This window comes from Colletotrichum jinshuiense, chromosome 5 (genome assembly GCF_051148585.1).
Source record: "Colletotrichum jinshuiense chromosome 5, complete sequence".
Lineage (NCBI taxonomy): Eukaryota > Fungi > Ascomycota > Sordariomycetes > Glomerellales > Glomerellaceae > Colletotrichum > Colletotrichum jinshuiense.
In genome coordinates this window covers 4,543,434-4,597,363 of record NC_139312.1, presented here as the reverse complement: position 1 = coordinate 4,597,363, position 53,930 = coordinate 4,543,434, and the positions used below count along the sequence as shown (strand labels likewise).

The window sequence follows — 53,930 nt, the reverse complement described above, 5'->3', positions numbered from 1 at the left end:
CATGGGCCGGGTTTTCTTTTTATCTTGGACAGCTAGTTTGTCAATTAAAATGGCTTTTTTTGATCCCGCACTTATAAAATAAGAACTATGCTAGGCTGAGGTAGATTGACCAAGCCACGTTTGATCCTTCGTGCTGCAAAACATCGTTTTCATGGCTGCCTATGTTTTACCAGAGACATAGTTCGGCCCTAGTGCCCGCTAACAGCGGGAAATGAATGCCAATGACCCAGAATTGCTTCTTTACAATCCTATGAGCCAAAACGTGAGAACTAGCTCGATAAGCGCGAAAATGATTGGACTTCTATGCTAAAGCATAGGGGATTAGCGCAGTATGTAAGGCAGCAGTAAGTCACGTGCTGGAGTACGGAGGAGCGATCTCGTTCCCCCGGCGCGCACGGGCATTGTCCGAGCCCGGACCCCGGCCGCTGCTGTGGCTCGCTCGGGGCCGCGCCTGACAACATGAAGTAATTACCAGGAGCGTGATTCTTCGTCAGTAGCACTAGAACCAACAGACCTCAAGGCCGGCAAGATTTCACTCTCTCCGCCAATTTTATATTTCTGATCGTCTACCCGGACTTGCAAGTGTCATTGAGGTTATCAACGACGACTGTCTTATGTCCCATTGAATATGGTTGACGCTCCGTTGATTGATCAAATCAAGACCGTTAACCGCAATGAACACTGCACATACAAGATATTATGAGCAAAGCTTTCGCTGCTAAGGCTTGGACCAAGGGGACCAAGGGAAGCGAGGACCTGCAGGCTCAAACTTGTAATTCTCTGTGAGGTGATCACGAAACAACACGGCATGGCAGTTATTGAAAATAACCTAAATTCCGCCAAGGGCATACTCTATGGAACTAGATCCTCTGTCCCCCTTTGATACTCCATGAACTTATCCATTTCAAGCTCTTTCATCGCCCGTTCCCGTTTGATAGCCTCAGCTTTGTCATCAGACGTCCACCCGACAGGATGACCATATTCAGCTAGTACATAGGCACCCGTTCTCGCCATTAGATAGACTGGCCAATTCTTCCCATAAAAGCCACTTATGTGTAACTTCTCAAGTCCCTGGATACGAGCTAGCGCACGCACAAAGGACACATCATCACCCAAACCTCTCTGCTTCTTCGACGTCTCATGTAGCCAATAAAGATCGCATAATGCGTCCCAATTAAGCTTAAGTTCTTTAAGACCAGCGGCTTCTCTGGACAAGGCGTAGAGCAGTTTCAACCACGGCCAAACGTCGGCCGCCCATGGTACGTGCATGTCCAACGACCTTAGCAACTTCGTATTCGTGGGGCCAATCTGTGCCATAAATCGAGTCATGTCTTCCGGTGCATTGAACCTGAACACGTTCCTCGAATAAAGGACTGAAATTGCTTCGCGGTAGACCTGCCCACACGTGCGCAGTATTGCTGGTTCCATTGTTCGATATCGTGGATCCTTCACCATGTGTAGTGTAACCAGTCTTTGCCATGTGTTTTCAACCACATACGTTGGGTGCTGACGATCGGATCGGCTGACGAGGAGAATGTCGTATATTTGAAGTCGAATTTCGGCTGGCAAGGCTAGAAGCGCGGAAATTGGTTGGAGCCCATCGGTTGAAGGTGCTGGAAGTGTTGGTAGGGCATCTTGGCGGGACGGTGTAGATCTGTTCCTCTCCGAAGATGATTGTTGTGTATCGGAGAGATCAATACCGGAGTATGCTTTCGCAATGTTTTGTCTTCTGAAAGGCGTGGTCGCCTTGATGATTGCTAGTTGCATTGTTTTAGCCGCTGGAGCAGTTTCGAAGCAGAAGAATATTCGGCCGGAAATCTGGAGCATTGGGTGGTCGAAAGAGGTTGGCGGGGTCGTACCACTTATATCAGAAGAGCGGGGTCGTGCGGCTGACCTGAGGAGGTTGGGGGAGTATCGATGCAGGTCAGCTGCATCTTGGCAACCAGCAGGGGACAGTCGGGAGTATTATAAATTTGTTACTATTCGCTTATGATGGGGAGGAAAGCGGCGGATTCCGTGATAACAAATACCCTTTTAGCGAGAGCTGAGCTGTTGGCGCAGGCTTGCATGCATCAATGGTCGTCACCACTGCTCAGCCTGGTCAAGTCATCCACCGATAGGCGTCGTGAAATACACATCACTAATATCGTTGATGAATGGGCAATGCAATGGTATTCAATTGGTCGTGATGTCTAAGCTAGGTTCGCAGTGCTGGGATTCCAACCGCGTCGTCGTACGTGGTCAGAGTCCACCAGCCGAGTATTAACCGAGTATCAGCTTAATCCCTAAACGCCTATCTCCGATCACCCCTGATTGCCTTGCTGCGTACGGTCATACCAAAGTGCTGTTGCAACATTCGTAGTTATTGCTTTTGTAATCAGAAAATTACACAGAATTTACGCTGGCTTATTACTCTAATATAAGATGGCACGGCATGTGCTTGGGGTGTCTTGGAATTACACTACACCTGGGTGACAATGTAGCATCTACAACAGATTTTGTCGTGGCAACAGGGAAAACAGAATCAAAAGAAAGCTAACTTGTAATGACGGCATACATTATAAGCCGTACGGAATACCTGAATAGCTAGCAAAACCATGTTATCAGTGATGGGCCCAGCTGTCTTCAGCCTACGGACTCCCATCAAAATCAGAGTATTTTACCCGGGTGCCTTTCCTCATTCCACAATTCAGAATTGTTGAACCCGGTGTCCTAAAACTGCAGCAACTTTCCAAGCATGTAGAATAGTTCATTGGCCGTTTATCACCGCCCTCCTGCCCTATTTCGGACCAGTCAGGCTGAGACACATCTTCTGTCTTTCAATGGGCGGATTCAACGTCGGGCATTCCGTTTTCCTCGCCACCGCCTCGGCATAGCTGGGGCGCCTATGCTGTTCCTCCATACCTGTATCCGTCGCTGCAAGGTTGTCTCCCTTTTTGATATGAGTCTCTGTCGGCAGTGGCATATTTTCACTCTTGACACGGCCGCCAACTTGAGCCTGCAAGTCCATCCACTCCTTGTCGTTTCTCTGTACCTTAGAAACTAGGAAACGACGCCCGTCGTGCTCAAATTCGCCTGCAAAGTTTGAGGAACAGCATATACGTTTCATGCGCCGTCGCCGTGCCTTGCAGAGTCCGTCCCTCTCTCGCGGCATCTCCGCGGCGGGCGCAAACGCCTGCGCTTCAAAGCGTGCGCCAGCCGTGTCGGTAACAACATAGACGTCGAGGTAGTCGTCACTGACTTTATGGCTTTGTATCTGGTAGTCTCCGCCGACAAAGGTTTCCGAACGGGCCGCGAGAGCTGCGCTGTTTTGTCGCAATCCCATTTTGGTTTATATATAGACTGTTGCTGAAATTCTTGGTTAGTGACTTAAGGTTTTTCGTGTCCGCAGTATATTTAGACAGAATACACGCTACATAACGGCAGATTAGAGTTCCACGAACCTAGAGATGGCCTGAGAATTTATTCGTTTGAAATTCCGTATACGCACATATGTTGGAGAAGTGGTGCTCACTGACGTGGAGGAGGTGCTGGGTATAAAAACATGGTAACAAGCCAAACGCAACTTTGGTGAGTCTTCATGAGATGTCATACGTTGCAATGGAAGCCTTGTTGTGTGAGTCTTACGACTAGAAAGGGTATTTAGATTCAACAAGGGCCTCAGAGGTGGGGGCAAAGTACGCACTTTTATTATAATTTCTAGTGAGAAATGATTCGCCAATTCGGTGGTGAACGTCTGATTCTCACTCCAAGCGTGGCGTGAGGTGCATTTCGATATTTCCCTTGGTATCCAGCCAACACACAGATCGTTAAAAGACGTAGACAAACGACGCCAGGTGATACAACAGGCGATTAAACTGTACTACTCCTAATCGGATACCGAGCGCTCGGTGAAGCCACATTTTTCTTATGTTCCCGGTAAACATACTGGTAGTACAGGACGCATTATGTCTGTCTCACAAATCAACCTCAAAGGGGGCGAGCGAGGCCAATTGCAGGCCCTTGAATCACTAGTTTCAGGCAGAAATGCACCTCAATATTGTCTAGCTTGGCGAATGGGAGACGGAACGGCTAAAGAATTATTGTCAGGCTAAACTAGCGCAGGCAAACTGGGCGCCTTACCGGAGAGGTCGCCCTTGCATGTACCCCGCCGCCAGCCTCATCGTCATTAAGTACTGCTGGTATATTGCATCGTGTGGTAATTCCAACAAATCTAGAGTATAAATAATAAGGTCAAGATATCTTGTTCATTCATTGAAGTATGTGTTTTCTTTAAAATGACGGGGCACAATACTCAGATCCGGCCATAGCATGCAATATTTGGCCTTATCCAATGGCGCTCTATTTCGTCACTCATATATCTTCCAGTACAGATGTCACCTCGGAATTTTCCCCAGTCATAAATGCGCATGAGCAGTATGGCTCCGCAATCACCATTAGCAAGCCTTACGCGCTGGTATGAACCGGAAACCTTGTACCGATTTTGCAACCAACATCAATTAAGATGAGTTTTTTGGGGCAAATAATTTGAAGTCAATTGAGCACTATTTGTCCGCTATAATTCGACCTGATAACACGGACACGGTTCACACAGCTTTCGGTTACCTCCAGATCACTCAAGAGTCGAGGTGCAGTAAAGACTGATTCCCACTCCACCAAAAAAAAAAAAAAAAAAAAACCCCCCAAAGTCCACGACTTGGTTACCATGTAAGCCTTGGTATCGTGACCGAAAATGCCGAGAAGTCGGCTTACGACGCCTCAAGCCTGTTTGGGTGCCGTCCGGGTCGCCGATTCCCACATTGTTGGACATGAGCAGAGTGATCGTCAAGGTCGCGAGTCTGTTTCCCGCAACGGCAAGCGAAAAACTCGGTTTTTGCTATACACTGCACTTTCTTCAAGTGCCGCTCGTAGTTGTCTTTGCGAGCGGTCTGGTTCCCGCACTTGCACTGGTACTGCGAGCCGCCCCGAAAGTGCTTTTTGCTATTCCGATGGCGATCATACAGTGTAAGGCTTTTCCACTGCTGACCGCAGCAGACCCGAGAGCTAGCAGTGTGGTCACTGTAGGTGCTCACTCCATCCCCAGTGGAGGGCGCGGGGGGTCCATTAGAGAATAGGTCACCCTGGCTAGGTGTGCAGTTGCTGAGAGATGGGTAGTTTGACAGCCGTAACGGGATGGCGAATGTAGTGGAGGCCGCGGCCTCATTGGTTGCCATTATTTGGCTATACTGAGTTGCGTTAACATCCCAGTGATTCCAGGGAGGTTGATTCGGGTCACTCTGCTCCATAGGCCACGGAGTACAGGCAAGAAAACCCGCCGGCAGCTGGGGCTGCGGTGGCTGCAGCGCCCATTGTTGTTGATATCTCTGCCTCTGAATGACGTTCTGAAAACCATAGCCTTGCGGATCATCAAACTGCTGCCCGAGTGCTTGATTGGCGTCCTGAAAGAAATCGTATGGGACATCATCGGCCTGCAGCTCGGTTGTGCTGGCGCTGCCTGTCATGAACAAGAAGTCGACAGAGCCACTCCCAGCCGTCTCGTCCGAAGACGATCGCGACCGGTGGGCCATGCTCGACGTGGGGCTCCCCCAGACAATAAGAGGCTGGGTATTGAATGATTCAAGTGTGGCGTGGAAAAATGGCTACAACACTAGTCAGGAATCAAACTTGCCAGCTGAACAGCAGCAGATTTGTGAATAGATGGAAGGCATACCGGTGAGGCCGAATTTCTCGCCGGGGCGGAGGGTTATCGTAGTCAGAGCTGCTAGTGAATCCGTACCAGCGACGAGGAGAACACACGGTGAGCATGTTTTGACTGATGAAGGTTGTGAAAGAATCGAGAGGCGAGCAGGCTCTATATGAGTATTTGGTGGGACCTGGGCTTAGATTGAGGTCGAATTGAGGTTGAAATGAGGTTCGTTTCACGATAAAAAGTGATTCTGGTTGGCTTGCTCAATACATTCGGAGGAACTACAACCCCCTTGTTCATTTTAGTGCCGGGCGCAACGCGACACTTTGATGATCAACATGCTAGGCCTGAATTGTGACTGTCACTGATGGGCTGCTGAAAAGAACTGGGGTGACGGCAAGCCCTTGAGCTCCTTCGAGGACGCAGCACAGCTGCACAGGCCTACGTCAGTTTGGGGCGGGAGGTTCATTTTTTGGTGTGGGCTGATTTTGACTCGGTCTGGGCCGCTCTATCGCCCCGGCCAAAAGTGGCACTGGAGACTTTGCGGAGGAGGGCGGAATGGTGTAATTGGCTTTGGATCATTCGGGCCCGAGCAGAGTGGGACAAGAGTGGATATCCTACGATCGGTGACCGGCTGACGGCCTGTGGCCGGTAAATATTCGACCTTGGATTCTCACTTTGTACGAGACTCCGGAGACCGACTGCACTGCCAGCCTTGGTCGTCCCACTCAACGACTTTTTCCCTGTCCTCAGATTTGTCTACCACCTTTGCGGTCTGTTTCTCTTGCACAAAAGACACTAAGCGGGGAATAGTGACGCTCAAAACTAGATTCCTGCGCGGATTTCTCTCTCAGTTTCAGCTACCCCTTTTCAAGATTGCTAGCATGGTGTGAAGAGGTCGATTTTCACCAGTTGGGTCTGGTAATGGCCGCCATTCGAATTTGCCTTGTCCAAGTCCGTTGCGAATCAGCGCAGTCCATTGTGTCCCCGAGCCGGATTAACCATCTGCGGACCGTGTGAAACTGTTGTAATCAAGGAATTGATTTTACTGGGGTGGAGATACATTTGAAAATAGAGGTATTTTTTCCCAGCCTTGGAAAACTTTTAAAAGGAACTTCTCAAATCTGCCTCCTATAATTTATGAAGTTCTGAACCCATGGAGCGCTTCTCGTCGAACTGATAGGAATAGTGGAGTCCAACTCTCTTGCTGTTTCATATATATGACAAACTCTGCGATGATTGACACGTCAACTTCCATCTCAACATAAAACCTGAGGCCAGCAAGTTCCCATCACATCTTTTGGAAGCCGGCGATAAACTAGAACGTTCTTGCTTTCACTAGCTTGTAAATTCTTTTCCCCCGGGAACGTATGATTCTTTTCACAATTTATTGACCACGTGTATCTTTCATGCCCTGTCTATCTTGTGGACGGTTAAGGTAATCTGGTCATACTCCCCGAATTTATTTGCTCGCAGTGCAGTCGCTAGACGGTAGTCCCATTGGCCTTGTAAGCTGCGTCCAGCACAAAGAGTGCCTCATCCCAGACAACCACGCAAAGTTCAGCAAAAGACTTTGCTGCCTCAAAATCAGGTATATGATCCCATGTTTGCCTCAAGTATTGACAATTTGGAACCTAAGCAGGTATAGTATTCTCAGAGAATCGACTTCACTTTGCTTGCCCCATACATGTAATGTCTTATACCAAGGAATACGTACACCTTGAAAAGAACTCAGCACTACAAGGTGTTGTTCTGATTTCCAATATTGATATTTCCATTGGCGACATTTACGGCCTTTCCCAGCACATTGATGGTCATAGTTCCCTACTCGAAATACAGTTGTAAGCAATGCCATATGGTCAAATGTCGAAGTTATTCAGGTGAGGATATCTCTTACTTGGGACTCAACGACACATGGTGGTAACATCATCTTCCGAATAGCCGTGACGACAATATTGTAGCCTTCCTCTTCCGTCCCGTTGAACTTGCATATTCTGATGTGATCAGCACGAATTGGGGCTGCGTCACCGCAGCCTGGAAGCAGAGCTGACTCTGGTTCGACTATCTGAATTCCTGTCTTTAACATTCTTTCTCTAGGAATCGGGGAGTGAGAGCACAGTGCCATACCTGAGTTGATACTATACCCCAACTTGTCTTGAGGGTTTCATAGAAGAAAAAGGCATCAAGCCTATCTTCAGGGTCCTTAGAGGCCCTACGCTTGCCTAAGATGTCCGCGAATGCCCTTGTGAGCTCTTTGAGACGGTCGGAGTTGACACCAAGGAGCTTCAAAGTTTGCTCCTGGGTGTCGATGTTGAATAATTTGAGGATCTTGCGAGCAGCCTCGGCTGGTTTCGCGGCTGAAGAGCCTTGGAAAGGTGTTCCCAGGAAGAGCATTCCCCTGAGACGCTTCGTGATCAATTTTGCGCCGGAATTCTCAGTTCTCCGGTCGCCATGGATCAGAACTTGGGCGGCGACTAGTCCTCCGAGACTGTGAGCAATAAAGATTATGGGGCGGTCTTCCTGCTCGCATAATTAATGGTTAGGAAAGCGATGTATAAACATAATGTAGCAATAGGATTGGATTTAGGCATTCAGAGTTACTAACAGTCATGTTTCTCGATCGTTCCGCTGCAAGTTTCGCGCAGAGGTCCTCGGCGTCACTATGTATCTCCGTTTTCGTAACACTGGATTGGTCGCGATGAGTAATACCAGTGTCGTAGCCAAAGAGGTAGATACGGCTTGCTGGGACATCTTTTGGTAGCAAATCTCTGGGCCAAATGACACCTTCCTTTGTCCAAGTCTGTTCTCTGTCGCCTCTTAGACCATGTAAAAATACTATGCTGTTTTCTTGGTGTGAGTATAAATTCACAGAAAATTAGATGAGGTTTACTTACTCAACCTGAGCATGCTCTCCGTTGTGCACTTCTAGAAGACCGTACTGGGACATTTTCGACTATGCCTTAAACGTTACAATGGTCAGAATTTTGGGTGTCATTGACGCGATAGTAGCGGTGGGAATTTTCATGCGGCCGAGAACGAAAGAACAGTTTTATAATCGGGAGGGTCAGGCAGAAAACGCATTAGGGCGGACTAGCCTGGGTGGTCATGCCTCCGAAAGTCGGGACCCAACGCTCACGTTTGGCGTCTACACTGTGTCGCACAGTGATAAATTGCGTTTAAGACAACAGCGCCAAAAGCTGAGACATGGCGAATAAGATTCAAGTATCGAGATGTGGCACACTCCAGCTGAAGCAGCTGAAAGATCTCATGCTCGTTCAGTAGGCTACTGGCCAGCTATTCCTTAACCTTGGCACCCCCGCATGCCGCTCCTCCCTTCCACTTCTCCCTTTCTGTTATCCCTTCTGTTGTTTCTGTTCAAGCGCTCTTTCTCAAACTGAAGTCGAGTAATTCTAGGATTAAACCAAGCAACAAAACATGGGATTCTGACCTTGACCATTTTATCTCAGCTCAATTTCGAAACTCCTGTTACACTGATCTTGCTCTTCATGATGTCAAGTCCTTCAACCCACGTCGGTAAGGCTGCTAACGCCGCTGCTGTTGTGCATGTTCAGAACCAGACGAACAATTTTATCGAAAATAAACAGGCAAGATTTTAATCCATTAATATGCAACATTGCTTCTACTATTTCTAATGAACAAGCATCAGGCAGGGGAAACGATCAACCAATGCCTGGGAGACTCAGACGCCACTAACCCTCGACTCGACAAAATGCGCATTGAACATGAAAAAGGTGGCCTGCGGTGGGAAGCTTATTGCTGGATCTTTGATCATCCCGACTACCAAAAATGGCGTGATAGCAACCAGAGCCGGCTGCTCTGGATCAAGGGCGACCCTGGCAAAGGCAAGACGATGCTGCTAAGCGGCATCATCAATGAGCTGGAAAAGGATCATAATACTTGCCTATCCTACTTCTTCTGCCAGGCCACGATACCACAATTGCGAAATGCAACAGCCGTGATTCGCGGTTTGGTCTACCTTCTCGTTAATGAAAGACCGTCACTTATTCAACATGTTCTGCACCATGCAGGCAAGCCGCTTTTTAAGGCACGAAATGCATGGGTAGCCTTGTCCGACATGCTGAGGACTATGCTGGACGACTCGGAACTGAAAAATGCAATTCTGGTGGTTGACGCTCTTGACGAGTGCACAGAGGATAGATCGGAGCTACTAGAATTTATTACTATGCCCTCTCAGGTCAAATGGGTCGTATCTAGCCGGAACAACCTGGACATCAAGGAAGTATTCCGCGGAGCGAACCAGATGGTCACGCTGAATCTTGAGCTGAATAGAGATCTAATCTCCAAAGCTGTTGAAGCGTATATTATAGGCAGGGTACGCGAGTTGGCACAGTCCAAGAGCTATAAAAAGGCGACAAGGGACGACGTCGAAAATTATCTGATTTCGAAAGCCGACGGCACTTTTCTCTGGGTTTCCTTGGTTTGCCGGATGTTAAAGAATATCCCAAATCGACACGTTCGTAAGAATTTGAAAGGGTTTCCGCCAGGACTTGATGAATTATATAGGCGGATGATAGATGGCATCCGTGACCCAGATGACGCTAATGTTTTCAGGAGGATACTTGGTCTTGTGTCTATCGCCTATCGACCTCTTGCCTTGACGGAACTTGCTTCCCTGGTAGAATATCCTGACGATCTTGAGTTTCTTGAGGAGCTCATTGCGGACTGTGGCTCTCTGATAGTCCTTAGAGAGGGTATCGTCTACTTCGTTCACCAGTCGGCAAAGGACTTTTTGCTAGAGAAAGCATCTCGTGATGTCCATCCTCATGGCAAAGCAATCGAACACAGCAACATCCTGACAAGGTCGATCGAAATAATGTCTGAAACACTCGGGCGCGACATATACGACCTGAGGACACCAGGAATTCCCATCGACGATGTTGCGCCGCTCGACCCCGATCCGCTAGCGCCAGCCCGGTATTCTTGTGTTTACTGGATTGACCATCTGGTGGACGGGGAAGGGGCTGACGTGGTTGAATTCGAAAAGCATAAAAATATCTTTACGTTTTTACAAGAACACTTTCTCCATTGGATAGAAGCCCTTTCGCTTCTGAGAAAGGTTTCGGGCGGGGCCCTGGCCGTTAAGAAGCTTCGCGTTTTATTTCAGGTTGGTGCAGCTGCCCCACCTTGTTCACATAGGTACTTACTACTACAGAGCTCTTCTGATGTACCACTGAATTTTAGTCATTTCATGAAAGATGCTAGTAGGGTCTTTTCGAGTTTTGGATTCTTGATTGAACGAGTGCCTTTACAGATTTATGGCACTTTGCTATTGTTCTCTCCGATTACAAGCATAATCAGGCAAACCTTTTGGAACGAACGACTCGCAATGATTGAAAGTATCAAAGGTGTGAGCTTCGACTGGGAATCACATCAGCAGACGCTTGAAGGCCACGAAAGCTCCGTCAAAGCGGTGGCATTCTCACCTGACGGCCAGACCATAGCATCAGCATCGCACGAGACCATATGGATCTGGGATGCAGCCACAGGCACACCCCAAAAGACACTTATATGCCAAAGGGGACACATTAACCAAATAAGATTCTCGTCTGACGGCCAAATACTAGCCTCAGCGTTGTTCGGGGGTACACTCCGTCTATTAAACGCAACTACAGGCAAAGATCGACAGAAACTCGAAGGTCATGAAGACTGGGTTACAGCAAATGTATTCCCCTATCAAGGCTTCGATTGTTGCAATATCGAAGCAGTATTCTCGCCTGACTGTAAGATCGTAGCGACAATATGGCTCAACAATACAGTATGTCTATGGGAGACAACTCCAGGCAAACTTCAGCATACACTTGAAGGTCACGAAAGCAGAGTTCTGGCAGTAGTATTCTCGCCCAACAGCAAAGTTCTAGCCTCAGTTTCATCAGACAATACAGCACGGCTCTGGGATACATCTACAGGCAAGCACCAACATACGCTTGAAGTGTATGGGGACAGTGTTGATATACTAGCATTCTCTCCTAACAGTCAAATACTAGCCTCGGCGTCAAACGATAACAAAATACGGCTATGGGACGCAGCTAAAGGAACGCATCGACAGACCCTTGAAGGCCATAAAGACAGAGTTGTGGCAGTATTATTCTCGCCTAACGGCAACATACTAGCATCAGCATCAACCGACAAGACAGTACGGCTGTGGGATGCAACTACAGGCAAACATGACAAAACACTTGAAGGACATGAAGAGAGGGTAAATGCAGTAATGTTCTCTCCTAACGGCCAAATACTAGCCTCAGTGTCAAACGATAATACAATACGGCTATGGGATGCAGCTACAGGAAGACATCAACAGACACTTGAAGGTCACAAAGGCTGGGATACAGTAGTAATGTTCTCGCCTGACGGCCGGATTATAGCATCAAAGGCAAATGATAAGACAATACAGTTATGGGATATAGATACAGGCACACTCCGGCAGATACTTGAAGGTCATGAAGGATTGGTTAACGCATTAGCCTTCTCGCCTGACGGCCAGATTATGGCGTCAACATCAACCGACAGGACAGTACGGCTGTGGGATACAACTACAGGAACACGTCAAAAAACACTCAAGGGCCATAGAGACTGGGTTAGAGCTGTAACCTTCTCGCCTAATGGTCAAATAGTGGCATCAGCGTCAAACGACAAGACAGTACAACTTTGGGACATAACCACAGGTAAATACGAAAAAAGTCTTAAAGGTCATGAACGTTCAGTTACTGCAGTAGCTTTCTCGCCTGACGGTCTTGTGGTAGCGACAGCGTCAATTGATAAGACTATTCTACTCTGGGATTCAGTTACAGGCCAACACAGAAAGGCACTTAGGGGCCACAAACGATCAGTAAGGTCAATAGCCTTCTCGCCTGATAGCCAAACTGTAGCATCAGGATCATACGATACAACTGTGCGGCTTTGGGATGTAACTACAGGCGAACAACAACAGGTGCTTGAAGGTCATGAGAACTCAGTCAGCGCAGTATCATTCTCGTCTGATGGTCAGATCTTAGCATCAGCATCGCATGACAAGACAGTGGTGCTTTGGGATTTGGCTACCGCAACATGTCGACGGAAACTTAGAGGCCACAATGACTCAGTCAGTGCGGTAATGTTCTCGCCTGATGACCGGGTTGTAGCATCTGCATCATACGATAAGACAGTGCAGCTTTGGGATACAGCTACAGGTGCACTCCAGCAGATACTCAAAGGTCATAAAAACTGGGTAATGGCAGTAGCCTTCTCGCCTGACGGCCAAACAGTAGCAGCAGCGTCAGGCGACAAGACGGTTAGGCTCTGGGATGCCGCCACAGGAAGACACCGACAGACTCTTAGCGGCCATGGAGATATTGTTAGTGCGGTAGCATTCTCACCTGACGGCCACATAGTAGCAACATCATCTTATGATAACACGGTACGCCTCTGGGATTTAACGGTGGAGAGTCACAATGGATCAGTCAAAGCAGTAGCTTTCTCGCCTGATGGCCAAGTGGTAGCATCAGCATCAGTCGACAATACAGTACGGCTATGGGATGTACCTACCGGAATACACCAGCAGACACTTGAAGGTCATAAGGAATCCGTCAATGCAATAGCATTCTCGCCTGACGGTCAAATTGTAGCATCTGCCTCAAACGATAAGACAGTACTGCTCTGGAATGCTGTCACAGGCAGGCACCAAACGATTCTTGAAGGTCACGAGAGCTTGGTCAACACAGTTACATTTTCACCTGACGGTCAAACTATAGCATCAGCATCTAAAGGGACGATACTGCTATGGGATGCAGCCACAGGTTCACGCAAGCAGACAATTAAAGCCCATGCATATTCCATCACGACTATGGCATTTTCACCTAGCAGCCAATCAGTAGCATCAGCATCAATCGACAGAACGGTACAGCTCTGGGATGTGCCTACTGGAGTACACCTGCGGACACTTAGAGGTCATGAGGGCTTAATTACAGCAGTGGCATTCTCCCCTGATGGACAAACGGTAGCATCAGCTTCAGACGACAACATGGTTCGACTTTGGTCCGCAGAGACAGGCACACATCTGCAGATGCTACATTTGAGTTGTATAAGTAGCCTGGCCTTTCCTTCTACCTTGTGTGCGCAACTGATTACGGACCGTGGAGCTATCATCTTGCCTCCAGTCATTTCAGCAGATGCATTGCCAGTCATTGAAGAAGGCATATCAATACCGAATATTTGTGGACTTGGTCTCAGCGACGATAAGAAGTGGATCACAAAGGATAACGAGAGAATCGTGTGGCTTCCTTCAAAGTACACACCCGTATCATCTGCTATAAGAGACTCGACAATCTTTATTGGTTGCACATCAGGATGTGTGCTTCGACTTAAAGTTGCTGCGAAATGAACCAAATAGAAGTACCAAATTTACACTAGTCATGAACGGCATAATGCTGAGCACTCAACTCATTCTATTTTACCTCGTCCAGAAAGAAATGATAGAAAGGGGAGATTTCCTCCAGTTTTTAGGCGTGGTAGGTGGCGAAGAGTTTCTTGTGGGGTATGCTCTTCTCCAGGAGATCTGAAAGGGTGTGGCGTGGGTGCGATAAAGTGCGAGTTGTGCACAAAAACCGGAACAAGTTACATAAAAGATTGTAATTTTGTGAATTCAACTTTAATGTCACTAGCTCCGGTTAATTCCCGTAATCTTCAGTCGGATGCGAATGAAGGCGCAGCATCGCCCGTAATGAGGTTTTTTAAATCTCGATGAAGCGGGTTTCAGAGACAGTCTCTTTCCATTGCGGCAAGGATCTCAGAGACAAGGCAATTTTAAAGACTATCTTGAAGCAATACACGCGTGATTCAGTTCCAAGTTTACGAATTTTCATTCCTACCAGGCAACTCGTTCAAAGATAAAGCAATGAAATCAGACCACGACCATACGGAAACTTCCTTCTGTCATGCTTAATTGGATATTTTGCAGATTTACAAGATTGATGATCATGGGACTTTCTGGCGTTCAAAACTAAAACTCGCTACAGGCATGTAGAACTTTCACTTAGACAAGAAGGATATCATTGGAAGTTCCCGAGGTATCTTTGAACCCACCGTGACAACCGCATTGGCAAGTCATTCACGCAGTTACCGCTAACCTCAATCTCAACCGCGACAACAGCACCGCAAGCATGCGGCTGTTATTCATATTTCTCGCTTTCTGTCTCCCCATTCCCCCCGTAGTGACAAGACAGGCAAAACCGGCAGCTGCCAGCTGACCAGGTCGATCTCATATTCCCACGCGCAAACGAAACATACGCGTCTACAAAATTGTGACGAGAGAGCTCACAGCGGGCATAAGAGATTTGCAGGGAAAAGTGTCTTGTATTCTCTGTAAGTGAAAGAACGACAAAGAGCTCGTATAAGTAGGGATCTTGTGAGCTAGTCACGTGCAGGCGCACGGGACATGTGCGTTGCCAAGTGCCGCAGCCAAAGAAAAGGCTTGGCAGAATGAGGCTATCATGACAAAAATGGTAACCCGTCATCTTTGGCTTGAAAAGTCTTGACGCCGTCTGTCTGCTAGATTTCTATATGGACATTGAAATCTATAGCATGGCCTAAAGAATCAACAGCACCGGGTCCTCATCTTGGCAGGATGTGACCCGCGCCCCTCTGCACGAAGTATTCAATTCAACGACACGTGATCAACACATCTTACATACTCCTCTCGTCAACATGACAAAAGGCACAGCCTATCAATATGCCATCAGACGGTCGCTTACTCTAGAGCCCCGGTATTTCCCCAGTGGAACTGTCGATAAGAGTTGGTTAAACAAGCCTGAAAACGACGGCAGCCAAGTCATCATGTTCAGCACGGCGCCTGTCGCACAACTGCCCGAGATCCAGGCTGCCACAGACGCCTGATTAAAGCTTGACCAACAAATCTCGGTTGACGTACGTATTACCGACATTAAGTATCCAAACCGGCTGCTGGAAGAGGACTCTCAGCCACAAAAGTGAAGCGCTGGTTCGCTTCAAACCCCGGATTCTGGTGAGGGGTGGTCACTACTATCCCTCGTTTTAGCCACATTAAGGATTGTGATATAAATACAGACTTGAAGAGATGGCATGTGGGCTTGATACACGATGATACGACTATGTTGTTGTGGTCTGTGTTGGTAAATGAATGGTGGACGGTAGAGAGTCCGGGCGCCATCGAAGAAAAAGCAGTTGACCTACATTAATTATGAAGAGAACTCACACGGGGTGTTCTTCCTTTGCGCGCTGACTAACCTATTCACACAGGTGGGTGTCCGCAAGCCACGTGCTTAACGTAGCTTACTCCACTATATAGTGCGGCCCAGGGTAGAGAAAAAGTATACCTAAGTAAGTATACTTACTTTTACTTGAGCGCACTTTACTTGCACTCAATACTGAAAGCATTTTCCCCAATCCTGATCGCACCTGAGCGTCGTCCTAGCGGTGCCCCGCTGCACCCGTTGTAGAATCAGCGGCACATCATCCCCAACAATTCCTCACAGCAAACACCACAATCTTAGGCCTCCACGGCATCAGCCACTACACAAGAACACAGTGCCCATCATCACATATCAAGATGCTCTTCATATTCGCTGTTGTCGTTGGCGCGCACGACCACGCTGCATGTGATTGCATCAGTCCCAGCGATACCTGACTAGCCGTCAAGGCACAAGTACAGTGCCCACCAGAAAGTTTGAAAACACCGCTTGAGTGGCGCGGCAATTGAGTGGTGTTTCCAGACTTTCTGGTGGTCACTGTATGTACCTATCAACCCCGGTTCGCTCGGCGATGCATCTGCCATGGACTAAATGATAGGCTCAGTCGCTTGGGTTCCAAGGCGACTAGTAGTCAATGGTTGTTCAGCTGGCTGGAAAGCGTACTGCTGATAAGTGAGTGTTTTGGCAACCGCTTGTTTCATCCAAATTAGCGGTAATACTGATGCAAGCGGTCGCCTCAGAGTATTTTCGTTCTTCAAAACCACGTTTAGATTCGTCCCAAAGCAGCAATAGGTACCCCACGAGCTAGCCATATTGCTAAGTGTGGCCCGCATCGTGGCGGGCTGAATACCCCACGGACCCATAGGTTTCGGTTCAGCTCTCTCTTTCAATAAGCCACGCAGGGTTTCTATTGGTCCAATTCCGTGGGTTCATCTAGTCTCGCCGGTGGAATCCAGCAAACGCGCTGCGGGCCGCACTTGGCCGAACGCCTCTTGCCCCTTTCGGAGCCACTTTTGCTATCGACATGGTTTATTCAGCTGCTTGCCGATTTATGGGTCGATATCTTAAAAAATAAAAAAAAGAATTCGATATACGAAAGCGTCACAGGAGGCAGAGCTGAACCTCCCCAGGCGAGCGAGAGGCCGGCTGCAATCCAGTGCGCTTCGGGCGATGGAGCTTGCTGGGGATAAATACTGCCTTGTGTCTGTTGTTTTTGCAACTACTTCTCGCCAGGTTTTTCATCCATCATATGCATCGTCATCCATCATCTCATCATGGCCATCGACACTAGAACTTCCGAGCCTAAAACTAGCTCGGAGCATACCACACAGGAAACATGGTCGACCATCTCAGCGCCGCTGTTGAAGTATTTATTGAAGCAAAATAAAAAGTATGATGACGAGGACGCGTTCTCGATCTTGTCGGACGACAAGAGCAGCGACCTGCCGGATGAAAGCGACCAGGTGAAAAACATTCTTCTTGACCTGATTCAAAAAGGCCCAGAAAACCCTGTTCCCGAGGGGAAATCGGTAAGTTGCAACATATTTCATGCTCAGAACACCCTTACATCCACATACTGATTTTCTGTCAAAGGTTACAATCATCGGAGCTGGAGTGTCTGGCCTTTCTGCTGGCTACGAGCTGAAGCGGGCTGGTGTGAATGTCACCATTCTCGAGGCGTCCTCCAGGGTCGGCGGGCGTGTCGTCACCTTCAGAGATCCCGTCTTTGCTCCGGGCCTGCACGCTGAGGGCGGAGCCATGCGCATCCCAGGCAACCATTACCTACTACACGAATACATAAACAGATTCAACATTGGCGAGACCTTTAAATTCGATATGGAGAACAAGTTTATCTGTCTCAGCGGGTATGAAGGCGGCCAAACGATGACTTACAAGGAATTCGACCAGAAGCTCAAAGAACAGGATAAGGTGCTCCTAGAGCTGTTCCCGGGTTTGAAAGAATGTGAGCGTGGGCAGACATGCGACCAACTGTTCAAAACTGCCATTGATCCCGTGGTCGAAACGTTCCACAAAGCGTTTGAGGACCAGCAGGGGGATGAACCAGCCAAGATTAAGGCAGCATATGAAAAAATCACGGCCGAGTACGACAAGTACACGCTTCGGTCGTACTTGAAGGATGTGGCAAACTGGAGTGACGACGCAATCAAGCTCTACGACCTTGGGAACGCCCACGTCGTCTTCGAAAACGGCTTCATCGAATCTTTGAAGGACTCGTTCCTGTCGAGCAACCAGGCCGGTGTGGCGGCCAAGATGACGCAGCTGCAGGGCGGCATGGATCTCGTGCCCAAGGCCTTCATCTCCCCCGAGAGGGGCGAGGAGTCGCTGGTTGAGAACATCATTTTCGGAGCCCGCGCACTCCACCTCAAAGACCTGACGCCCGAGGTCGGAGTGAAACATGGCAAGATCGAGGTCACCTACGAGACCTCGGCCGCCGAGAAGCAGTACGTCAAAAGCGACTACGTCATTCTCGCGATCCCCTACACTGCGCAGCGGTCCATCACCAAGTCCCGGGCCTTCAAGCCGAAGCAGGAGGACGCCATTCGCGAAGTCCGCTACGTCGAGGTGACCAAGGTGCTGCTGCAGTACAAGAAGCGGTGGTGGAACGAGATATTCGAGAGAAACGACCAGGGCTTGGACGGGGGCATGGTCACCGACCTGCCCATCCGCTACACCATGTTCCCCGTGACGGAGAAGAACGCCCAGTTTGAGCACAGCAGCCGGGGCGCGGTGATGGCCGCGTACACATTCCAGCAGGACGCAACGATTCTGGGAGCCATGTCCCCCGCCCGCCGGATTAGGACGGCGGCGGAGAACCTCAACGACATCTTCCGTGAAGCCGACTCGCTCAAGTACCTCGAGGCCGGCGCCTCGCAAGTGTTTCCCACCGACGAGCTGGCCGGCGGCAGCGCGTTCTGCTACTTTGGACCCCTGCAGAAGACCATGTATCTGGAGACAATGTGTAGCACCGACTGGGAGGATCGAGTGTTTTTCGCCGGGGAGCAGGCTAGTTACTCGCACGGCTGGATCCAGGGCGCGCTGGAGGCTGGTCTGAGATGTGTCCAGCAACTTTGTGAGGCTGCAGCCAAGGAGAGCTTTTTCTGAAAGACTTTCCTTTTTGGCAGGGAAACTGGGAATTATAGCACAGCTGGGATATTGGTTAATAGGAGAGCGAGGCGTGGGAACACTCCCTGATAGCTGGCTATTTACGCCCCGTTTACCATGGTTAAGTACCAACTACGTATCTTTATCTTAAACATATGCAGACAATAACATTTAATGTTTAACTCTTGTCTGGACCTAGAGAGCTAGCTTTAGGAAGTGAATTTGTCGCTACGGGCGTACTTGGAAACCATGACCATGCCTGGAAAAGGCGATTTACTGCGATAGTCTTTTGATCTTATTTTGGAAATTTGATAAGAGGCTTCGCATACAGTCTTAGTTGTAGTGCTTGCATAAGCTTAATGAAGCACTAATCGCCGTATGAGGTGGCAGCCAGAGATTATTCTCCAGGAAAACAGTTTACATAAACTCGCCAGCAAACAATATTGTTCACGTTTCACTGTCAAAAGGGCCAGGCCAAATACAATGCCTCGGCGTGTTTCTTCGTCATCACCGAAAGACTCATGTTGCCAGTCTAATGTTTCCTTCAGTGACCTACCCATTCTTCCTCGCCTCTAACTGCTCTCCAGTGTCTTGTGGAGTTCATTAACTCGTGACAGTCTTTCACTACCCATGGCCACTTGGAGGCAAAAGCTTTAGTGACTTCCCATCCTTGGGAATCCCATGGGTTCCCCCACACAATCATCCCTCCGCGTCCCTCAGGAACCGATTGAAACCCTCTCAAGTCGCGGCATAGCTCCTTTTTATCATACGAATTCTCATCACGACGCAAAATATTGTCTCGGACCTCGGGGAACGGTAAGATGTCGATCCATGGGTGATGGCTGACGGCGAGCTGAAGCTGAGTTGGTTCCAGGCTTATAGGCACCGGCTCGTGCGCCGCCATGTTGGTGCTCCGGAAGGTAAGCTGAGACCGAGCATCAGGCATCATAAGCTCACTCGTGATACCCATCACTCTCGCGTTCGTTATCAATGCCCGCGTGGTGTTGAACTGGACGAGACTGAGCAGCATGTCTACAGACGGCGAGCCGAGGTTGAAACTCAGATCAGTTTCAGTGCTGAACTGAAGAATGAAATACTCAGTGCGCTCACTGTCGGGCTCGCAGGCTGTGAATGAAGCTAGAGTCAGCGGTGTCGTGTCTTGCGTCCCCAGTAGGGAGCAGAGTCGATTGCCATGACGCATTTCACCGAAAGAGCTATGGGAAGGTTCGTCTATCGCTACCGAAGGATGTGGTATAATCGCCGACCCGTCCATTTTCTCTTTTATTCGTTGCCCTTTTTCTCAACATGCATCGGTTAGTGCAATGACGAGAGACGGATTCGGGTCGGATTGGATGGCTAGACTAACGCCTGATTCTTTGGTGGATGCGATCCTGCATCTTCTTCCTTTCTTTCGGGTCAGTGGTACCAGTCCAATCATTTCCTGGTCCCGCATCGGCCTGTTGAGGCATGAGCTGGAGCGGGATGAAGTGGGGAGGCATTATTGCCGTGACAGCCAAAGTCAGAATGGAAGATTTAATGACCAAAGACGTTGTGTTGGCCCCGCGTCTCTCTCCAGTCTCAATGGCTACAGTCTTTTTCCCGTTCGGTGAAACAAATTGCCAGTCAAGAGATGGAGAGAAATGTAGTAAAAATGTATTTGTTTTTGAGCAGGAGAAAAACCACCCACCCTAGAATCACACTCTAGACAATATTCAAGACGTCGTTGATGTTGAGAGCGAACGGGAGTGCTCTATTTACCGCAGAAACGATCGATCATGAGAAGGGTACTGCGTAGAGCTGCCACAAACGTGCGAATCCTTTGTTCCGAGAGTGCTTTCTCGCGCCACTGCGCAGTACCTGACTCAGTGTTACAGGGAGTGTCCTTTCGGCCAACTCGGACAAGACCGGACTTACAGCTCTTTGTTGCTGACTTGACGTAGGTGAGTGGGTCGAGCGCCGGATAGCGGCAAATCTCATCCGGTTAGCAGGGCACCCAGCTGTCAATAATTTACACTATTACACATGGCATCCCCTGTTTAAAGATTGCTTGCCCTCTAACAATTTTGACGGGAAGTGGATTGCTTGGGGTTCATATGCTAACATTCATATGTTCAAAACAGGCACAAGTTCGAGGAAAAAAAGTCCCATTGAGTAGAGGAAACACAATTCTAGGGAGGTTGAAAAAATCGGATGAGTCGAACGCTTGAGGATTTCTAGTTGACTGACATACAACTATTTCAAAGCGTGACCACAATCTTCTTGGCAGAAACACCTTTGCGTTGTATATCAAGAGCCCCCTGAATGTCTTTCAATCCGTGGCCAGTCACTAAAGGATCTGGTTTGGCCTGAAACGAGCCATTTGCCAGCGCCTCAGGGATAAATTTGCCCCAGACCCATTCACCAATGTGCTGGTTGGGCTCATTGACGATGCTAAAGGCGACAACTACATATAATTGTCAGTAACTCTTGCACGTGAATTTGCCGGGACTACATTCATTCTTACCATATTCAGGGGCGAATCTCTCCGTCTTCTTGTCAATGGGGAGGACGCTGGCCACAGGAACTCTCTTGTCAAGTCGATCGAGAATAGCAGAAATATCATCGGAGCTGGAATCTCCGCTAATCGCATCGTACACTCCGACAAAATCGACGTCAGTGAGAACGCTAGCAAGTGTCTCAACAATAGTGGGAGAGCTATAGTCGAAGACTTGGTCGGCGCCCAGATTCTTGACGAACTCATGGTTGGCAGGGGAAGCCGTGGTGATCACATTTACACCCGAGGCGGCCGCTAGCTGAATTGCGGTGGCGCCAACAGAAGATGCGCCGCCCCAGATCAATATGGTCTTGCCAATCTTCTCCGACTTTGTTGCAGAGGGTAGCGGCAGGTTGAGCAGCCCCTTGGGATAGAGGCCAGCGCAGGCCGTCGAGATAGCAAGAGGAAGGACAACAGCTTGTTCGAATGTCATGAAGTCGGGAACGGGTGAAACCAGAGAGGCGGTGGCGACTGGGTAAGACTGAAAAGCAGAATTGGCGGGGTTTCTCGTCATGAGGCCATGGCAATGCCTAGATCCGCGAAAGTCAGCTTTGAGTTGCACTAGAGAGGAAGTTCCGGGAAAGATGGACTGACGCAACGACTCTGTCGCCCTTTTTGAACCTAGTTACGCCGGCGCCAACCTCCTCTACAAAACCAGCCGCATCTTCGCCCAAAATGAAGGGAAACTGAGATAGGTATCTCCCATATGCCCTGTATGATGTTAGATAGTGGAAATAAACCCCCAGATTCGATAAAAACAGACTGAATTTTCCAGTCGACAGGGTTCTAGTAAGCAAGTTAGTCGTAGAGCAAAACCTTGAGGGAAATCCGAGAAATATTTACTCACAGCAGAGACTGCAACATTTTTGATGACGATTTCTCCGGCTCCTGCAGTAGGCATAGGAGCCTCCTTCACGGCGAAAGGATGCTGCGAGGGGCAAGTGATCCAGGCAGCTTCGTTCACAGCCATTGTCCTGATATTGAATTGATAGCGTAGTATATGCCAAAAAAAAATCTAAAATCAGGAGGAAAATATTTCCTTTTGGACATTATCAATGGACGTTGACAGTTTATTTATCCTTATCCTTCAGCGTACAAAAGGTATGACAAAGGAAATGGAACATTGCCATTGAATTAGTAAGATACTTACACTGCCTGTGCACCTAGAACACCGGCTCAGAGAGCAGCGGCTATGCGGCATGACTTACAAGGTTCTGACATTATTCAATCTCGATATGTCAGCCAAGGATTTCGCCCTTGTGCTTAACAGGAAATAATTCTTGAGGATTTAACCACTTCCAGGCTAGATTTACTCTCGCTTTACAATGATCTCCCCCTTCCCCATCGCTTCCTTCGCCTAAAAACATCAACATCTGATCTCTTCACAATCCTGTTTCATCCAAAGTTTAAGCGAACAATATTCAGTTGTGTTTTAGCTACGTGGGTAGTCATGCCCCCCGCAAATGTATGCACTCTACTGACGTTGTTTTTTATAGTTTCAGCCTAGGGTCTTTGGAGAACACACTAATGCAAGTTACTGACGTGACTAGGGTTGCGTGTGGCACATTGGGGCGAGATTTACCGAGGAAACTCCACTACCACGGACGATTGCAAATGCCCGGTGGAGACAAGTCAACTACTCTTCCATCAAACCTCTTTTGGGTGGCTTTTACATCCGAAAGGGCGGTCCGATGGGGAAGATATACCTACAATCTCTTCATCGACCAGAGGGCTATAAATGGCCACCAATCAGCCGGGAAACACGAGGCAATTGGTGAGATAGTTGGCTATTTTCCACCGCTACGTATACTGGCACATTCGGACCTCAAATTTCTCTCATCACCAACCAGCCGATACGCGAGGCTTAATCGATCATCATGAGCTCTATTGGAACCATTTGGAGCTACCCCTCCAATCCACGAGCCCTGAAGGTATGGACATGTTTTCCCATGTTCAAGGAGGCTTTTCTGCAGCTCCTGTCTCTACTTCGTTACTTACACTCAGAGTAGATTGAGGCTGTGGCGGCTGTGAATGGACGTACGGTTGATTATGCACCAAACTTTGTCATTGGAAAGACGAACAGAACCCCGGAGTTTCTCGCCGACTTCCCAATGGGAAGAGTTCCGACTTTCAAGTCCGCCAATGATGGAATGACCCTTTTCGAGTCGGATGCCATCGCGCAATATGCCGCTGAAAGCGGCCCCGCAAGCGCCCGGCTACTAGGCGTTACTGTAGAAGAGCGCGCTCTCATTCGCCAGTGGATCGGATTTGCCGACCATGAGCTGTTTCCGCCCCTGACGACTCTGATTATGTGGCGCTATGGTATGGCTGCTTTTGACGAAATCGAGGAGCGGGCAGCGTTTACTCGTCTCCACGTGTCTCTTGTTGCGTTGGAAAAACACCTTCAAGGTCGTCAATACATTGCTACGGAACAACTTAGTTTGGGGGACATTTCCGTTGCCGCAGGCCTGTACTGGGGCTTCGCTCATATCATTGACCGGGAGCTTAGGGCGAAGTACAGCGAGACTACGAAGTGGTACTTGCGAGTGATTAGAGATGAGCGTTTGAAATCTTCCATTCAGGAAGTGCTCATCGATATTAGAAAGACTAGTCCTACGCAGTAAATGAAAAATGAAGAAGCCAAGCAGGTTTTCTGCGGCTGTCTGCACTAAACGACATGCAAACGTCGACATCCGTAAAATCAATATCCCCGACGTCACCACGCGTGAATATTAGTACAGTATTCTGGTTGATGTGGTAATATGTATCCCCGGTAAGACAGAAAGTAGCATTAAATCTTGGATTGAGTCATGGGACTTGTGCTTGATGAATGTTCGCAACCATGTGGCAATTTGTAGACCTTTCTGCCATCCTCATTCCGCGGGGGCCCAGTAAAATCTCCCTTATTTAAAGTAAAACGTTCAGCCAGTGTCAAGCCATACCCCGCAACCCATACGCTAGCAGAAAAGTTACGCCGATTGTTGTAATGCTATATGATGTAAACTGAGTGATTTATCAGCAGCAGAAATATGCCGAAGCTCCCCAGAAGTGTGCATATGGACAGTGCCCTTCAAATATTTTGTCCTCGAAGCTCCAACACTGGGCTCCAACTTCTGACATTAACATCATTGTTATCCTCTGTTTATTTCTGCCCTCTGCCACTTACACTACTATCAGTTGACACTTAATTTCTCCCCAACAAATCAATATGTCAACCGTTGTTGGTATCGCCGGCATCTCTGCCAAGCTAGCTCAGTGCGTAGTGAAGGCGTTGCAAGCGTACCCCAATGTGAAGATCAAGGGATTTTGCCGTCGTCCAGAGAAGTTGCCCCAGTCAGCTCTCAAAAACTACAACGTCGAGGTGATCCAAGGCAACTTTGATGACAAGGCGGCCGTCCAAAAGTTTGTCAAAGGAACTGACATAGTCATCTGCTGCTACTTTGGAAGCCCCGATGTCATGATTCTAGGTCAGAAGATACTCATTGATGCCTGCGCCAAGGAGGGCGTCTCGCGATACCTTCCCAGTGACTTCGCAGTCGACTATACTAAGATCCCCGATGGCGAGCTGTTCCCCAAGCAGTCGACAAAAATCATCAAGAAGTATATGTTACACAAGGACGTGGCAGGGGTACATGTTCTAGTCGGTACTCTACTGGAAACCTTCTGGAGCGATTACTTCAAGGTTTACGATGCCAACACCCAGACAATTTCCTACTGGGGCACTGGCGAGGAGAAGTGGGACTTTACAACATATGAGGCCACGGCAGCGTACACAGCTGCTCTTGCTGTCGACAAGGAAGCTGTTGGAGTATTTCGATGTAAGTTGGTTATGGTATTTGTCGCTTGCCAGCACCGGATTAACTAACGGGACCAGTTCGGGGCGATTGCAAGAGCGTCTCCGAAATCAAGGCCGTATACAACAAAGTCTACCAGTCGCCCCTCCAGCTGAAACGTCTCGGATCACTTGCCGGCCTATACGATGCTGCCAAAGACACCTACAATAAGGATCCGAGCAATCTATCAGCTTGGGGATCTAGGTAAATTCTTCATTGCTTCCAAATACTGTGGACGTATACTTATAGCTAGCTCAGAGCCTTTATCTACTGGTGCACAAATGGCGTTGCAAACCTCGGTGAAGACCTCGACAACAAGAGATACGCTCACATTGTCCCAATCGATATGGAAGGCTTCCTAAAGTCCCACAAGAGGGCTGATATCGCCATTGCGGATCAAAAATTTGAATTCTAGGTTCATTCTTGTGACGACATGCGGACTGTCCCGACGTTGATAGATTTTACGAGAGGTTTCATTCCGATTTAGATGAAACATGATTCATAAAACTTTATTAGTGTGATTATGTTCCAAGTGCATTTTATCCTACTTTAGCAATGTTCCAAACTCGAATTTGTGATCAACTTTCTCCACCAAGTCAACATATACTGTGTAATTATGAGAATTTCAGCCGTTATTTATTCTATAGGTAATCGCCTTGTATCCTTTTGTATTATGACTTGTGTGGAGTACTATGCTGCTCCTGGGGCATTTCAGTTCAATAAAGATTGGCAAACACATATCTGGTATTCCATGCTAGGCCTATTTAAACGTGCTCTCAAACGGTACAGCCCAGCTTTCAGGATGTGTCTTGCATTCAAAAGATATTGAAATATCTCACCCGCTCAATGGAATCCACCCAGTACCAAGGTCAGATCCGTCCCCTTTTCGATCTCGGCTTTACGAGCCTTGAGCTCCTCCACATCCCAGTTCGCAAACACGAACTTGCCATTGAGGAAAGCCGCCTCGTCGCCGGTGACCCAGGTCAGAAAGTCCGCAGGCAGCGATACTAGAGCAAATTAGTAAATGATATCGAGTTAAAGCTATTAATGCGAGGGGGTCTTTGGAATGCGGGAAACGCTGAGGCACATACCATCATCATACGGGAACTTCAGTCCCGACTTCTCGAGTTCGGCCGCCATCGGCGTCTGGATGAGGCCAGGGTGGACCGTCACGACTCGCAATTTACCAGCATTCTCCACGGCGAGATATTCCATCAGCTTCAGCAAGGGCGCCTTGCTCACGACATAACCACCCATTCCCGGCAGGGGAGGCATGAGAATACCGGCAGTGTTGAGAGTAGCCAGTACGGGTTCCGATTTGGCCCCTTCCACAGAGATGGAAATGGCCAGCAGCGCCTGTGCGACGTTTAGAGTCCCTTTGATGTTCACTTCAAAGGCTTTCCAAACTTCATTGGCATCAATAGTCGAGATTGGACCAAGAGTCGGGAGGACGCCAGCCGCATGGATGACAATATCAATGGGTCCGAATGTAGACACAGTTTCCGCCATGGCAGACTTCAGGGCCTCAGCATCGCATACGTCGACGGCATGGCGGGCGATGTCCACTTCTGGCTTCTTCGTGCGAATAATGTCAGCAGACTTCGCGAGCAAGTCAAGGCGGCGACCGATAAGGATCAAAGCTTTGGCGCCCGCTACAGCGAAGGAAACGGCTGCAGCCTGTCCAATACCGGACCCAGCTCCAGTGATTAGAATGATTTTTCCGGCAGCGGAGTTGGCGGGATTCGATGGGGCGATGGCTGGGTAGCTGGCATTGTGGGTGGTTTGGGTGTAAGACATTTTGTATGATCGTAGAAGTGCGACTTTCTGAATGACAGGTTCAGGTGGAAAGCTATGTTGTTGTGTGATGGGGCAAATTAACAGCAATCTTCGTTGCATGTGTAACGTCTTATATACACAAGCTGCTGCATCATATTGATATTTTCGTACAGCCAGTTTTCGGGATCAATGGTAGTCCAGTGTTCGCGAGCCTAGTTCCTCCGTGGAACACAGAGGTTCCCGAAGCGCGCGGCACAAATGTCATCAATGCGGTATTGGGCAAGGGTGGTTTGTGTAATGAAACAACAATTTGTAAAGCTAGGTATTAATAATCTAGTACTATTCACTATGAGCACGCGGAAATAACGACTTCCCAAACAGGTAATTTTCACTTTTACGTCCAGAACCGCCACTGTCATGGGCATGTGGTGTGGGAACATGAGGATCGTGCCGAAAGCCGGGATCCACACCACCACCAGGAGTTAAACTTTACTGGATATGGGAATAATCGGAAATAGAAGCATAGAAGTTTTGACCATATTGCGGATGAGGAACACCAAATTACGTCGATACATTTAAGGAATAATATTACGAAACCGCCCACAAGGAATCTCTTTTGGACTCGAGGAGCAGATACATGTGTGGGTGCGTGATTCATGCCAGTTCTGAAGTGGCAATGGAGTCTCAACAATGATTTCTCAATCTTCTATTGGGGAATTGGATATATGAGTGCCCCGCCAACTGCCCAGGATATGTTCCAATTCTTCGTGACGCTTCAGAGCGTGCTGAAAGTCAGAGTAGGCCGTTCTATCACCACTGGCGTAGGCATCGTACAGCGCAGCCACACCACGTGCTGCAAAAGGGAGTTCCTCGAGCCATGATTCCCAACTCCAGTCTACTTCTTGAACCTGACCGGTACCAAAGTCGTGCAACTCAATCCTGGTCGGGCTCAAGGCCATGGTGCGTGGAGTCGTACCTCCATCGGCTGTGAACTTTATTTCGCCTCTGTCGCCGTGGATCGTCCATATGAAATGGGGTTCCCCAGGGAACGGTTGGCCGCGGCGAAAACTCATGAGAAGAGAGGCCTCATCGTGGACTAATTTCGTATCTGTCAAAGTGGCGGTTATGAAGGCTAGATCTGGCACATTGGATTCCACAGTGTCGATGATCGCGCCAGACTTTGGAAAGGCCAGACCAACTTTGGGCCGCGCCAATTGAAGCCGGCTGTAAACATCTTGCGCGTCACCGAGAGTAGATAAAATGAACTCCCACACTACCGAATGTTAATATAACGATAGAACAAATCTGATTATAGTCGGGGATGATTGCTTACAGTGCCCGAAAGCGACCGTTATCACGTTTCCTCCTACTTCTATCTGGGTGAAGTACTTGAGATTCACGGGAAAGACGTCTCGGGTGCTGGTGCCGCCAGTAGCGTGTACAGTAGAGCTGAGAACCTTTCCGATGTGCCCAGACTCGAGAAGCCGTTTAACGGCAGTGACAGGGGCGGTAACGAATCCTTGCAAACCGATCACAGACTGGACCCCTTGCTTCCTGGCCAGGCCGGCTAGCTCACGCACCTGTGAAATATTCGACGCCAACGGCCATTCCACAAAAACTGCCTTTCCAGCAGCGATACTGGGCTTTATCGTCTCGTAGTGTTTGTCGACGCGGGTAATGCACGCTACGAAGTCGACGCTGGCATCTTGGGCTAAGTCGGCGGGACTGTCGTACGTTCGAGTCCCTGGAGACAGTTGGAATGTTTCAATCGCTTGCCGCGCGGACTCTATGCTCGAGTTGCATAGTGCGACGATTTGGTATTGAGCCCTGCCACGGGAGGAAAGGAGGTAGGGCAAGTGAGCCACAGAAGCCCAGCTGCTGAGATTTGTGCCTGATAGGCCGATGATTCCTAGCCGGATTGGAGCCATGACTTCTATCATGAACAGACAGTGCTTGACCAAGGGCGTGGCATAATGAACCATACGGCCGGTCTATTTCCGTGGCAGAAAGGCTTCCATTTAAGTAGTTTATTTCTAATCAGGAACTCTATGCGAAATGGAGACCGCTTCTTCTTACACTAGACCAGTACTATCTCGTCTCCACCTTTCCCTCTCAGGGCGTCAGTAGATTGCAGTAGCGCCAAAGGCTAATGGGGCGTCGCTCGATGTCACAATACGGTCATACTGGCTGCTGAGACTGCAGGATTTGTTTCCTACAGTGCGAAATTTTGGCTAGCAATTGAGCTTCAATTGTTATGAAAATGGAAATGATGTCATCTAATACTAATCGGTTTCTCACACTGTCAATGCCAATTCTGCTGGTTCAACAGCTACTCCTTGGGGACTTGACAAAATCATAAAACGTATCTAGAATCCTTACTGGTGTTATTCCTCCGTGTATTGGAGTTCTGCCTGCGCGTCCGCAGCGCATCCTCTCGCCTCACTGTGATTCTCGGTGTGAAAGCACTTCAACCCACTCAAAGAAGCATACAAATAACAACACATGTATAAAAACAAGTGATTTGATGGCAATGACTATATCTCTTACCAAAACGCTGCCTTAGCAGGATATTCAGCACCCAAACTCTGTCCCGTCTCTGGGCTGACTCCAGCACAGAACATTCGAAGCACGGTACTGCGATGTTACCACCCAACCAGTTGGTGTGCAGTGTAGAACAAGGGATAATGGTAGAAGTACATCATTACCAAAGCTTTTACTTTGTGGCGCAGTTGGTTGCCTTGACCTGCTCGTGACATGCGAACGCCTGAAGCAGCACTTCATGATTCGAGGAAGACCAGCGCTCATAGGCGAGGGCGTGGCTGGAGAGGTTGCCTAATGCCCTACCCCCTAGCCATAGCCCATTAATCATACAGCCAAGATTCCGGCACCTTCGGCAATCAAACACGAAAATGAATTTATGGCTGGGTATTTGTCCGGTTCCCTCTCTCCGCGCGGGGAGGTTCTGGCTTGCATTGTGGGTCGTCGTGTAGACTAAGAGGCAACCTGGCCCACAGATCTGCTCCAGCTGCACCTCCTGGTTGGTTCGCAAACTGTACTCGCATTCGCTTGATCAGACATACTGACCAGGGCAGTAAAATGGCCGTTGAATATTCGGCTGACATAACCTGTTCAACGTTAACCTGCTCGACAAGAAAGTCGTATATAATGCCATTAAATGACAGATCCTCTTGTTAACTGATAATCCTATTCCAACCGTTTTCTTCGTCGCACGTTCATTACTTACAATCATTCATTTGTCGTCACTGCACACATCAGCTTCTGTTACAAGTCTCCTATTTCTTGCAAAATTACCAGTATGAAGATATCTATAGTTACACTTGCCGCAACGAGCCTCCATCTATGGGGCGTTATGGGACTTTTCAATGCCGGACAATCCGCCGAAAGCCTGAGTGTCCCACGCCAGGAAAGTATCAATGGTCAAAATATCCCAAAATCTGTTGATGGCATCATGGATAGTCTCACAGGCAACAACAATTGCCTTGGATGTCAGGTAAGTGGCAAACATATCTAACCCTCGTATATGAAGGCATGAGAACCTGCTGATTCTCATCTATTCACAGGGTATTCTTCTCATCCTGAAGACACTTGCAGGTTTTGGAGACGATATCTTTACTGGGGCTTTGCAGAAACTCTGCTCTGCTGCTTCTGTAAGTTCCATGCCCCGAAAGCCGTAACATGGTGCGGTCTGGTGAAGTCTGCTGAACAAGTTCAGTCCGAAGATGAAGACGTCTGCAATGGAACCCTCGCTCTTGAGGGCCCTGTGATTGCCTCAAGTCTCCGAGATCTCGTTATTGGCAGCAATACGGCCCAAATCTTCTGCACCACACTCTTAGGCCTCTGCGAGTATCCTGAAGTTGAACCCTACACTGTCCCGGTTCCCCCACAGCCCATAAACACAACCGCACACATGGATACCACCGTCAACGTAACTGGTCGTCCTGTTTTTAAGGTCGCACATTTCTCGGATATACATATCGATCCCCTTTATGTCGTCGGATCCAACGCCAACTGCTCAAAACCTATGTGCTGCAGGTACGTCAGTTATCCGCTTCGAGGCATTTCAACCCGATTTCGTGTTTCAATCGCTAACAAGTTTTACCGCAGGCCGTATACACCTGCCGACGAGCCTGGCAACAACGATTTTCCTGCCGGTCCATTTGGAGATCATAACTGCGGTGCCCCATTGAGTCTCGAGCAAAGCATGTACAAGGCCATCAAAGCGTTTGCGCCCGACTTTGCGCTTTTCACGGGAGATATTGTTGATCACGCTATCTGGAACACAACCATTGCGCAGAACTCAGCTGAGATCAGCATGGCGTACCAGCATATGGCTGATGCTGGCTTACAGATATATGGTACTGTCGGGAACCACGAGATGTCTCCAGTAAACGCTATACCACCTTCTCACCTCAGTGGGAGCGCTCAATGGCTTTACAATGTCGTTTCAGATGCGTGGAAGAGGTGGATTGGGTCTCCTGCGGAAGCGAAGGAGATTGGCGCATACTCGATCCTGTCACCTAGGGCTAACTTGCGCATCATCTCTGTCTCCACCAACATGTGGTACACTCTCAACTTTTGGCTGTACCAAGACGTCCAAAGGGACCCCAGTGGCCATATCCAGTGGCTTGTGAACGAATTGGACGGGGCCGAGAAGGCTGGCGAACGGGTTTATCTTGTCGGACACATGCCAATGGGTACGTCTGACGCGCTTCATGACGCATCGAATTACTTCGATCAAGTCGTGAATCGATACAGGTCGACAATTGCTGGCGTCTTTTTTGGTGAGTACTTTATCCTATTCGGCATCAGCCATCAAGTTTTCTAACGTAGCCCCCAGGACACACCCATTTGGACCATTTCCAGGTCAGCTATTCCGACTATGAGCATCGCACGGCATCTAACGCAGTCGCCGTGTCCTACATCGCCCCCTCAATGACGCCGCTTTCCGGCATGCCGGCATTCAGGATCTACACAGTTGATGCTGCTACGTTCGGAATCCTGGACGTCGACACCTACATTGCGGACATGGCTGATCCTGAGTTCCAAGTTCAGCCTGTTTGGAAGAAGTACTACTCTGCAAAGGAGGCCTATGGTACCCTCGTCGACCCATCCATTTCACCAAGCACAGAGCTATCTCCGGCATTCTGGCACAACGTAACTATGGCGCTGGAGAAGGATCCAGCTGCTTTTGATGCGTACTGGGCGCGTAAGACCAGGGGCTGGAACGTGCCTCCGTGCGATGACGACTGTCGCAGTGCGGAGATCTGCCAGCTTCGTGCTGCTCGAAGTCAAAACAACTGCGTCGTACCTACACCTGGAGCGTCTTTTGGAATACGGGCGGAAGCGGGCGGAAAGTCCAAGCCAGCTGCATGTGATCGATCTATGGCAAGGGAAACCATCGGATCCCTTGCGGTTCAGAAGAATCAGCTTCAGTTGTTGGTGAGGCTACTGGAAGAGCAACAGGAGCATGCATGAAGTCTGTCTTTTGCATCCACTATACGAGTTTCAACAACTCCTTAATAGAATCCATTCAAGACTTCATTGACCTCTGCCTCGTATGTTTAGGAAGGCATGATAGGAAAGAGACTGTGCTGTTTGTCAATATAAATAAAGTGGATCCTCACCAAATCCAGTCGTGAATCAGGATCTGTTGGAATCACAGGGTATCTGTTGTATACAACAGGACTGCCCGTAGGGGCTGGAGCTCGCCGAATGTCAATATGGTATATTCGGAAGCTTTAAATCGATATGTAGAAGAGAAACTAAAAGGTTGACAGCAGTAACAGTGGAAGCGTAGATATAGCTGTTGTCAGCCCGGAGACGGAATCTCCGAGCTCCTCTGTTGTGGCCGCTGCCGCGGCCGGCGACCGGCTGCTGCTGACCGCCCACCCGTATTCTGGTCACGTAATCTAACAACACCAAAAGCCCGTGGTAACCGGAAAAAGCATTGTATCTCATACGTCTCGATGGATTTCAAGCCGCAAAACGCAGCCGTGGATTCAGTCTACCTTATCCAGGCATGGATTAGAATCCGGTGGGTGAGATGAGAGGCGGCCGCTTATAGTCGATGCCGCTTAATGGGTAACCATGAGGCTCTTCATACGTGTCGACCAGCATATCCATGTCTTCATACCTCCAACCCACATACCTCTCTGTGCAGCCCTCAACATCAGGGTAGCCTTGGTCGTCGCCGGGAATCCTCTCCTTAAAAGCGCCGTCAATCACCACGACCACTACGTTGGATTGGGGCAGTTCCCCCAGGGCCTCGGTATAGTCGGCCGGTAACTCGGCCACCGTGTCGAGGCACTTGCGGTTCACGTAGATGCAGTGCTTAAGCCGCGGCAGCCGTCGCACCCTAAACCTAGTGGCGCCGGGGCTGTCGCGCTCTTCGCTGCGGGCCGCACACCAGGATTTAAAGTGCCTTCGTACATCGGCCTTGGACGCGCCGTCGAGCGTGGCCCGGTCCGAAATGACCGGCCCTGGAGCTGTCATTAAAATGCGTTTGACGTTGGAGGCGGGTCAGGATTGCCTACAGTCCATGTACTGCTCGAGAAGTACGTCGCCTCCCTCGTTAACTAGAACGTCTCGTGCAGAGAGCTTAAGCACCTCGAAGTAGCACTCCCACATCGCATCGTCATCGTATGTTACCCTGTAGATGACGAAACCCCAGCGGTGGAATCCTGATCTCTTCATTCCAAAAGGCGTTCCGGCGAGAGGGTGCTCGCCCCAGGTGGGCGACTTGATGTCCTTAATAGTGAAGCTGTAGGGCGCCGCATCAGAGCTGGCCGGTGGCTCGTTTTCGCAGATAAGAGTTGGTTCGTCGGATTCCCATGGGATGATGATTGTTCCACCCTAGACACATGACAAGCCGGGGCATAAAAGAAGTACGACAATGCCAAGGGCGGGTGTCATAGAACCTCTAATTGAGAATGTGTCACGAGAGATATAAGGCGTTAATTGCTGCCCGCAATTAACGGCGTCGTTTTTGTGACATAATGCAGACTTCTCCCTGCCAAGACATTAGAAAAAGTCAACCGAGGCAACTTATAGCGTATGTTGAGCTAAACGCCTGCCACCTGTCAATCCGACCAGCCAGCGCGACATAATGATGTACATAGCCTTGAAGAGCTTGTACCTTTGATCGCTCCCCTCTCGATGTTATCACGAAAAGCCAAGATGAACGGGTAACTAGTCTGCGCTGTTAAGCGACCCTGCCCTTCTGGCAGCCGTTGAGGATCTGACGGTGGGATTTATCTGCTGTGGAAGGCAGGAGAGGTGGCTAAGTACAACATGAAGCATAGCGTAAAGCAAGTAGAAAGCAGAGATTAGGAAAGTGTCGTTCCGATTGCTACAGTTTACTTCCGAGTCAAAATTGCCACTGTTCTCAGTCCCCGTCCCATACCCCATTCGTCCCGTTCATCTAACCATGTGCTCAGGACGTTTCCGCGTCTTCGTCATCGCTATCGATTGGGATAGGGAATCGACGCTTTGGGGCGCGCGTATCCTCGTGCTCAGAAACGACCGCCGCAGCGGCGCCAGGGCGCTTCAGCTGATTACCCCTCCTTAGCTCGTCGAGTTCTCCGTTAGCAGTGTTGAAGCGTGCGACAAGTTCGGCAAACGGACCCTTTTTGAACTCATCAAGGGCGTTTGTATTTCCGTCCTTCTTGTTAAGCACGGCAAGCTGACTTTCGACGGCTTTGAGGCGTTTCTCGATGTCATCGAGCTTTGAGGCGTTTCTCGATGTCATCGAGCTTTGAGGCGTGGGCCTTGATCTTCTCGCCCTTTTTACGGAGGTTTCCAACGACCTGGCTATTGGTCTTAACCACGTCACCGATGCTGCTCTGAGCTGCCTCCGCGGCCGATTTGGCTTCGGAAGCGTTATTCTGCGCTACCGTGACACTATCGTTTATACCTTGTATATCAGTCTGGAGATTGGCGACACGGTCGTCGATAGCAACATTAAGGTTTGCGGTATTCTGCGTGCGGCTGGTGTAAATAATCTCCGGGATAGAGATAAGATCGAGGCGTTGGATCGTGATCAGGGCACCGACAATGTTACCACTGCAGCTGCCAGGCTGATGAAGAAATGTTGTACCGATTATTGTGGCGCGAGAGGGGAGATACTCTTCCCAGGGGTGGCCTGAGGTGAATGCCTTGACGACTTTATCCAAAGCAGTAGTAACTTTGCGGAAGAATGGGTCTGAGCTGAGGCATGTGTGGGAACTCTTCTTCTCACGCTGGCGGTAGAAATCCTTGACCCATTCACGTGTATCATGATAGAGCTTCGTGTCAGAGGATTTCTCGAAGGCCTTGACAAGACGAGCGAGAGCCTCTTCGCGTTTAGGTATGGCCGTCTCTCTGGACTCCTTTGTCACAGGTGTGACTTTCGGGGCCGCAGTTGTAGCTTTCGGCTTCGAAGATGCAGCTCCGCGGCCAGCGGGGGTTTTAGGGACCATTGGCGCGGGTGTCTTCCTGCCCTGTCCCTGCGTCATCTTTAAGAAACCCGTGCACCTGTTTAGACCGGGTTAAGTACCAGCAACGGCGGTTGGTGTTACTTCCCAAATTAGTGGGGTCGTTGAGGTTTGCCGCGTTCTGGTATAGACCTCTTTTATTTAATTGAAGAGCGGCGTTAGCAACTCAGCGGCGAGAAGGTGCAAGATCGCATATGTAGGGAGAGAAAAGTAGTGGCAAGAGAGGCCAATATGGGCATCGAGGGGATCCGTAGACTGTGGTTGGGACCGGTGTTGTGTCTGTGGACGGGGAGGTGTTGCTACACGGTTTGCGTGACGGCTAAATCAATGTTGGGGGAAAGCGGAGGCCAGGGCCGGAAGCTATATTACTGACGAGAATTGGCACGTTCGGCGTCTTTGAAGCGATGGCTGCCGTCAGTGTATAGTAGCTGCAGGGCTCCGGAAAAGAGTTGGCGGCCCAAAGAACGGCCAATTAAGAGAACAGCGGTGGTATGGGGGACAAGAGGGGAAGTCCTACTCATGCAGAGACATGAACAGCCAGTATGGTGCTAAGCCCAGCTATCCGTTCTTATACGCAAGAGTGACGTTTGGGATGGGGGGCATGGAGATGATGTTAAATTTTGATGGCGTTGGAGAGAGTAGAGAGAAAAAGAGAGATAACTATGTTAGAGTGGCTGAGGAGAGACAGAAGAATGATTGAGAGTAGACAGGTATTGATCAATCCGGATCAGAAACCGATTGGAGAGGGAAGGGAGGAGACAATTATGTGGGTGGGTAGGCAGTTTGCTCGCAGGTTTGGCGCGCAAGAAAGATGGGATGTTGAATCGCGATGTGGGATATAAAATAATGCCATTGCCAACAGTTATGTATTCTTTTGGCGCAAAGCGGACGACTTCAAGATGGGAGCCGTACTCATCCAGGCCGGTAGGCAGTCAAGGAATACCGGCCTTCTTTGGAGACACCATGATTGCGATCACCAGCGTCACCGAAGACACCGAGACCAACCTAGCCTCACCGATTATTTGCCGACATTTATCCGTTCTGACGCTGCCACTGATACACAAGGAGCCCGGCCCAGTGTCTCCAACGACGTTATGCCCCTCGCTATTGGGGACAACAACCTCGGAGCTTCTTGAATATTTCCGCTACTTTGTGCCCTTTCCGAAACATGTCTTCCCTTGAAGCCATGTGGTCTGGCGTTGCACTATCCCGGCAATGAATGATGCCGACCCCCTCGCCAGCGCTCTTTCCCAACGTCCGTGGCGGTGACCCCCACTTCTGCGTTCATTAGCCAATCGAATAACACGCCATCAACGAACATGAAAACTAAGTGTCTTACCAAAGCAAGTGGGGCTACTACACTAATCCACTATTCGCATAGCGTCACGTCGACCGGCAACTCGACCGGCAACACCTTCCCACGACGTTCCTACCGGGCACTCGTACTTCTCGACTACAACACCATGTTTCGCGCAATTTTGCAAAGGTTATTCAAACAAACCATGGATCCTCAAAGCGGCGCGCCACAGAAAAGGATTGCATCCCTTGATGGTAGCTACGACTTCATTACCCAAGACGACCTCTGCGATGATGTCCATCCTCGCCCTCTCAGGTACGGAATACGCCCTCACTCACTTCAAGCGAAGCCTTGGAACCGCGTGGCGCACCAAAAAATAATTCGTCTTTTTGTGATCAAAGCTGATGATTCCTAGGCTCGGCCCTCATCTACCCCCTCTGAATTCAGATGACGAGGATGACGAGGATGACGAGGATGACGAGAATGACGAGAACCCGAAGTACACGACTGTATCCAAGAGTATTATAACCACCGTCTCCCTTTACAAACTCGCGATTCTTCAAACCCTCGTCAGAGCCGCCAGATCCACCATCAGAATCTCTACCCCCTCGCATTTCTGCTCAGCGATGTAGAAAGTAGCTCGAGTACATGTCGATACTAGCAGAGATACTGAGAAAGGCGATGATGACCTCGAAGCGCACGATTACTTTGCCAGCAGTCGCTTCCGACCCTCCGCGGATGGTTTCACCTGTCGTCGTCCTCTCGGCCCGGCTGAGGACGACGGCGAAAACGCGCCTTTTCTGCTCACAGCAGCTGCATCCGCCAAAGAGCCCTTGTGGAAGCGTGTGGCCAAGCTGCCCTGGAAACTTGCATTCGGCCGCCTGTGATTATCCTGGCCCGATTCGCCAAGAGTCCGCAGAAGTCAGTCTTATTGACAGTGAGCGGAATGCACGTCTGGCTAGTTCCCAAGCTTCACCAAGTTTAGCTCAAAGAGTCTTGGGATGCAACGGACAAAGATACTGGGTGGGTGGAATGCGGTCTATTTGTTGGACGGTCATGGCTGTGATAGTTAATGGTTGGATTCTTTCATTTTTGGCGGCATCAAAAAACGCGTAAATTTGTGTAACCCCGTGAATTGATGGGCCAAGCCATGCTACTCGACTCTTTTTTCTCAAATTCTCACATTCTCAATATGCATAGTGTTGCCTCAAGACGTGATGGCAGCAGCGATAGCCTCGACTCCAACAATGACTCCAATAACTTCAAACTCGATGCCGGAATTGAAATGGATGAGCCTCCGATGCCGAGTTGTGTACGCCCTTGACGATTTCTCCGATCAGTTTTTTTCCTTGGATCGAGCGATATTGGTTGCGGCCATGTGGGGGTCAGGTCAATGCCATTTATTAGCAGCATACAGAGGAGCAGCACCCCAGCAAGAACAAGTAAATCGGGTTTGCCAAAGCACTGGTCTTTTTTGTATACGTAGAAGTATAACAATTCAATGGTGTGCGGGCTCAGATGACAGGTAGAGCAGCAAAACTAATGATACCAAATGTGAGGATGCTTTAGCAATCTGATGCAGAAGCAAAAAAAGCAAAAAGAAAGAGATTGGTGTCAATCGCTGACGGGAATTGAGCCCGACGTGGGGGTCGAACCCACAACCTTGAGATTAAGAGTCTCACGCTCTACCGATTGAGCTAGCCGGGCAGATGATACATCTGCCTTGATTGTTGATGAGAACGAGCCAGGAAAGCATTATAATGGTGCGTGGATAGTGAAAAGTTTTCTCGTGCAATTGTGGGTCGTGGAGACTGAGTGGGGTCTTTTGTCGCGCTCATCACATCACCCGCCCCATATAATTGAGCAACGTCAGGCCATGCTCCAAGCGCGCTACACAAGCGCGTCAACATACCCTGCTCTCTCTGATTGACGATTGCCATTCATGATGAGATCTAACGTAGCAGCGGCGGGTTGTTCAGGTAGTTAAAAGTGTACACACGCACCCTTAGCTGCGTTGTTTATTTTTATTTTTATTTTTTAAATGAAAAAAATAAATTCTAATCCTTGTCTTTCTTTTTACTTGCTGGGGGTTCCATCTACGAATAACCACGGCTTGATAATGCTTCTGCCCAGTCTGACCGTATGTATCTGGCCCTTAAATCAGGCTCTGCTTCTGTATCTTAGTCAAAATCGGCTCATCTGGCTTGCAATTTGGATTTAGAAACAATCCTTACCCCTAGGCTCTCCTTGGAGGCTGGCGGTTTCGGTTTTAAATGGCTTAGAGCAAGCTGTCGTCCTACGTGCTGTTGAAGTTGAAGGGACCAGGCCGGATGCGGCGAGGAAGACGGGCCAAATTTCGATCACGCCTCGGATTTGACGTCGGCAAGCTGTGCCCAGTTGTGGGTGTTCCCGAGACCGATGTCAAAGCCCCACCGCGGTATGTCTTTTGGAATCACTGATTGGTTAATAAAGGAGTGTGGGTAAGAATATGTCTGCGCGGACTCAGTAAGAACAAGTCACTTTCGGGACTCGCACTTAGACTTAACCTTGAGATCGCGAGGCACCACGCCAGAACCATTGGTTTGTGTTTTGAAAACCAAGACTGGTATACTTCGTGGACCTATCATGCAAGGCACTGAAGTAATGACCCATACCCACGTGCTGATTGATGGGAAACTTGGAATATTGCTAGACCATGATCTGAGTGGTTTCTGCCTAGCCGCATGCCAGGATGCCAGTGCCAGCATACACACCTTGGTTTCGCTGTTTGCATATGATTGAGCCGTAGCTTACCGCCTCTTTGACTTTTTAATGGGGCTTGACTGTAGGCATTCTTTGCAGTTTCTAGGCTCCATAAGGCGAAAGTGAGAGAGATTTCCAGACATGCAGCACATGAAGCAGAGTGTCCCGGTCTCTACCCCGTTATTGGGCTGGTAGTCTTGATATCTTCGGGTATCTGGTACAGGCCGATGGGACAAACGCCATCCGAACGACCCAAACAGTGGGGTCCTGAAACTCACATGGCATCAGGCCAGTACCATTTCATACGGCATCTCTTTACTTGCAGTTATTCGGCCTTTTGCATCGAATGCACCCAGAAAAGTGTTGACGTGGAGTGGAACATTGCTTTGCTGCATCTCGGTATTCCCAGCTTTTTGTGCAGAGTCATTCGCTCCTTCTATTTCTAGGCTTTCCATCTCGAAGTTTGGTTCTTCCTTATTTGGTCGCGTTGGCTTGTGCAAACGGCAGCCCTTTCAGGCACCTTAACCACCCACTTCACCATTTCCACCAGCCGCCTGGAAATTCATGGAAGCACCTGCAACTACACAAAGTTTGCAAACTCTCGGGCAAATTCAGACTTTCCTCTTCCAACCACTCTAAACCTTCCCAAGTGGCAAGTCATAACGACGAGATGATGTCCCAGCCCCTCTGCGCCAACTGGGCGCTTAACAACGCCATTTGCAACAAGATCGGCAGATTCGCTTGCAAGGACTGCCGTCTCATCACGGTAGGTGCCAAATTCTCAGCATAGGCTGGCATTCTCATTGCTTCTTCCCCTGCTAAACGAGTTCTCCAGTACTGTGGTGCTGAATGCCAGAAATCTCACTGGGCTACCCACAGAAAAGATTGCAAAAGTCTGCTGGGAATGAGCATATGGCAGCCCGATTGGGTCCTGGAGAACCGACTGCCTGCGTTTGTTGGAGATGACCCGGCTGTGACGACCTACGAAGGCAGAAAGTATCTCTGGGGCAACGTTCCTGCCTTTGATGTTCTTAAGCTTGGAGCCAACGAAGGCGAGGCTTATGATGAGCAGTTGCGTCTCCTGTTCGCTGGTGAGTACCGCGTTTCTTCCCGAACGCTGAAGCCAAACTGACTCGTCACATGAAGCTTCTGGAGACCTTCGAAACGTCATAAAGACTATCGCCCAGCTCCCCGAAAGCTACAGCCAGACCCTCGAGGTGACGATGAATGACCGTGATCTCGACATCGTCGCCCGGAATGTCATCTTGCTACTTGTGGCCCTCGTGGTCGACGACACCGACGACGCCATAGACTGCATCATTCACGTCTGGTACTCGGCCCTCCTTCGCAAGTCCGATCTCGACATCCTCCAACAACGGATTCGTCCCATCATCGAGGAAGTATGCCACAAGCTCAAAGGAAAGGCCCCTAACAGGCTCATGGCGAAGACCTGGACATTTGGCCAGCGCTCAATGAGGCTTGTACTGGAAAAGTCCGCGTGGGATACTCTCCTTACCTTCACAGAAACCCCAAAGGGCCTAACGGTGGAGCGGGCAAACGAGATTCGCAAGAGTGTCACCCTCGCTGCTGACAGAAAGGATATCCGTGACCGTCATCTCTTGTTTCAGGCCCCATTCCATCGAGTTGCATTGACTCGTTTTCGGGAAGACGGAATTCTTCTCCCGTTTGGAGCTTCGCGCAACGACTTTCACCAGCCCAACCCGTAAGTATTACATTGCGTTTGTCGTTGAGGTGAAGTTTTGACTAACAAACCTCAGCACCCTGTTCCAGGACACAGAGAGCTGGCCTATGCACGACAATACCGATCCCCTCACTGGATGGTCTTCAAAGGAGGTCCACGAGACCTCAGTCGGCCCTGCAACAGCCGATATCTACGGCAAGCTATTCATCTATCTTCGAACGCTGCTTCGTGCGTTTCACCATCGTCTCTCGGACATGCGGGTCTCATTTCGACTGTTCCAGATGGACGCTTCTGCCCTCCCCGAGTATCTTGAGGGCAATTTTTACAGCCGAATCGAGGTAAGCAGGGACTGAGAAATATTGTGCTACAAGACGTCATTGTCTAATAAATTGTGCGTAGGTCTCCAACATATCGGACGCTGGATATCTTGGAATTCATTGCACGCTCGCCTACATGGTCCCTCTGCTCCAGAGTCCTCTCGAGAATCCTCACGCGACGCTGATCACCTTATTCATGAACGTCGTCGACGAGAATCTCACCGACTTGGATAGAATGGCAGACATGGCGGCAGGGGACCTCACAATCAGTCGGATTCTCCAATACGTGCCTCTCGTCCGAATACCATCCACCCATAATGACCCCACCCTCTTCAAGGTCATGATGGCACGTGATTGTGTCTTCTCACATGACTCCATCTTTGACCGGTAAGTAGGCTGTTTGCCGATCAATGATTCCAAGACCAACGCTAACTACGGTCTCAGGCACGCTGCGAAGTTGAAGTTCTCCGAGACCGCCCAGGCCATCGGAGCCGCGATGAAGAGTGAGCACACAGTGATCGAGAAGTGGCCGTTCAGACTGAAGCTGAGCCCTGGCCAGCCCGGTGCCCAGGAAGAGTTTGATCGGCTTCTTTGCGGAGGACTTTCGAGCAAGGAGTGCTACCTGGAGTGGAAGCGAGTGTGAGTGTCGCGGAGCGAGGAGCGGCTAAGGCATTGATCAACGTCGGGAGTGATTCTGCATGCAGGTGTAACTAGGGGTGCTTCTACCGAAATCAAGCAGGTATGAATGCCAGCATAGCGAGGCATCTTCCTTCCAGATTGAACTTTATTCGTGCTTGTAAAACCGCAGGAGTTCCTCTCGTATGATAATTAATTGATTCGGGGCCTCAGGAGCCCCGGAAGATGCGGAAAAGACGTCACGTTTGTTGGCTAGGAAGACGCACTAAGTCCCTAACAGAACTCCGCGCCACAAGAATCGCAGCTCCGCGGCCTCACTCATGCTTTCCCTTGAAAATGACCCAAGATAGTTACCCATGGTATAATACTCTTGGCGGAGTTCTTCTCTCTAAAAAATCTGCATCTTCGCCACACACGATATGCAGGACTTGGTTCCAGGGCATCAGCCATCCTCAAAGCATTAGTGACAACTACTAACTCCCCAGCTTGAGTATCCTCAACGAGACCCTGCGTTCGGAACCCATCCAATCACGCCACATGATTGACTGGCTCATATCGCCAGCTATTAGTTGCTAACTGGAAATTGACGGGAATTTGCCTAGAACATGGAACTTCATAACTCTGTACTTGGATAGGAGCAACACAGAACCATGTCATTAACCAATTAGAAAACTTGAGTGTAAAAATGCCCCGAAACTCTGAAATTGTTCATGCCATCACAGTTCTTCCTCCATCTCTAGTCAGCCGAGACCGAACCTTGACTCGCAGCGCCCGATGAGCCAGTCGCTGAAGCACAGCCGGCCTGTCCAATCCCTTCTCATTCAGACCAAGCACCGTACTTGGCGCAAAGACAAGAGCTTGTCCCGTCTGCAGCGAAACAATCAACTTGAACACTTCCATCATCGGGTCCTTGCCGCCGATAGAGATTGGGCTTATTGCTTGACCCTCGTCCTCTTCGTCCGTCATCTTCACCGACATTGACGAGATCCCCGCCAGGTGCTTGCCAAGAGTACGCAGCCAGTCGGGAGAGGTGAAGCGGTGCACCACCGTCATGGAGCAGAGGTCGAGAAGCTTCGTCGAGACTGTCGGTTCCTGCGTCGAGATGAGCACTCGGACGCCTAGATGGCGCTGCAGGCGGATCGTTTCGAGGAGGGAGTTTGTCAATGTCTGGCTTTCCTCGGACTCCTTCATGTACTTGTGCGCTTCATCGAGCGCGACGACGCGGCCGATGGCGGAATCTTGCTCAAGAAAAAGGGACAGACAGATGTTGAAGAGGGAGCAGGCCAGCTCCGCCATCACGCAAGGGCAAGAGAGGTCAACAACTGTCAGCTGACCAGACTGCGGCTCGGACTGTTAGCTTAATCGTAACCCCAGATATTATTGTGGAAAATAGGGAGATGTTACCTTGGGCTGCCAGTCAATCTTCTTGTCCGCAAAACCGCCCGTCTTCTTCTTCAGCATGAAACTCTCCAAGGTATCAAGACGCTGATTCAGAGGATTCAACTGGCCTGGAGTAAGACCCTCTAGGTCCAGGCACTTTCTAAACTTGTCGTAACTGAAGCCGAGGCCGGTGCTCTGCTGGTCCATGCGCATATCGCGCAAGATACGGTTGACCACGTGGAGGTAGAGAGGCTTGGAGCCGCCTTCCCCGACGGCCATGAGGTCATTCATGCGACGAGTGTTGAGGTCATCATCGGTCAGCATCAGGGGCTTGATCTTCACATTTGGGATGCCGCCGTAGATTTTCTGTGAAGCAATTAGGATCGCGTGAGCCCTGTTGCGGGGAATCTTGGATAAGGGTACCTCGATTGTGCGGACATTGGTCGGGGCACAGAGGACTCTGACTGACACTTTCTCGTGGGACGCGAGGAACGCGGCCTCGCATGGAAGCCCGCCAGAGTCGGAGACGAAACTGTCGTAATGGAAGACGATGCCCGTCAGGGGATGGGGCAACTTGCCGAGCTGGCTGGAAATCAAGCAATTCTCAAGGAGACACGCGAGTGTGTTGCTCTTTCCCGACCCTTGGCTTCCGCAAATGAAGACGCTGGATGGGCATGCGACGTTGTGAAAGAGACGGGATGCTGCCAACGAAGGCGTGCCTTCCGAGAGGCTGGCGCCGAAAAGGCCGAATTGCGATGGAGGCGATTTGTCGATGAGTGGGACCGTCAGCAGTGGACTGGAGAGTACCTCATCTTGATGCTGCTCGTCCGGTTCCAGGGCAAGATGTTCCATTTGCGCGGCGACGTCATCTTGGGGATTGGCCTGGGGAAGGGCATCACTACCGTCAGAGATTGCTGAGGACGGAGTATCGGAGTGTGCAGACATCTTGCTGGAAATTGGACCTGTCGAAGGCAGGGTTTACCAAGGGAAGAAAAAGTGAGTGGACTCAGGTGTTGAAGAAGACGGACAAATGCCCATGGCTTCAGGGAACGAGAAATTTCGGTCCTTAAATTTGAGGTGGTTGGCCACAGTAAAAATATACCTTTTGGTAGATATCCTCTACCAGAAGCTTTATCGATGCTACATGAACATTTTTGATCTAGATTTTGCTCTTTTGATAAAGAAGGTGAAGCTTGTCTCTTGTCACCAACGAAAAATAAAGTGAGCCTGTATGAGTCCTGCATATACATGGAATTTCGCAGAAAGCAGCTACATATTACAAAGGTCACAAAAGCTTTTCATATAATCTTTGTTCTAGAAAGCACTTAAACTTCTGGAATGCGTTTGATTCTCACAGCATAAATCGATCAAGAGATCGGGGATTGTCTTTTTAATAAAGGGTTCTGCTGCAAGTCTTGTGAGTGCAGGCATCCCCACGTTCAGCTTTGTTGACCGTAGACCAGAAAGAGTGGTTTGTTGTCTGAGCTTCCTCCCGGTCAAAGAACAACAGCGATGCCTTTCGACAGCTAGACTTCAAGTTTCAGAGAAGCTTCTGGACACTCACATACATCACGTCTTGGAACCTGGCGCTTGTAGAGTCTTTTTCCATCGGGAGCCCATGCTTCACTATCTCCACAAGGATCAGACCTACGGTCAGCTCTAACCATGAGATACGGTTCATGAGGATTGAGCCCTTCACGTCCAAGCCAGAGTGAGATAAGAGAGAGCTTTGTGGGCGCATGGGCCAACCTTTAAAACCCCCAAACACTTCCGCTCCGACACATCCCCTTTGCCGCCTCCGACGCTATCAGCGAGTTCCAGAAAATGTCTTGAATCTTGAACCCTGTTATCCAATCTTCAAGCGCCCCACGGGCGTGCCGACGAACATGAATCTCTTTTGTCTAGATACTGTCTTCTAGATATAGAATGAAGCCCGTCCTGGGAACCTTGGGCCCCAGGATGCTGGAGACTGCCAACAACGCCGCCTACATCCTCGGATGTACAGAACCTGGCTGAGATGCTCCGCTCATCCATAAGGTGTCCCACTGCCAGTTCTGTCACCAGATAGAGATGTGTCAGAAGTCCCCTCAGCGCGTCTTACAACTATCTGTTGCCGCTTTGACCCATACCCATCTACCCCGAACACTGTTACAACGGCGAGGTAGCAGCAAGGTCGTATTAATTACGGCAATAGGGTGTGTATGTTGAACGAAGGAACAGAGCATAAATAGCATTTTTGAGTTACCGCTTTGAATGTATTTGTCTTCTTAGGAGTGGTGGTGTGCTGCCAATGCCAAACCACGGCTCCCGCGGGCGCCGCTCGGACTGAAACCCCACACATTGAAAGCAAACTGCATCCTAGACTTAAACATCCCTTTCGTCTGAACTTGAACTTTTCAGCAGACGACCAATACCATTCTGTAATAATAAATATCGCTCTTCATCTCAAAAACGCCGTCGGTCCGTCGGCTTAATTTGTTTTATCGCCCGAAAAGATTTCCCTATTCTACCGCGGCCCCCTTTCCTCGCTTCTGACAACCATTTTGGAAGATGAGGGGATCCTCTTGCTCTATAAGACCTCGAGCCCGTCATGTAACTTTCCAGAATCTTGTTCATGTTTCCATCTTTTGCATACAGCTACAATTAAAATAATGCGATCATCCTTGGCGACACAAATGGCTACTTTTGGCATTGAACTGAGCTTGTCCTGCGCTCTTGCTGCAGCGGCTGGCCTCTTGTCACATTGGCTTTACTTTATTCATGGCAGCCGGAACATGGAAGCCTTTAAAATCGTACTCTTTCTCACGCTGGCGCAGGCGCTGCTGCTGTTGAGGACGATATCGTCAGAAGGCTTGTATTACGGCATTATCTCCTACGTAGCCATATCTGGGTCATACTGCCTAGCCCTCTTTACCAGCATCGGGTTCTATCGTCTGGTCCTCCACCCGATCCGCCGTTTCCCTGGTCCGTTCCCGGCAAGGGTCACAAAGCTTTACACGACATGGTTGAATAGGGATTGGAAGCTACATCTACGGTATTTGGAGATGCACGAAAAGTATGGAGATTTCGTGCGAGTCGGTAAGTATGGCTTCAAATTCTGAACAGGCGTAGTGAGTTCAACAAGACAGAATCTCTGATACCATAGGCAGGCCCGAACGACGTTTCAATCGTTGATATTGACGCCTTCACTCAGATCCACGGCCCGCAGACGAGATGCACCAAGCACAATACTGTCTTTTATGATGCGGCGATCGCCAAGGGGGAGCTTAACTTGGACTCTCTCTGGGACAATGAAGAGCACCGAGACAGGCGGAAAGTTTGGGACCAGTCCCTAGGAAGCAAAGGCAAGTTCCCTCTACTTTGGTCACTAATCCCCACGTGGAAAAGACAGAACGAACGCGATACTGACCACCATCCCAGCCCTCGAAAAATACGAAGAGGAAACCCGAGCCGTTCTCCGAACCTTTCTCTCCCGCCTTGACGAACTCCAAGGTACGCCGGTAAACTCCACACTCTACGCCAAGCTCATCCCTTTCGACAACATGGGCCGCGTGGGCTATAGCCGAGACTTTGGTACCGTCCACGATGGCAGGGAGGACCGCATGCTCGACGTAATCGAGTCGGGATTCAAGACGATGGCGCGATTCGGCCAGGCTCCGTGGCCGCCGGCGTTTTTCATGAACCTACCAAGGTTCGGGATGATGAGGGAGTTTGAGGAGTTGGGGGTGAGGCTTGTTGATGAGAGAATGGCTGTGAGTTTGATATCGCTGCCAGAGATTGTGTAGGAAATTGTTACCTGTGCTCGCGCTGACTTTTGATCGTGCAGGTCGACTCGGATGAGACGCATGACATACTAAAGTACTTCCTTGATGACCACAAGTCCGAGAAGCCGAAGTCGTTTCGCAACGTGAACGTCATTTACAGTGACTCGCAAGCAATTCTCATCGGAGCCACGTACGTATCTGTTCGCTCACTCTCTCTTTCCTCGCACCACAGCCCCCAGAACTGAGCTTACGCATGGCTTAATATCAGGGACACAATTTCATGCGCCCTTGCCCAGGCCTTTTTCTATATCGCCCGCGACGCCACCCTCCGCCGCCGCCTATACGACGAAATCGCACCTACACATGGAAAGACCCTTCCCGGGGAGTTTGCAATCGCAGACCTTAACAAGCTGGAATTATTGGAGGCAGTTATCAACGAGACACTTCGTATTCAGAGTCCGGCAGCGACCAATGGGCCCCGGATCACGCCTCCAGAGGGAATTGTGGTGAAAGGAATCCATATTCCGGGGGGCGTGACACTATGTACGCCGCTGAACTGTTATCTTAGGAGTGAGTGCCGCATAATCGACGAAAATCGATTGGGAATCAGGTGATTTGGAATGAGATACTGATCAGATGCAGGTCCTAAATATTGGAGGCGGCCAGACGAATTCATACCTGAGCGGTGGACAACAAGACCGGATTTGATTCTGGACCGCAGGGCTTTTGTGCCCTTCAATTACGGTTGGTTGCAAGATTTGCGTCCCTGCTTCCTCAGAATTCCTCAAGGTCTCTATTCGTGTCAGCAGCTAATATACTCTTCCAGGACGTTTCGATTGCGTGGGACGACGTCTGGCGCTAAACGTTCTGCGTCTCACCCTGGCTTACACACTCTGGAATTATGACTTCCAGTTTGCTCCTGGAGAAGATGGCAAGGTGTTTGAAGAGGAAACAAAGTTTCAGCTGATCATCAAGCCGGGCAAGCTGAACTGTGTGTTTACTAAACGGCCAGAAGCGGCTGCATGAATAACCAGGCCAAGGAGCAGTAATGAAAGGAGAATAATTTATGTGCTGGAAGTAATTGTCAAGTACCAATCTAATTGCTGTCTTCGTACTTATCTTTGGGAATGTGAAGAATTTCAAATGCAGCCTGAACAGTGTATTGTTGTTGGTAGCCCGGAGGTGCAATCTTCGGGTTCCGCTGCTGACTGTCTGCCCGTATTCTGGCTGGTTAATCCACATATTTCAAACTCGACCTAAACGAGATGGGACTTCTTTTAAATACCCGTATTCCATGTTGTTTAACATGCAGATGCCTAACTAATTTTCACGCCGTGCTAACAGCACCCCATGGCGGGAAGACCGCATTACCACGGAGGTGAGAAGGTAGGCTTACCGTCCACGGCTTTTACTTACCTTTGCCTTGCCTTTGCAATCATCTTATGTACTGCTGCAAGCTCAGGGATAGTAGGTATTTGTACGTCATGAATATGATATTCATAACCTTGACCGCCTTGTCAAGCGGCCGCCTCTGACTTATATATGACGAGACCGGGCATATCGCTCTATCCGGGCACCTAGTGACCCAAGGAAGCATGCTCCTTGAAAACGTCCATTGTTTCCACAATCGAAAAGAAATCATTGTTTTCTGATCCTTTGATGTGACGACACTCGCTGGTGAATTCTCAAGGCTTTGTCATTTTGCCTGAAGTTGTCTTGGAGTTGAACCAACCGACATTTTTCCATGGGTGAGCCAAAGTCAATGTTGGTGTCCGTCCAGTTGGTTGCCTTACAGGGCATGCTGGACCCAATCAGTGAGACAAGTATCCTATCGTGGCAATTTTGCCAAGGTGCGGGGTTTCCCAGCCAGAATCATTGCCCAGACATTCTCGTTCAATATAATAAAAGTTCAAACGCAGAAGTATTGAAGAAGTACTGGACATATTCAAATTGATGTGAGTTGGCACTCGATAGATTACTTTAATCTACTTAACCCATGTGAATGTTCACTACTCCCTGGTTCAATAGCCATGTTCGAGCTGCATGTTTCAGGCAACAGCAAGTAGACCAGCAAAAACCCCGACATTGGGTTGGTCAATGAGCTGTTCGGGAACAATTGCCGTGGAAGGTTAATTTTCGCGAGGCCGAGAGGGCCTCAACCATCCCTACATTTGCGTCGCTGCCTGGTGCCACGTTCCACCTGCCTAAAACTTGAGCCACCTGTGAATATGAAAGCATAGACCTATAACGCAAAGCCGCCAAGCGCATGCTAAGCAGTATGTATTAAATATCATCGAAGTTATGACTTCTTGTCGGTTCGCCTCCAACACAAATCAGGCCGACTTTCGCTGCCCAACATGTCATCCAACACATCGCCAGCCACTGCATCTGAGAACAACGAGCTACTCGATGGACTCAGGCGCATCCTAGAAGATCAAAGCCGTCTTTTCGCATGCGGAGGTGATGTTCCCATCCGTGAGTCCGGAAAGTCGCCCCAAGCTGGTGGTCCAATTGCGGTGCCATTACTTCCCAGCGAGAGAAGGGAGTCGAATCCTATCACGATCCGCTGGGACTTGGATGGAACTGCAGATGGAGTTATCGGGCCCTGTGCCAAACTCAACCTACCACTAGCACCAGAAGCGACGGCAGACCTAGAAAAGCTCGTCCGACACTCTCTGCCGGCTACCTTCGGCCGTGGTGGTCAAGACATCTACGACGAGAGCTACCGCAAGGCTGTCCAGATGGACCCAACCGCATTCTGTACCACGTTTGACCCCTACTCGGCGGGGATTATTGACGCCGTGTCTCAAGTGTTGCTGCCGAGTGTATCCGATTCAGCCACACATCGTAGCGTGCAAGCCGAGTTGTACAAGCTCAACGTGAGTTTGACCCCTTTCCTTTGCTTCAAATGCTATTTCTGACATGCTAAATACAAGGTATATTCTGCTCCTTCTGGGAAGTTCAAGTCGCATGTCGATACGCCACGGTCCCCGTTGCAGTTTGGGTCTCTTGTGGTTTGCCTCCCCGTGGAGCACGAGGGCGGCCAACTTCAAGTCCGGCACAAGGGCCAGAAGATGATATTTGATTGGGGTGCGAAATCAGACCACGCCAGAATCCGCTGGGCCGCTTTCTATAGCGACTGCGAGCACGAGGTCCTTGAGGTCACCAGCGGTCATCGACTTACCTTGACCTATAACCTATTTGCTGTCCGCGGCGCTGGGCGCCTGACTGGTGAATCTCCGACGCTGAATGCAGCCCATCTCCCACTGTTCAGGACACTCAAAGGAATACTATCCCAAAATCCCTTTGATGGCAAAGGTAAGATACCATTACCTACCCAGCCACAAGCACGCTCTATATTAACCCAAGACGCAGGTGGCACGCTAGGTTTCTGGTGCTCGCATGTCTACGCCTACAACCATACCACAGAGACACCCCTCCCAGCCACATTGAAAGGTGTTGATGCGGTACTTTGGGAAAGTTTTCAAGCCCTGAGCCTCAACCCCAAAGTCGCGCCAGTTATTACGATGAGCGAAGAAATCCGAGCTATTTTTTCACAATGGTATGACGATCCCGACCTCCCTACGTATCCTTGGGCCCTACGGCGCCAGGAGCAGCTGCCATCCACGATGCCATCGGAATGGATTATCGGGTACAAGTTCGGCATCCATGTCGATAGCGACGACGAAGTAGAGAGACTTGAAGACTACCATGAGACCTACCGTCGATGGGGCTCTTACAGTCGCGAGCAAATCCACTGGCTCACCAAGCCAAGAGAGTCCGAAGTTCAATTGGTATACACGGCAGTAAGTAGGACTATGATCGCCTCCCCGAGGAATTGTGTCTAACATATGTAACAGTATGGTAATCAAGCACACGCGGATGCCATGTACTCGAGCTGCGCTATTTTGGTGAGTATTCCGCCAAACGAATAAGTAGAATGCGAGTAGGGTCTATAGATGCTATCTCTCTAAGTTGTCTGTACTGGCTTATATCCTCTTCTAAGAAAAAGCAATACAAAACTAGAAATAGTCTCAAATCACTGCAAAAGAAATATGTTGTAAAATTTGACATCAAAATGGCCTATGTAAGCTAGTACGGACTCTATCGTCCTTGATACTGCATCAACGTGGACGGCAGGTATGGTATACTGATCTGAAACCTTGGAAGTTTAAGGAGATGGATGTCAGTCGACCTTTCTAGAATGTCTTCGAATTGGACTAGGAGTATACTATAGTGTACGACATTGCAGGTGGTAAGGCTTCCAGTAGATATGGAGTAAAGAGGATTCTTGAATGGCTGTGTGCTGTGAAAGTGAGCATATTGAGCCGTCTCCTGAGCTCAATCCGGTCTGACCATATTCGTTAGGACAGTTATTGACTTGGAACTAAATTGAGAAGAGCTTTTTCGTCCTTCCCAACCATCGGAATCCGAGTTCGGCTCGAAAAAAGGACCCAAAGGTAAATCATGACGTTTTAGTGCTGCATCGTTGGGCCCGGCTTATTGTGGGGCGATTGTTCGAAAGTGCCGAGATCAATATGCCGAGATCAAAATGCCGAGATCGTAGCATGCCCACCCAGCCTGCGGCGCATCCAGAGGAACTTGGATATATAAAACCAGACAGAAGACACGGATTGTAAAAATTGCTTTAATTTAACAACCAAACTTTCTGTCTTTCTAATTTATTCTTCCTCCCGAAAGAGCAACCCTCGCCACCGCCATGACCGTCATTGAACATCCAAGGACCCCCTCGCCTGAGACCTCGGAGCCAGGTATCACGACAGATTCCAAGACTGTTGTTGCTGACTTTCCTGAAGGTGGGTCTCGGGCTTGGTTGGTAGTACTGGGTGCCTTTTGTATATCCTTCTCGACGTTCGGGTATATGAACGCATATGGGTGAGTGAGGCAAATGATGCGCCGCTGATAGCAACCCCGAACGCCAAAGACTAATCGTTTTGACAGGGTCTTCCAAGATTATTACTCCTCGCACTTTCTTTCTCAACGATCATCCTTCGATATATCCTGGATTGGATCCATCCAGGTGTTCTTTCTTTACGCAGGCGGCGTAGTCGGGGGTCCGTTATTCGATCGATATGGTGCTAGAGTAAGTGTGTCATATTCGAATCGCTCAGACGCGAGGCTAACCAGACCGCCTTCTGATTTCTAGATTGTCCATATTCCAGCTCTGGTAGCCGTCTTTTCAATCATGATGACCTCGCTATGTACCGAATACTATCAGTTCATGCTGGCACAAGGCGTCTTGGGAGGGATGGCCTCCGGGATGCTGTTTGCCCCAATCATGACTTGTGTTAGTCATTATTTCCAAAGACGACGCGCTGTCGCCTTGGGTATCACAGTCACAGGCTCCTCTACCGGAGGGGTGGTGTTCCCCATCGCACTGGGCCGGATGCTGCAGGACGAGGTCTTGGGCTTTGGCTGGTCCGTCCGCATCGTGGGGTTTATCACATTGGTCATGATGATGATCGCCATGATCACTCTCAAGGAGCGCCTGCCTCCCCGAAGAGGCCCCATATTGCTACCATCTGCCTTTTCTCGGCCGGCATATAACTTGGTAACCTTGAGCATGTTTTTTATGACGTGGGGGCTTTTCACTCCTTTCTTTTACCTACCGCAGTATGCTCAGACCCATGGCATGGCGTCCAACCTTACGTTTTATCTCCCGGCCGTTCTCAACGCGGCGTCTGTGTTTGGCAGGGTGTTGCCTGGTTTGATGGCAGACAAGTTGGGCCGCTTCAACACTTTGATCATCCAGGGGACCTGTGCCGGAATCCTGATCCTGTGCTGGCCGGCTGCAACCTCTGACGCGGCAGTTTTTGTCTTCGCCGCGCTCTATGGGTTCTTCTCTGGCGGTATTGTGTCGTTGATGTCGCCCTGCGTTGCTCAAGTCACGCCGCAGGCGAACCAGATTGGCACCTACCTTGGCATGGCCATGGCAATAGTTTCGATTGCAGGCCTCACGGGGACCCCTATATGTGGTTCATTGCTTCAGGCTTACGGCAGTTATTGGCAGCCTGCTATTTTCAGCGGCGTGACGGTACTATTTGGAGTTCTGTTGGCTGCGCTTGCTCGCTTCTACCTCAGCCGTCAGGTTCTTGCAAAGGTTTAAATCGACATTTTTTTCAGTAAGATCAGAGTAGAGAGACGCTTGTAACAAAATATAGAGCGGATGATTAGGTTAGAATGAACTGGAATAATCTACAAAACGTTGGATGGGCGGTCGGTATTGGGTGCATATAGAGAAGAGGAAATCGGCGACGAAAATAAATAATCAAGTAATTGGCCTTCCATCGCAATGAGCGCTTTATATCATGAACTTTATCAGTTAGCTTTATGATTGCCCAAAATTTTATCTCCTACGTTCATTGGCTCTAGCCTTGTTATAATTGA

General features: G+C 49.5%; 16 protein-coding genes across 16 annotated transcripts; 9 read left to right on the top strand and 7 right to left on the bottom strand.

The window, feature by feature from the left end:
* Positions 1–2,779: 2,779 nt before the first annotated feature.
* Positions 2,780–3,325, bottom strand: EsH8_V_001106 (uncharacterized protein; the record flags this gene model as incomplete). The annotated part of the gene is made up of 1 exon (XM_083273622.1): positions 2,780–3,325. The coding sequence occupies one exon, from the start codon at positions 3,323–3,325 to the stop codon at positions 2,780–2,782; it is 546 nt and encodes a 181-aa protein (XP_083126337.1).
* A 4,098-nt stretch (positions 3,326–7,423) lies between these two features.
* On the bottom strand, positions 7,424–8,633 carry EsH8_V_001105 (Alpha/Beta hydrolase protein; the record flags this gene model as incomplete). Its single annotated transcript, XM_083273621.1, has 5 exons — positions 7,424–7,510; positions 7,584–7,751; positions 7,814–8,206; positions 8,292–8,526; positions 8,581–8,633. 5 exons carry the CDS (start codon positions 8,631–8,633, stop codon positions 7,424–7,426), a joined length of 936 nt encoding a protein of 311 aa, XP_083126336.1.
* An 8,568-nt stretch (positions 8,634–17,201) lies between these two features.
* EsH8_V_001104 (flavin monoamine oxidase family protein) lies at positions 17,202–19,050 on the top strand (the record flags this gene model as incomplete). Its single annotated transcript, XM_083273620.1, has 2 exons — positions 17,202–17,456; positions 17,521–19,050. The coding sequence occupies 2 exons, from the start codon at positions 17,202–17,204 to the stop codon at positions 19,048–19,050; spliced, it is 1,785 nt and encodes a 594-aa protein (XP_083126335.1).
* Positions 19,051–21,287: 2,237 nt separating this feature from the next.
* Positions 21,288–22,553, bottom strand: EsH8_V_001103 (zinc-binding alcohol dehydrogenase family protein; the record flags this gene model as incomplete). Its single annotated transcript, XM_083273619.1, has 5 exons — positions 21,288–21,493; positions 21,554–22,113; positions 22,178–22,294; positions 22,347–22,369; positions 22,431–22,553. The coding sequence occupies 5 exons, from the start codon at positions 22,551–22,553 to the stop codon at positions 21,288–21,290; spliced, it is 1,029 nt and encodes a 342-aa protein (XP_083126334.1).
* Positions 22,554–23,694: 1,141 nt separating this feature from the next.
* On the top strand, positions 23,695–24,207 carry EsH8_V_001102 (glutathione S-transferase family protein; the record flags this gene model as incomplete). Its single annotated transcript, XM_083273618.1, has 1 exon — positions 23,695–24,207. The coding sequence occupies one exon, from the start codon at positions 23,695–23,697 to the stop codon at positions 24,205–24,207; it is 513 nt and encodes a 170-aa protein (XP_083126333.1).
* A 584-nt stretch (positions 24,208–24,791) lies between these two features.
* On the top strand, positions 24,792–25,831 carry EsH8_V_001101 (uncharacterized protein; the record flags this gene model as incomplete). Its single annotated transcript, XM_083273617.1, has 3 exons — positions 24,792–25,401; positions 25,458–25,620; positions 25,675–25,831. The coding sequence occupies 3 exons, from the start codon at positions 24,792–24,794 to the stop codon at positions 25,829–25,831; spliced, it is 930 nt and encodes a 309-aa protein (XP_083126332.1).
* Positions 25,832–26,259: 428 nt separating this feature from the next.
* EsH8_V_001100 (SDR family NAD(P)-dependent oxidoreductase) lies at positions 26,260–27,213 on the bottom strand (the record flags this gene model as incomplete). The annotated part of the gene is made up of 2 exons (XM_083273616.1): positions 26,260–26,423; positions 26,508–27,213. 2 exons carry the CDS (start codon positions 27,211–27,213, stop codon positions 26,260–26,262), a joined length of 870 nt encoding a protein of 289 aa, XP_083126331.1.
* A 3,295-nt stretch (positions 27,214–30,508) lies between these two features.
* EsH8_V_001099 (Metallo-dependent phosphatase-like protein) lies at positions 30,509–33,126 on the top strand (the record flags this gene model as incomplete). The annotated part of the gene is made up of 6 exons (XM_083273615.1): positions 30,509–30,703; positions 30,774–30,860; positions 30,926–31,245; positions 31,318–31,907; positions 32,051–32,419; positions 33,011–33,126. 6 exons carry the CDS (start codon positions 30,509–30,511, stop codon positions 33,124–33,126), a joined length of 1,677 nt encoding a protein of 558 aa, XP_083126330.1.
* A 111-nt stretch (positions 33,127–33,237) lies between these two features.
* On the bottom strand, positions 33,238–33,906 carry EsH8_V_001098 (uncharacterized protein; the record flags this gene model as incomplete). Its single annotated transcript, XM_083273614.1, has 3 exons — positions 33,238–33,286; positions 33,362–33,692; positions 33,747–33,906. The coding sequence occupies 3 exons, from the start codon at positions 33,904–33,906 to the stop codon at positions 33,238–33,240; spliced, it is 540 nt and encodes a 179-aa protein (XP_083126329.1).
* A 1,022-nt stretch (positions 33,907–34,928) lies between these two features.
* On the bottom strand, positions 34,929–35,669 carry EsH8_V_001097 (uncharacterized protein; the record flags this gene model as incomplete). The annotated part of the gene is made up of 1 exon (XM_083273613.1): positions 34,929–35,669. The coding sequence occupies one exon, from the start codon at positions 35,667–35,669 to the stop codon at positions 34,929–34,931; it is 741 nt and encodes a 246-aa protein (XP_083126328.1).
* A 1,517-nt stretch (positions 35,670–37,186) lies between these two features.
* EsH8_V_001096 (uncharacterized protein) lies at positions 37,187–37,613 on the top strand (the record flags this gene model as incomplete). The annotated part of the gene is made up of 2 exons (XM_083273612.1): positions 37,187–37,296; positions 37,397–37,613. 2 exons carry the CDS (start codon positions 37,187–37,189, stop codon positions 37,611–37,613), a joined length of 327 nt encoding a protein of 108 aa, XP_083126327.1.
* Positions 37,614–40,393: 2,780 nt separating this feature from the next.
* Positions 40,394–42,634, top strand: EsH8_V_001095 (uncharacterized protein; the record flags this gene model as incomplete). Its single annotated transcript, XM_083273611.1, has 7 exons — positions 40,394–40,489; positions 40,559–40,814; positions 40,870–41,446; positions 41,502–41,763; positions 41,825–42,129; positions 42,187–42,381; positions 42,592–42,634. 7 exons carry the CDS (start codon positions 40,394–40,396, stop codon positions 42,632–42,634), a joined length of 1,734 nt encoding a protein of 577 aa, XP_083126326.1.
* Positions 42,635–43,086: 452 nt separating this feature from the next.
* On the bottom strand, positions 43,087–44,703 carry EsH8_V_001094 (G protein-coupled glucose receptor regulating Gpa2-domain-containing protein; the record flags this gene model as incomplete). Its single annotated transcript, XM_083273610.1, has 2 exons — positions 43,087–43,716; positions 43,783–44,703. The coding sequence occupies 2 exons, from the start codon at positions 44,701–44,703 to the stop codon at positions 43,087–43,089; spliced, it is 1,551 nt and encodes a 516-aa protein (XP_083126325.1).
* Positions 44,704–46,532: 1,829 nt separating this feature from the next.
* On the top strand, positions 46,533–47,767 carry EsH8_V_001093 (uncharacterized protein; the record flags this gene model as incomplete). The annotated part of the gene is made up of 4 exons (XM_083273609.1): positions 46,533–46,836; positions 46,908–47,102; positions 47,179–47,510; positions 47,585–47,767. The coding sequence occupies 4 exons, from the start codon at positions 46,533–46,535 to the stop codon at positions 47,765–47,767; spliced, it is 1,014 nt and encodes a 337-aa protein (XP_083126324.1).
* Positions 47,768–49,879: 2,112 nt separating this feature from the next.
* Positions 49,880–51,457, top strand: EsH8_V_001092 (2OG-Fe(II) oxygenase; the record flags this gene model as incomplete). Its single annotated transcript, XM_083273608.1, has 4 exons — positions 49,880–50,401; positions 50,459–50,840; positions 50,898–51,328; positions 51,383–51,457. The coding sequence occupies 4 exons, from the start codon at positions 49,880–49,882 to the stop codon at positions 51,455–51,457; spliced, it is 1,410 nt and encodes a 469-aa protein (XP_083126323.1).
* A 1,271-nt stretch (positions 51,458–52,728) lies between these two features.
* On the top strand, positions 52,729–53,649 carry EsH8_V_001091 (uncharacterized protein; the record flags this gene model as incomplete). Its single annotated transcript, XM_083273607.1, has 1 exon — positions 52,729–53,649. The coding sequence occupies one exon, from the start codon at positions 52,729–52,731 to the stop codon at positions 53,647–53,649; it is 921 nt and encodes a 306-aa protein (XP_083126322.1).
* Between the last annotated feature and the right edge of the window lie 281 nt (positions 53,650–53,930).